A 60,948-nucleotide genomic window follows, 5' to 3' on the forward strand; every position below is an offset into this window, starting at 1 on the left:
AGAGAGAGATAGATAGATAGATAGATAGATAGATAGATAGATAGATAGATAGATAGATAGATAGATAGATAGATAGATAGATAGATAGATAGATAGATAGATAGATAGAGAGATAGATAGATAGAGAGAGAGAGAGAGAGAGAGAGAGAGAGAGAGAGAGAGAGAGAGAGAGAGAGAGAGAGAGATAGATAGATAGATAGATAGATAGATAGATAGATAGATAGATAGATAGATAGATAGATAGATAGATAGATAGATAGATAGATAGATAGATAGATAGATAGATAGATAGATAGATAGATAGATAGATAGATAGATAGATAGATAGATAGATAGATTAAATTAAATTGTGGGGATTCATAAAAAGAAAAAATAAAAGAAGTGGTTCTCGCATTTTTCTAAAAACCCCGCCAATAACATGTTTTAGACTGAAAGCAACCCTTGGACCATCCAGTTGTTGGTCTCGCCGAACCGCTGCACTTCCCTGGGTCCTCCACTCATCACACACTCAAGTATAACAGATCTCCACTGGTGTGAGGTTCTCCACTCAACAACATCAAAGAAGGAGAAACAGTCGGCTGCTACCACTTCAACTTTAGGACAAACTACAGTGTCCCACAAAGAAAATCACCATTTAAAGTCACGAAGAGCAAAAGACGTTTAAACCTAGAAAACAGCAACTGGTGTTTAGCTCTATCTCGTTTCCTCTTGAAATGCGGGTTTGCGTTTCTGGCAGAAGCCTCTCAGGGAAGATACCCGATGGGAGGCGTGAGTGTTCTGTGGCCGTGTTTGAGTTTAAAAACCTAGCTTGTTCTGTAGATATGCGAAAGCACCTTTAAACCACAGCACAATGTTTTTTGTAAGAATATAAAATAATTTCTAAACCTTTGCTTTTCATTAGCTCTTCAGCTTTTTGTTAATGCAGTACCGGATTGCCTTAAGAATCTGTCCTGGAGACAAGATGGCCCCTTGCTCATGCAGCTTCAGCTGCTGTAAAACACTCCTGTGGTTCAGCAAGTCAATAAAAAGGAAATGTTTGTCTGTACTCCCGGAGCTTTAATGGACCTGAAGTGGAACTTCAAATGACTCAAAAAGGTGAATTATAGTAAAATCAATGCTTTTTACATACGTCATCTCCTTTCTTGTGACCTTCACACTCACTAAATATTTGGACTTGGTCAGCTCATCTTTCTATAAAGTCATTTTTGTCTTTCTCCTCATACAAGGGGCCACTTTCTGTGAGGCGTCTCAAGTTTATAACCGGCTCATGTTTCTGTTGCCATGTCTCCATGTTGAGATGTGTGTTGTGCATGCTGAGAAAAATTGGAAAGCAGCTCGAGGTTGAGCGGCAGTGGGTTTTCTGACATGAGTTCTGGCGTTTGGTTACACGTAAACCCAAGGGTATTACTCCAGCAGAGAACCTCAACCTTCGTAGCGGCTTGCTTCAGATATTTTAGCCTCACATGCATTTCTCATGTGAATGTGTGAATATATGCGTGAACAGAGACGAGAAAAAACATCTCAACATTCAAATTGGATGAAATTAATTTAAGGCCATTGATCTTTAAAAACAACAGCAAAACAACAGGCTTTTAGCTGCAGAATGTAAAACAGAGAGTTTTGACGACAGCAGAGGAGAAAATATTATGAGCAGCCTTCTTCCCTTCCCTGGGAGAGTTTGGTGGAGTGCTTTCTCACTGTGATAATGAAATGACCTGGCCTGCACTGCTCCGCTCTTTCTCAAAAACACATCTGCGAGACGAGGGTGAAAATGAGAAAATCCTACCTCCTCTCCTGAGTTTCGTAAAGCATACTTTCAATATTCTTTCTCTCTGAGAACGATGGGAGTCGGAGTGAGTGTGGAGTTTGGTGTCCTTGTGAGTGTTGTGTGTTGCTCTTGCACTGTGTGAGTGCATTGTTTCATGTGTGTGTGTGTGTGTGTGTGTGTGTGTGTGTGTGTGTGTGTGTGTGTGTGTGTGTGTGTGTGTGTGTGTGTGTGTGTGTGTGTGTGTGTGTGTGTGTGTGTGTGTGTGTGTGTGTGTGTGTGTGTGTGAGGCTTGAGTCTCGGACTACCTTGAACAACGTGCAATAAACCCTTTTTAAGCATAACAAGGCAGTGTAGAAAGATTCCGTGTGTTGAAATCTCACAGAACTGTCATCGTAACGATGCTGCCGTAACCGAAGTTTGCCGGCTTCCTCGCAGCTAAATCAATGGAATAAGCTGCCAAACTGAGATCAAAGACTGCAGCTTTGTCCTGTGTCAAGGTTAAATCCAATAACGCTAAAGCGTAGACTCGTGGGCCTCGCAAGACTCTCGGGCTGAGCCAGACTGGATCAGAAGAATGACTCACCAGTTTGGTACAGAACAAACTGCATGCCAACCATGTAATCCCTCAGCCTCTAGTTAACAGGGAGTCTATGGCAGCACTGAGGCAGAGCACTGAGTTACATAATCAACAGAAGAGTTTGTGCGCCCCCGTGTCTTTGCGTAGCAGCAGTTTTTCTCACTTTGATGGTGAGCCACACCGAAGACATGTGGAGCTGCAGGTCCACGTTTCAACTCGCTTGTGTTGTTTGAGTGTGTGACAGACGAGATGGTTATGTTTACAAGGTAAAAAAAATGGATCTATGTTCAACTGAAGCAGTGCATGTGAGTCTATGGGTGTTGTTGTGCTTCTTGTATTCTGTTGTTGGCTTCCATGCTCGCAATTCTGCAGCCTCCTTTGCGTTTGAGCCATGCTTATGCAATAAAGCTCCCCTAGTGGTGCTTATTTGCATGTGCATTGCTTTGCATTTGTATTTATGTATGTATAAATACATATCCATGCTTTTGTGTGTGTGCGTGCATGCGTGCGTGTGTGTGTGTGTGTGTGTGTGTGTGTGTGTGTGTGTGTGTGTGTGTGTGTGTGCGTGCGTGCGTGCGTGCGTGCGTGTGTGCGTGCGTGCGTGCGTGCGTGTGTGCGTGTGTGTGTGTGTGTGTGTGTGTGTGTGTGTGTGTGTGTGTGTGTGTGTGTGTGTGTGTGTGTGTGTGGTGATTTCTTCTCACCGGCATTAGAGAACCTCTCCAGCTCAACGCTGCCATCTGGCTTTGGCTCGCACCACCACAGACATCCTGTGGGAGCTATCCGAGCGAGTCAGCGTCTGCTTTTAACAACTGTTCTGGGATCGGCCGTCCACTGGACTGGTGCTAACTCACCCCCATTATGAGCAGGATGATAAAACTGACCTTGAAGCAGTTATGGGCCCAAGATAATGGAACGCACTGATAGAGAGCCCATGAAACAGCACTCAGTTTTCTGTGACAAAAGAAAATAATGGTTTAACCGCATCACATCATTCTGAGCAGCATTTAAAAATTCATAAGCAAGACGGTTTTTGTGTGTGTGTGTGTGTTGTTTGGCGTGCTGGTGCTCAACTAGTGGAGAAATTACAGGATTCACTCATTCTACTTACTTGAAGAAAATGAACCCATAGTCTGTTTCTGCTCGTCACATCTTCAAATAACCTGAAGGAGCAGAAGTGTAGGCTTCAGGACTCTGGTCCATGAAAAACTCCAGGTTCAGATCTGCAGTTGCAAATAAAACCAACAGCAGAGGAACACAATTAGGTCAGACTGAGGCCATACCATTTGTATGGGTCATGGTAAAAGTGCTCATATGTATGCAGGTTTATGGGCCCCCTGAGAGCACTGAGCTGACCTTGTACCACGCTGATCTATGTCTCCGTCTCCCCCTGTGCCCTCTTCTCCTCATTCCTCCTTCTCCTGTCGCTCCTCCCCTTCTCCACCACATTTCTCTCTTCTCGATCACCCGCCTCACACACTTCACCCTCTTTTCATCTGTTCTTCTCTGGCTTCCCGTAATCGACTCTTTTCCTCCAACTTTTCCTCATTCTTAACTCCCTTTCTTTCCACCGCTCATTCCCCGTTTTCTTTATCCCCCATTCGCCCGTTTTCTATATCAACAGTCAGTCTGATAAATAATGCATCACAGCACATTAAAAACATTAGTAGGGTTCTCGTGGCTGTCAAAAAGAGAAGGAGGAGATGAGGGAGAGGAGGGAAGGCGTAACTCCATTTTAAATAAGTGTTGTGCTGAATGATGGGATTTAATATCAGCAGCTGGAGGGAAAGGGGTGAAGGTCTGAGCTTTAACTGTCAAATGCTTTAATTTATTTATTTATTTGGGGCAATCGCCCAAAAGCCTTTATGCAGATGCACAAAGAATATGGCTTTGTCAGCAAACTCAAAAGGGAAAATATTTAACAACATTTGGCTAAATGCTATCTTTGCGTCACACAGAACCTTGACCTTTTCTCTTTTTTTAATCCTTCACGTTCCCCATCCTCCCCTCTTCTCTCATTCCATCCCTCCTGGCAGCGTGGCGATTGGCATTATTAAAAATTGATTGGCGGAGAGCGTTTAGCAGGGCGGCGGGGCGGAGAGGAGAAATTTGACAGGCAGGAGTGAAATGAAAGGAGAGCCTCAGTGGACACAGTGTGGAAAGGTCTCTTGTGTTTGTGTGTGTGTGTGTGTGTGTGTGTGTGTGTGTGTGTGTGTGTGTGTGTGTGTGTGTGTGTGTGTGTGTGTGTGTGTGTGTGTGTGTGTGCGCGCGCGCACAAATGCTCAGATGTATATTTGCTACAAGTAGATGACTCTAAACAGAAAGCATGTGATTGGTTTGTGTGTGTGTGAGTGTGTGCGTGCGTGCGCACATTTGTGCATGTGCGCATACATGTGTGCATGCATGCGTGTGCGCACATACATGCATGCATGAGTGTGTGTATGTGTGTGTGTGTGCGTGCGTGGGTGCGTGCGTGCACACACACACGTGTGTTTGCACATGTGCGTGCGTGCATGTATTTGTGTGTGTGTACGCGGCGTGTACATGTGTGTGTTCAAACCCACACATTCAGACACACAAAGGTTCCTCATCTACAGAATTCTGATGGTGCACAATGTTGACCCACAGTTTTATCCTCCCCATTCTCCCTCTATCATTATTTTTCTTCTTCTTTCATCCCCCTCTCCAACCTTCTCTCTCCCTTCATCTCAGATCAAATAATATTTCCAAACCAGCTATTCCCCCATTGGCTATAAGTGCTGCAGCTTTGGAGATTTTCAATACACTTTAACTGTAATTTGTCTGAGTGATTCTAAAAAAAGTTTTTTTTCCCGAGCAGCGTAAAAAGCGTGTGCCATTACACAATGCTAACCACTCTCTTTGTCTCTTCTTTGATTCCCTCTCTTTTCTCCCAGATGAACAGACCAATCCAGGTGAAGCCTGCAGACAGCGAGAGTCGAGGAGGTACTGTATGACCCGTCTTTACTTCTTCATCACCCTCACCTCTGCTGCCTCTCTTTGTCCCAGCCCTACAACCCCACTGCCTGTCTACATCAGCCTCACCATTATCTGTCCCACTGCACGGTGCCCCGCACCTCGACGTAGGCTGACAGCCCAGCCTGGCTGGACCCTGCAGTATTCAGAACACATTATGTAAACAGAACTCTTCCTAGCTGGCTCAGCCTTTTGCGCTCCTGTTTCGTCATATGCAATGATGCATGTATGTGTACAGAAATGTGCACGCCCGTGTCATGCTTAAAGAGAAAACAAGTGTTGGGTTTTTTAGGAGAGGGTTTGTGTCAAACACACGTTTTGTCTCAAGCAAACAAAACGAGCTGCAGTTAAAATCACAGCTTAGTGTGAGTGAAAGTGGACGTCTAGTCCGGTAATTTTGGGGCGCACTTTGCTTTATTGACAGCTGAGATTGCTTGAAGGAAATGTTCAGTGTCTAGACATACAGTGACCCGCTCCTGACATCAATCAACGGGCTACACAAGATAAAGCAGTTTGACCATTTTTGAGCACTTCAGACTCTCTGGTTGTTAATATAATTGGAATCTATTCTATCTTCTAGAAAAAGATGTGGGGGAAAATGTAGGAAGAGAGCATACAAGTAGCAAAAGGTTGATGAGCAGTAGACATGTAGAGAGAGAGAGGTGTTACCTTGTAAAAAAAAAACTTTGAAGGAAAGGAGAAAAAAGGGTGTGCGGCATGCTCCTCTTTTTAGATTTTAAGAGTGTGATTGATGGGGCAGAAGAAAACCAGAGCGTGCACTGACTGTGAGGAGGCAAGGTGCAAGACATGCATATGCATCTTTGTTGGAGGTCTTTTTTCTTCTGTATGAATATCCTCACTTCTCACCTGTCTGTACAGTTAATGTGAAACACAGGTGAAATGAACTACGTGATTGAAGGAAAAATTTCCAGATGCAAGGCAATTCCTTGGAATAATTCTCTCTCACTTAAAGCTGGAGCTGTTTTGGTCAGATCTGGTAGATAACCACCATCTAGCATGCTAGCTAGCTATTTCCTGTAGCACGGGAGCTATCGGCCAGTGCCCCAGAGACAGTGAATTTAGTGATGATTGGTCAAAAAATAATTCAGTTCTCCTTAGCAACCAAATGTGCTTTATCCAGCTCCCCAGGGGCCTCATTTATCAATTGTGCTTACGAACAGATCTGTGCGTAGGAACTTGTATACATATTGCGTGGTGGGTTTTCTGTACTTGTGCGTGGAAATGTTCCTAAATGTAAAAAAAACCTCGGACCACACGTACTAACAGCCTCTAGTGGTAGAAGGGAGCAACCGCAAGGTCTCTGTCATCCACACGTTTCCCATTGAAATGTAATACCAATGCCCTATACACTGGCACAACTGGTTGCTGTTGCGGGTGGTGGTCTTTACGTGTGTTTAAAAGAATTGCAGCTTGTGTTTATTTCCGATGATGTTTATTATTTCGTCTTGTTCCAAAATGTCCATGATCCATTTACAGCAGTTAAAGTGGTTTTCAGTGAATGCGTTACTTGCCCCAATGACAGTCCGCAGAGTCCGCTACACACAGCCACAGTCCTCGCCACACAGTAAAAAACTGTTTGTCCCATCCAGCAACACCTGAGTCCAATCTGTGTTGGCTTAAGTAGGCTGGTGCTTCCACAAGCAATTAACCAATAACATGAGGCAAAGCCTCCTCTCAAGTGCGCAAAAAGAAATGACACATATTTCGGTGGAAAAACAGTTGTGTCACATAATTGGTGCTAAAACCTATAAAAGACACTTGTGACTGATATTGTAACATGACTGATCTTGTGTTATTGGGAGGATTTGGCAGAGTCCGGAGGGACCGCGTCCTCCATGAGCGCACTGATCTGATTCCTGAAAGACATCCTTCTGGAGCTATGCTGTGATTTGATTGCATTCCATATTCTATTTGACAACTAGGAGAACCCTCCAGAACTTTCTCTGCTCCTCGATCATACACGCTGTGTTGTCAAGGTAACCAGACTGAATAACAGCTCAGAAGAGGCTGCACCCTCAGACAACATTGCCAAATAAAACTAACTCCAAACAGCATGACTCCAAATGTAAAATGTAAATGACAACCCGTTAATCAACAATTTAGCGAGGGCCTCGATCTTGCTGTCAATAGTATTTTTTGGGGGGGGGACCAAAGAAATCTGAGGATGAAGGATGACCAAACTTGGTTAGTTGAGAGTGTTTCTGTTTGTAAATCACTGTGAATGGATACAAGCACCTGAGTATGCCCAAAGGTAGGATTTATCATCAGACGATTGCAGAGGATCATGCATTTGAGAGGTCACCGCATATTTCATAAATCAGGATTTTGAATTTTTGTATGAACTTTCTAAATGTCCTTCATAGAAAGGAGTAAAGGAATAGTTCTATCAATGTTGATAAAGGAGGCCCCAGTCAAAAATATTACCGGCAGGCAATTATTATTAGTATTATTATTATTATTATTATTATAAGAGCATATGTGGCATTTATCTGTTGCAGCTGGTCAAACAAGAGGAATGTTTTAATATTTCATACACTGTCACATATTTCATCCAGGGGCGTCTATTTAGCAGAAAGAATGGGCCGTAAAACACATTTGAGCAGGGAGACTGTAATTAAATGCAGTGTGGGGAACATTTTTTGTGAAACAGTAAGTGATTTTTCCTTCTTTGAGATTCCTTATTTAGAACAAAAAAAGTCCTAAATCATTAAAATCTGTCCAAATATGCTCAGTTGATATATGTTCTAATTACAATAAATGCTTGCAAAACTGTTGACGCATAAAGATTAGTTGCAGCGTGGAACCTGATGAAGGGTATAATTTAAGAAAGCCGTGTGTGTGTTTGTGTGTGTGCGTGCGTGCGTGCGTGTGTGCGTGCGTGCGTGCGTGCGTGTGTGTGTGTGTGTGTGTGTGTGTGTGTGTGTGTGTGTGTGTGTGTGTGTGTGTGTGTGTGTGTGTGTGTCGGTATGGGTGAGAACACTAAGATGAGCCTTCAGAGACTGACATATTAATAGTTACATCAGAGGATAAGAGGGTTTGTTTGCTAAAACTCAGGTGATACAGACAAAAGGAAAGGATGTGGAGGAGTACTATTTGGTAAAATAAAAAGAATGTGTTTTACCTTCCAGATTGCTTTGAAAAAACAAACAAATGGGTTTTAAAACAAACAAATGGGTTTTTTTCAGCAGAATATTTAAAAGCTTTAAAAAGATGACAGAATACTATTATAATGCATAAAACGTATTTTAAAGGGGCAAAAAGGTACATTTTGTATGGGTTCCATTGAGAAGCATTGTTCAGAGGATTAAAGAAGACATGCAAAACTCCCCTTTTTTCATATTTAATGCTGCCATGTAGGCCTCTCCTGCCTCTATAAAACACTCCAAAAGCAAAAAAAAATGTCCATCAATTTTCTGTCAGTCTTTGGTTTTATGAATTATATGCTTAAAACAAGCTCCCCATTTGTGATGTCACAAATGGGAAAATTAGAATAGAACCACCACTCACATGAGATCTGCTGCAGGAGGAGCAGAGGAACTTACTCCAAGCCCCTTCCAGATCTCAGAGCTTCTCAGCTTATAGCAGCATGCACGAGGGATGGGTGGCGTGGTCAGCTTTAGCTTGTTTTCTTAAATTGACACATTCTGGAAGGAACTGAAAATGTCAATAATGAAACTGCTGAAATGGCTTTTTGTGAGAGTGCAAAGAAAATGTTTTTATAGACTATTAAGCTATTATAGCTTCACTCATTCGCTGCCAGCCATTTCCTGATCACCAAAGCCCTTCGCTGCCAGCATTTCCCACCGTTTTTACTGTTTTTAAGAGTCACAGAACATTGCGCGCTAGGATGATGTCGACGCCAAAACAACCAAAACAAAGGGGAGACTCGCCTCTTACATCAGGAAGAATCCGCGTGTTTCGAGCTTTATCCATTCCTTCGTAATCCGTTGTTGAATTGTGATCGGCAGACGCTTTTCCGGTTCGCTCCTCACTTTTTTTTTACAGCAGCAGCCCAAAGCGATCTCCTAACACATGGATTTTCTGCATCCTGATCATGTGATCTGTGACGTATGCGGATGAAGATCGGCTTCAGAGCTGAGATGTTTGTTCTCTCAGCGCGGGGGCTCGTTCTGATGCCCAAACAGTAAAAAAAAATGCAAATGACGATGGCAGTGAATGGTTGGATCTAAAATGACGACTTTAGTTGTCAATGGCAGTAAATGAGTTAAGAAAATATGCCCCCTTTAAACATTATTATAACTAATTCATGAAACCAAAATCAAATGTTGGCACATGAGTAGAAATGATTTTTCCTTCTCTTTAACATCGTTCAATAGATCAGTGAAGATAAAATCTCATTCTGTGATGAAAAGGAGCAAAGTCCTACCTGAAACACTTCTGAGGTATTTCAGAGGACCTCTAGTCCACCACCGGGTTTGGCAGCTGCGGGAGATCAGGATGATGTTGAGATGGGTCGAACATTTTAAGATTTGTGTGCACGCATGTGTCCTCCAACACCGATGCATGCTACACTCTTGTAAACACCCGTCATACCAACCCACCCCCATCTCGGTGCAAGGCCGGAGCGCAGATTAGTCTTGTTGACTCGGCAAGGACACCCTGTAAAGCACAAGCGGTTCGGAACAGACCCTCAGCCCCTACACACACACTCATACACACTCACGCAAACCCGCATCTGCTCTCACACATTAATTTGCAGAGAGCACATTTACAGGCAATTGCTCTGAGGCTCATTAATTTCCAAACATATACATCCATTTCCACAAATATTAGACTTTATGTAACGGGAGAAAAGAAAGCAGCTGTGGTTTTCGGCACATGTTCCTTGTGCGCCTCACGGTTCCTCTCTAGCTCTGATTCAGTGAAGCAGCGACTCTGAGGTGGCCGTCACTGACCTGATGCTGAACTTCAGTCCTCCTGTATTTGATTTTCATTAAATTTTAGCCACTAATATTTTGTATAGGATGTAATTTTGCTGAATAATTTAGAGAAATTCTCTTTTTTTTTCTTTCTTGCTTGACATGAGGTCAAAGGTTTTATTTATCTAAATTGGACTAAATGTCCTTCTAAAACTGCATCCTGCTGCATCTGCAGTTTATATCCTCATCTTTGCACATTTTCAAAGTAGCTGAATGTTATTTCAACAACTGCAAAAATATAATATTGAAGAGAAAAAAATTGAGGAATAAACTTTGCCTAGATTCTGATGACTATGGCCTGAGGACACACACACACACACCGATACATCTGTCTTGTCTCCTGTCTGACACCTTTCAAGAGGCACAATTTCTCATCTACAGGAAGTGGATTCCTCTGATTCCAAGAAAAAAATGTCAGATTGGTGTGACAAGTTAGACACATGAATTGTGAGAGATACCATTTTCAGTTTCTATCACATCAGGGTTCTTTATCTCGGTCTTGGATGTTATATTCAAGAAAGGAAACCTCCAACCTAAAGTATTCTCCCATAAAAACTAGATCGCTTATACTCACTGGCCTAAAAGATTTACTCATTCAAAAAACTCACAATCAATAAGAAAAAGTTTTGTTTGAAAGGATGTTTGTTTTAGATCTTTTTGAAAAGTGATTCTGGGTAAAAGTAATAAATGATTGCCGTCTGATCCTGTATCTGAACAGCCCCAGTTCTTAGAAGTAGAGTTTGTATCGTTGGGCCAAGTTTCCTGTTTATTCCCCAAAGTTCTGCATCATCATCATCATCATCATCATCATCACAGAGGCCTCATAATTTTAATTTTTCTCGTTCTGAATGTATAAGCAGCAGTAATGACGAACTTTAAGTTCATCAAAAATCATCGTGGACAGAACATCTAGTAAACAAATTAAAGGTACGATAATATTTGTAAAGTGAAATAATCACAAAACAAATATCTCAATCGTGTTGGAAAGAAGGTTACATTGAAACAGATTTCTTTTTCAGCCAGGTGGGGGGGGGGTCAGTTTTTCTCCTTTTAAAAAGGCCAAAGAAGGAACGTAATCTTTGTTTACGATCTTTCCCACCTCAATACTTATTGGTTCCATAGCCAATCATATCTGAGCTTGAGGAGTTGCTGAGTCACCACGTTTTGGAAAGAATGTTAGTCAGTAACAGCAGTGACCCAGAAGTTATGTCTTGTAACCCTCAGAAGCCACGGCATCCTTCTAGTTTTACTCTAAAATCGGGTAAAGATGGCTAGAGGCTAACAATGAGCTAACAATTCTTAACGATGAAGTAGCAACTAATAGTTTGTCACGTTTTGAGGATGTTAGGACCCAAATATGCAGCAACCCAGGATGACACGTGGCAGGAGATGATGTAAGGTAAAGTCCTTTACTTGTGAAGGATGAACAAAAATAAATCCAGGCAGCGAGCCTAAAGTCCAAAAACTCCAAGGTTGGAGAAACAAAGCTCACCAAGAGAACGAACAAACGCTGACAGAATACAAACACAATGGACCGACACAAGACAAAGACAAGACAGGGCTTAAATAAACTGGGAGGAACAATTAGGGAAACAGGAAGCAGGTGTGTGGAGTGAGGGCTGGAGGGAAGACAGGTGACAACAATTTATCTAAATGGGGAAGCAGAACCAAAGGAGGGCAGATAAACACAACACTGACTAAAAGACTGAGGAAAGGACTCACACACACACACACCCAAATACACTCACACACACTGAATTGGGGAATGGACACGCACACACACACACACACACACACAAACACACACATACACTCACACACGCACACTGAGTTGGGGAATGGACACGCACACACCCACAACAGACACAGAGCTGGGGACAAAGAGGCTGGAGCTACAACTGGAGGGGATGGGGATGATCGAATGCCTACAAACAGAAAATACATAAATGAGACGCAGACAAAGGACACATGAGGGCGCTATGAGACACAAAAGGGAATCTAGCAAGGGATGGAGGACACCAGGATACACATAAAGGAGGGGGCAGACGCAGACCATGACATAGTTGTCTAAACATATCCCAAGCTTCTTTTTTGTGTTTCTGTGTATGACTCATCTTTTTCCGTTATCTAGAATCTTCAGGCGCTGATCGCTAACTAGCAACAGTTGCTCAGAGCGGATGTTTGTTTTGACACATGCACTGCAGTACCCGCATTTGACCACAAGATGTCATTCTTACTTCATGCACTTTTAACATAACATCATTTATAAACTTTTGTTGTTAGAGGCAGAGCTGAGAATCAATGGAATATCCAACAGGATTAAGACTTTTTAAAACATAAATAGAGCAAAGATAACAAATATTTTTTGCATCACATCCTGTATGAAATCCTGGGCTGTAGCTACAGCTCTGATTGTTTTTTTCATGTGTTCCAGTGTCAGAACAAATATGCATCCATCTGAAGTGTCTCTGAGCCTCTCATGATGTCCTCCTTTTCCTTTCAGAAGACAGAAAGCTCTTTGTGGGCATGCTCAACAAGCAGCAGTCAGAAGACGACGTGCGGCGCCTATTTGAGTCCTTTGGCAGCATCGAGGAATGCACCATCCTCAGAGGTCCCGATGGAAACAGTAAAGGTAAGTTTACAGCTGCCTGTGACTTTTTCAGCTTGAAAAGTGTCATAGTAAGCTCTTTTTCACCCATCAGAGAAATTAATACTAAAACGCTGTTGCTTCTGTGATTTTTTTTTTAGAAAATATTTCGTAAAAGCTATGTTCAGAAGCAAAAGATCTAAAGTGCCAACGTTCTGCTAAAGAACCCCATTAACCTCATGAGTCAACTTCTAATTTCTGATTTAAAAAAAGAAAAACTAAATCTCCTTATTAACCGCAGGGCTTCATGTCACAGCTGAAAAAAAAATCCCTTCAAACTGTTGTCAGGGTGCTGCACAAGTTCACAGCCTGAAGTTCATCAGAGGGCTTAACAGCCAATCAATGAGGCCCGATGATAACTAAGCCTGATGATTACAGTGTGCTTGATCATTCTGATTCCTTGGTAAAGCTCCATTAACAAAGCTTCATCATCCAGCTTACTCAGCTAAGTGGGCTCAATAATTACTGGGAACTTGATCATTCAAATCTATCAATGACACTTGTCAATAGGAAGTGACACCAGACGGCTTTGGCATTTTCAGCCCCATCCGAAGATGTCCAGGTTGTTAATGGGGCCAGAGTAGCTTTTTTAGCCCCTTTATTGACATCCGATACAAGCACCCAGAGCCGAGACGGCTGTCTTTACTGAGCTTGAGTAGCTACTTTAAATCTGACAGAAACTTTCTTCTTCTATTTGGTGTTAGAACTTTTTGCCTTGTGTTCTCTCTTCCCCTGTTGTCTCCCAGACTCATTTCTTCTTCTGTTGTTTTTTTTTTTCCTTTAGGCTGTGCGTTTGTAAAATACTCCTCTCACGCTGAAGCTCAGGCAGCCATCAGTGCACTACACGGCAGCCAGACAATGCCTGTGAGTATGTCATAACTGTGAAAGAGAAAGTAGGTGTAAAAAGGAGGTGAGTCACATGGAGAAATTAGTCAAATAGCATTTAATTGCTTCCTTAAAGTTAACTTAGAATTTATTATTCAAATGTATCCTTTAGACATGACCCATACTGTTGGTTTTTGTTTTGTTTTTATGGAATGAGCACAAGCTGTGGTTCTGAGGCAGGAAGTATAAAAGTTAACGTGTGTACAGCATGAGTGCAAGGATAGATAAAAGCTTGTGTCCCTCGTCTATCGGACCACGCTGACATGTAATACTGGGCGTGTGTGTGTGTGGGCGAGCAGGGTGCCTCGTCCAGTCTGGTGGTGAAGTTCGCTGACACGGATAAGGAGCGCACCATCCGCCGCATGCAGCAGATGGCCGGTCAGATGGGCATCTTCAACCCCATGGCCCTGCAGTTTGGAGCCTACGGAGCCTACGCTCAGGCAAGTGCCACAGAGCCTTTTTTTCTTTTTTTCATCCACAGTTATTTTTCACAATGAGATTAAACGGTACGCTAAAGCCTAGCTGGGATATAAAAGTACTAACAAAAGAGGAGAAAGAGGTCATGTCAAATTTTCAAGTTAATCTGAAATATAAAAATAATATGAGGAGCACACATATTCTGTTAGAGTCAATACCTGGTTTCTATCTAATAGCCTCTATTTCTTGTCTCTGTGCTGTACCTCATTTCACTTTATAGCCCTACTTCTTCCTTTTATCTGTCTTTCTCATCTCAGTGACCTCACGGACGACGGCTTTCCTTTTATTACTTTCTGCTCACCGTCTAATCCCCCCCTTTCGCTCCATCTGCAGGTGCAGCAGCAGGCAGCGCTGATGGCATCTGTGGGTCAGGGCGGTTACCTCAGTCCCATGGCAGCCTTTGCTGCAGCCCAGATGCAGCACATGGCCACCATCAATGGCCTCCCAGGAGCACCGTTGACCCCCACGTCAGGTAATGGCAGTCAAAGGTCAAAGGTCTGAGGACTATGGGGAGTACTTCCATCTACCATGTAGGTGCCACATAAAGCAATGCTTGGGCTAGCAGGGCTTAGGTTTTTATTATTTATACAGAATGTGTGTTATTAACTTGGCTGAAACTGAAAACACGGCAACTTTAAAGGGATTTTTAGACCATTTTAAAGTGTGTGGATGTGGGTTCATTGAGAAAAGCTATGATGTAGCAACAAAACTGCTCTAAATCGGATTGCTGCAGTCTTGAAACAACCACAGTCCATAAAATTCACAGAGGTTCAAGCAAATGTTTTTATTAACTTTTGCACTGCTGTTAATTTCACTTAGCAGTTATTTTTGACTGAAATCTTCCTATGTGAATGCACAAGAGGTGCTACATTTAGCTGCTGCTGGTGATGTTTTCACTCGTGATGAGGTGCAAAACTGGTGTGTAAAGGTTTATAAAACAATGCTGATGCTGTAAAACTAGAAGATTTGAGCTGTGTTAAAAACACACTTTGGTTTTGGCTCCTTTACCAAAAACATGTATGTGGAAATCAAACGTGGCATTCTTGACTTTGTGAAATTTGTCCAACATATTATTTTATGATCCCCTATGGTCACACACTTTTCTACATGACATCATGTTTTATTCATGTGTTTTCCACAAGGATAGTCCTGATCTCCAGTTCTCTAAACAGAGGCTGTCCAGCAAGTTTCCTGCAAATTTTCAATTTTAAGCTCAAAGAAGTATAACTTTATATGCCATAAATTATATTCAATTAAATTCAAGTTTATTTATATAGCGCCAAATCACGACAAGAGTTGTCTCAAGGCACACAGTAAACATTCCAATCCAGGTCAGTTCATTAAGCCAATCAGTAAAAAGTTTCCTATATAAGGAACCCAGCAAATTGCATCAAGTCACTGACTAGTGTCAGAGTCTTTACAGCAATCCTCAGCATGTAGCGACAGTGGAGAGGAAAACTCTCTTTAAACAGGAAGAAACCTCCAGAGGATCCTGGTTCAGTATAAGCAGCCATCCGCCACAACTCACTGGGGATCGAGAAGATAGAGCAGACTCACACACATTGTATTTAGAAGTGAATCTATAATTAATTCAACAGGTAAACTAGTAGTAGCACATTCAATGTCAAAGAAAGTAAAATGTTATTATCAGGAGAGGGAGAATGTTTAAGTGGTTAGCAACAGTGTTCAAGCCGATGGCCTCCATCATGAGGCTACCACAGCTCAGCAGAACTTAGGGCTCGGCAATAAATCGAAAATGTATCGTTATCGAAATTTCTGACTCTTATTGTGATAATTTTTCCCATGTCAATAAATGTGATAGTAAAAAAATGAAAATGAATAAGGACACCTTGCACCCCTTATTGGAATCATGTGATTGAAGTGTGGAAGTGTGGAAGTGTGAGAATGGGGATTGAGTCTTAGACCTGCTCCCATGTATTTTAGACCTGATTTTTATGGTTATATATTACGAAGCTGCCAGAATTTTTCAACAACTGGGCATCATTTCATTAATTTTCAACAATGTTTTGATTCCAAAGATTAATGGTAAAACCTATGCGTTGTCTTTTTATTAAAGGAATTTGTAAATATTTTTGTTGGAACGTTGCCCCTCCAGCTGTTTATCAACAATGTCAAAAGGTAATAGCAGTCAGGAGCAGCTGTGTTTATGCTCTGGTCATTATCGTTCATAGAAAATCTGAATTAGTTTAACCTTTTGCATAAAGTATAATGAATTATGAACGCTTGAACATATCGCACCAACTATAATGTGTCTTTCACTAGAAACGTTTCCTCATAATATGATTTACTCCTGCATGGATCCGTAATCCCTTGTGTTCTCTAAATTTAAGCAGTAAATAATTAATGTTGGAAAAATGTGATTAAATAGGATGAAATGCTTTTTCTACTAGCATCATCAAGGTCATTTTAAAATAAAAGTAATAAAAGTTACAATAATGAATGAATGTGGAACAAGAGGAGGAACTAAGTAAAGTGGATTACTTTAACCACCAATAATCTGTCCTGTAATTATCATGCAAAGGAGTGCAAATGAAAAATGAAGCTGTGAGTATTTCGGGGAATTTTTCGTGCCGACAGTTTTTACTGTTATACAGTACAGCGAATGAGATTCAGAGCTATGGGCCGTGGTGTTGCCCCCTCATTCCTCCCCCGGATGCTTTAGTGGGACGAGAAATCAGCCCTGACATTTAGTGTCTCCACCGGCCCACTGGACCAGCCCCTCTGACATTTGCCAGAGTGGCTATAGGTGGCCGGTTGAAGTAAAACTTTTCCATAATGTCTTGTAGAAAGAAAAATCCATCAGGGTGGTGCTCACTGTTACTGTCTGTCTCCATGTCCGCAGGAGGCAGCACGCCCCCGGGCATCAGCGCCCCCACAGTGACCAGCATCCCTTCTCCCATCAGTGTAAATGGTTTTACTGGCATACCGCCACCCCAGGCAAACGGGCAGCCACCTGCAGAAGCTGTGTTCACCAACGGGATACATCATTACCCCGGTAGGTTTGATAAATTCAGGAGCATGTGTGCACAGGAGAAATGAGCCTTTGGAGATAAAAAAAAAAATACGAATGCAACTTTGTGAGAGTGTAGCGCTATGGCAACACATTTACTGGAAAAGGAAAATCGTGCATGCTGCTGGTTTACTGATCTGATTGAAGCATGCTCAGGGTCCGAGGATAAAATACTGCCTCACTTAGAGAGCGAGCATGTCGGAGAGATGAGCGTCTCATGCAGGTTCTCACCGTGCTTCTGAAGCTTGGATATGTGCTTGTGACATGAGCCGTAGCCAGTGCTTCATTGGTTCTGCTCCTGAAGAGGTGGAAGAAAGAAAAGAAGAAAACACAAATCTGTACTGTTTTTTTTTTTTTTTACATTCTTGTCTCCCCAGTGTTGCAGGAGGTGGTTTTTAGGGAGGACTCAGAGAAAAACGGCTTGGGCGTGGCTCCTCGGAGTTGTTTTGGGGTTCAGGGTGGCTGCTTCCTCTCCTCTCTCTCTGAAGGTAGCGCTCTTCCCCCCACCCCACCCCACCCCTTTCCCAACACCCTCATCCTATTTCTCTTTGGGCTCAGGAAGGTTTCTAGACCTGTGAGATAATATTAAATTAACACATCAAAGCCATTTTTAAATGTGTGGAGGAAACTAAAGGAGAAAATGAGTCAAATCTGAAAGAAAATTTGACTGATCTTAGAAGATATTATTATTTGAAGATATTATTTTCTGTTTTGCATTTTCTTGGTCAAAAGTGCTTAAAAATTTTTGAAAAACAAAGCAAAAAACTGAGTTTAGACTCATTTTAATACAGCCACTTAAAAGGTAGTTACGTGAAAATGAAAAAGCAACATTCAGGCCTTTCAGAAGAGGTTAGACTCAAAATTCCAAAGTCTGATCCATCCATCATGAGCACCGACCTGGGAGTAACCTCAGCTCATGCTTCGGGCAGGAATGTATCACGGGTTGGAAAAAACAACCACTAAAATAAGATTTCTGACTCTGTAACTTTTCCAGAGGTCTATTTTAGTCCTCCTTCCTTCTGGCCATCTGTGACTGTGTGTCTGCTCGACAGTGTGTTCAGTATCTCTCAGTTCTTTCAGTCGCATTGGGGTTGTCGATGTGTACGTGGTCACTGGTGTGTTTTCTCAGTGGTGTACTTTCTGTGCATGTTTATGTGGAGCCAGTGTGGAGAAGCTTCCATCCCAACGTGCAGATGCAGGACTTGTCTGTGGAGTAACGAGTGTTGTGCTGTGTGAAGAATTATTCATGGTCTTGTCTAATGGTTTACAGCAGTTTTATTTCTGTTGGTTTTCTGTGAAAGTGGAGCCGTGGGGTGTTGTTTTTCCTGTTTTGACCTTGGTCTTCTTTAAAGTTGTAGTTTTTTAACTTTTGTGGATTTTTTTTAAAACAGCTCCTTTTGAAATGTTTTGGAAGGAGTTAAAAAGTTCTGCACACGGCCCTCTAACCTTTCTGTTCTTTCTTCTCTCCATTGCTCTCCTCCCGTTCACCCATCATGCCTGTCTTCCATCTACAATCTCCAACATGCACCTTCATCCATTTGTTCTCCTGTCCACCTCCTCCTCTTCCTCATGTTTCTCTGCTGAAGCAGCTCAAAGTCCCACTGCAGCCGATCCTCTCCAGCAGGCTTACACAGGAGTCCAGCAGTATGCAGGTCTGTCTGTCACTCACCTCTCAGATGATTTGTGTGTCTGCTTATATGCGCAGATGCACGTCTGCATCCCCGAGAAATGAGGATAAAGATAAGCAATCTCTTGTTCAAATTGGAATTTCGATCATGTAAGATTCAGCCCTTTCTGTGGAGCGGCGTCGGTTTATTCTCTCCGCTGCATCGGCCGTGTGTTTGTGCAACACGTCAACTCCATTGTCTGTTATCTGATCGATCAGTGGCCGTGCTCCTGCATATATCACATTGTTTGTATGTATCCAAGTGTGTGCTGTAGTCATGACTGTTATCTGATACGAGGTGTGTGTGTGTGTGTGTGTGTGTGTGTGTGTGTGTGTGTGTGTGTGTGTGTGTGTGTGTGTGTGTGTGTGTGTGTGTGTGTGTGTGTGTGTGTGTGTGTGTGTGTGTGTGTGTGTGTGTGCGTGCGTGTGTGTGTGTGTGCGTGTGTGTCTCAGCAGCCTATCCAGCTGCATACGGTCAGATCAGCCAAGCCTTCCCCCACCCTCCACCCATTATTCCACAGCAGCAGCGAGAAGGTAACACACACACACACACACACACACACATACACACACACACACACACACACACACACTGCAAAAATATATATTTATTTATGCTTTGTTCGTATTTCTGGCTACCAGGGCTGTTTCAAAATAAACAACTGCCTTAAAATGACTTAAAACTTAAATACACACACACACACATATGTCTATCTATCTATCTATATATATATATATATATATATATATATATATATATATATATATATATGTGTGTGTGTGTGTGTGTGTGTGTATACACACACACACACACACAAGAGAAGTTGTCACAGCTGATTTCTGGACCAAAGACAGTAGAAAAGCATGGTGATCAGATGTAGCTGTAAACTTGTTTGTGAACTCGATGACCCCCCACTGAGTCAGGGCCACTCATGTTTAGGACCTTACTGCCCTCTTGTGGCCAAAAACTCTGCCCGCTTCTTAGCAGGCTTTAGAAACAAAGAAACTTTTTCATGCTTTTGGTCGTTTGAGGACAAAGGAATACTATAAATGTCACTACAGGGCTGTTTTATTTTAAATTCAAACATTGCTCATAACAGGGCTCTGCTACAATGGCTCTGGAGCCACTTTTGGGTCCCCTGCAGAGGCTCTTCAAAGGTTTAACTACAGCATTTATGGAGATGAATCAAAGACACAGTGTAGTTTGAGCTGTTTTTCTGTTTGATTTTATACAGATGTATGGTTGAAATATCTGTGATAGGATGAAAATACTACAAAAGAAACACAGATTTGATTTTAGTCTTTCCCTTTGTCCCAACATTAAAATGCCAATGAAATTCAACTCATAAAAACAGGTTATATTTAGCAATATATACATAATATCTCATAAAATTCTTATGTCACTTATAAGAAGCCAACAACATGCTCTTCTGCTCTCCGTCGTGTTTCATGGAATATTTTATTCTGTCTTGCTTTGCTGAATCTGTCTTGTTGGCCATCACACCTGTCTGTCTCTCTCTAACCTTTTCCCTCCACCGTCTCCCTTCTTTTCCGTCTGTCTCTCTGTCTCCATGCAGGACCAGAGGGTTGCAACCTGTTCATCTACCACCTCCCTCAGGAGTTTGGGGATGGAGAGCTGATGCAGATGTTCCTGCCTTTCGGTAATGTCATCTCCTCCAAAGTGTTTGTGGATCGGGCGACAAACCAAAGTAAATGCTTTGGTGGGTAAAAATGAACAAAACCAAAAGATTATTGGTTATTTATTTTATGATTATTCTTCCTTTTGACTGATCACCTTTGTTGTACCACAGTCAACCTACCCCCACCCCTTCCTCCCCCACTGCTCAGCACCTTTCTTTTTTTTGGACGAAACAAAAACAAGAGACATTTCTGTACAGTTTTCACACAAATGTTAGATACATAACAGCTGCTTTGATGTCTTGCTCTGTTCCCACTGACAGTGCCGTCGTTCTTGTAATTAAGAAGCAAATCTTAAATGGATGGTTGGGAATGTTTAACGGCGAGTCCATCACCAGCAACCCCATTTGCAAATTAGTTTTGACTCATTAATACGACACAACATGAATGTGTTGAGTTGCAGGATTTCGTTTTTGATTCGATGCCTACATAATCAAGTTAAAAAAGAAAACCCGAAAACGGCACGGCCATAATTATGTTTTGTTTCCAATTAAATCCTGAGCTCTCACTGTCGTGTCCGCATGTGATCTCATTGTTGGTGTTTTGGGTGTTCTGTCATTTTTATTACTGTGAACTGTTGCGTTATTTTAAACGTCATCCGTTGTTTTGTTGTAGATGTCTGTCGTTTTAAGTTCTATGTGCAAACTGGAAATTTGATTTAATGCCATTCCTACGTAGAGTAAGTGAAAATAAACTCCACCCCCTTTCAGCTGTTGAGCTTTTCTTACCAGGAAATAAAAAAATAATCACCCAACCTCCTGGTATTAAACTAGTTCAAATTTAACCTCAAGTGTAAAAAAACATTTAACAAATTCCACCATGTGATAATTAAATCAACAAAAACGAAATGATGATGCCGTGTGGAGAAACTCCACCTGTAGAACCACTCTCATCCGTAATAAGTTGAGGTGGTCTTTTTTTTTTTTTAATTTAATGTCACGTTTGACGCTAGAATACTTTGGCCTGCTGAAGACTTTATGGTGGACTCAATGGCTGCAAGAAGCCCAAATCATCAGCCCTCCACCGCTGTGCCGACAGCTGCTACGAGACGTTTCTGCTGGCATGCTGAGTGTAGTCGTTGCCAAACATGGTGCTGTGTATTGTGGCTGGCAGGGGCCTGTGGCGTCTGATGTGGAGCTCTTGGGTTATTACGGTTGTGCATGGTTCTCGAGGGCTGGTTTCCAGCATGTTTTAGTTGTTTTCATGCTCCAACACTCCTGATTCAGTGGTTGAATCACCCGTGCTGCAGCTCACCATGCTCTGCAGAAGCTTGCTTGTCACCTGCTGATGAAAATCAGGGGTGTTAAAGCAGGGAAGCAAATAAAATTTGCAGGATAGTGGCCCTGGGAGACCAGGGCTCCCCACGTCAGTCTTAGCAGTACACACAAAGGGCGTCTACGTGTGAATAATCCTTCTAGTTTAAAATATTATCTTATACAAAGACAAAGACCCAGGTTAGAAATCTTGGTGTCATAGTTGATTCAGACCTGAGCTTCACTGGTCACATTAAGGTTATAACTAGATCAGCGTTTTACCATCTTCATCAAATAGCAAGACTCAGACATCTCATGTCCAGACAAGACCTGGAGAAACTCACTCATGTGTTCATCTCCAGCAGGATGGACTATTCACTGATGGCTTTTGACTAGTCTTCCCAAAAGAGCTGTGAAACAACTGCAGCTCAATCAGAATGCTGCTGCTAGAGTCTTAACAAGAACCAAGAGAAGCAAGCACATCACTCCTGTTCTTAAATCTCTACACTGGTTACCAGTAAACTACATAACTGGGTTCAAAGTGCTTCTAGTTTATAAATAACTCAATGGCATGGGGCCAGAATGCATGTCAGATCTCCTTACAGTATTTATGCCCAGCAGGGCTCTGAGATCCTTAGAAAACAGTCAGCTGGTAGAACCTCGGGTCAGAACCACACAGGGTGAAGCTGCTTTTAGCTGCTGTGCTGGAACCCGCTGGAACCCGCTTCCTCATGACCTCAAATGTGACCCAACTCTAGTAAAGTAACTTTTAAATCAAAATTGAAAACTTTGATGTGCTCATCAGCCTTTGAATAAATGTTTTTTTATGCTGCACCTTCTGCACTGTAACTGCTCAGTCTTTAACTTTACCTTTGTGTTTTATTGCTTACATCTAATTTTATTTGTGTATTTTTAACTTTGATTTTATAATCTGCTGTTTTACGTTGTCGCATTGATTTTAATGTTTTTGCTGTTCTTGCTCCTGGACAACCCATTTAATTGCTTCTGTGTATGAAATGTGCTTTACAATAAAGCTGCCTTGCCTTGTTGTAGAATAACGGGCACCAAATAATGACCTTTCATCTTTCTGAAAATGATGTAACAGTTGCTTCTCTAAGTTCAATTTAAGGTTATTTCTCCTTTGTGTGAACACACACCTGTATGCTCCAGACAAGTAAACTAATCAAACTCCTGATTCGGTGGAGGTGGTCACACTAATCATCATCAGTTAATCTGTCATTTTGGTTTTTGTATAGGATAAAAAGTCATGGTAGAATGTGTTTACTTTTTGTCCACTCGTGACTAGATTTGAATCACTTTAGAGCCTCACCAAGACCAGGTCATGTTTATCATGTCCTGACACGTAAAACTCAAAAGCTGAAAGAGGGCGGCTTTTCTTTTACTTTAAATCAAACTGTCCTTGACTCTTCATCTAACAGTCTTTTCCCCTGTCTCTCTGTTTTTTTGGCTTTCCCCTCAGGGTTTGTGAGCTTTGACAACCCAGGTAGCGCCCAAGCTGCCATCCAATCCATGAACGGCTTTCAGATCGGCATGAAAAGACTGAAGGTTCAGCTCAAGAGGCCTAAGGACGCCAACCGCCCCTACTAGCCACTGCCCCAGCCGGCCGCTGCCATCGTGGCGGGCGGGGCAGCCATCCTGCACAGGAATACAGGTCCGGTCATGAGCTCGGCGCTTTCATAAAGAGTTGTTTCAGTCTGAATTCTGATTAACTGATCGAAAGCATGGATGATCACAGTGATGTCACATATCATGTGAAACGCTCCTTCCAGCAGCTCGTTTACGGCAGGGCTTGATGTGTTTTCCATAACCTTTTATTTGTGTCGTAAAACACTCTCAGATGCCTAGTAATAACTTGATCATCTGTAAAATGCTTGTAAAGATTAGCGAAGTCTCACGCCTGTGACGACAGCTCAGGAATATATTTACAAGAGTGTGGCTCATTATAGTCAAAACTCATATCACGCTAATTCACTCATGTGTTAAGAGGAGGAACACAAGAGAGTAGAAAAGGATTGTTAACGTAGAAACATGAAAAAAAATTACCATTTGCTATTTTTTAAATCAGCTTTGCAAATCAGTCTACCTACAATGTTTTAGCTGAACAGATGAGTGTGTTTTAATGGCAAAAGCACTGTTTGTTTCCTGTTTGCAGAACATCTTTAGAGTCTGACCCTGCATGTTACCCTGTAGGTAAAAGATAATTGGTAAATGGTTCCGTGTGTTGCACATCTTCCAAGGGGGGAGGCATTTATTACCCCTCAGGCGGGTAATTGTGCCGTTCCTCTTTGTCTCCTCCCTTCATCTGTGTGATGGAGGGTTTGGGCCGTGTCGTTCATTCACTGCTGATGACTTCATTCAAGGGCAACTTATCACCCAATCATAAGCCAGCCGAACCGTACCAGTGTCCCGAAGCAAATCACTGCAGGCAAAAGATTGCATCCTCATAGTTTACCAAGGAAAGGTCTTTCTTCAGCAAGAAAACACTGTAACCTCCTTTCAACTTCATTTTCTTTCTTTTTCAGTGCATTGTTTTAAAACTAGATTTTGCTTTTTACCTGCAAAGAAAACAGACAGCTGGAAAACAAAGAAGGGTTTGGGTTTTGGGTGTGTCTTGATGATTATCCCCTCAAAAAAAAAAACAGGAATAAACATTTTTGATTTGAACAGAAAACAAAACATAATTGTTTTTTTCTCCCACTGAAGATTACAATTGTCTCTGTGCCAGGCAGCCAGATTAATTCAGTGCAGAATGAGCGCCGATTTGTTTAGTTTTTCTAAATTGTCTCAGCAAATTGATATTCGTTTACCCACCTTCAAAGCCTTAGCGCTGGCTAAGAAGCTTTAAAGAGCCAGGTGGACTTTACGTCTTTTGCCATCAAACATTAGCAAATTCCGATCTTGATTCAGAACATAACACATCCTCATTTTGAGCAGCAAAATATATTCTCGTGTTTACTTATTTAACTTACACATATTTGTTTCATGTCATTTGTTCTAATTGTAATGTTTTTACTTTTAAAGGCTTATTTGAAACATTTTCTTTTTTTCTTTATTTGATCGGCCACTCTGGGTGGCACGTGCATGCTGAACGTGAACATCCTCTTCAACCCCTATCACCTGCATTTGCCACAGAAATGAAATCAGAATCAGAAAGGTTTTACACATGCTGCAGCTTCTTGTTGTCCCTGGTGGTAGCTCCAGCGTAACACATGGTGATTGAAGAGGTGAGGATGGACTCGATGGCTGCGGTGTGGAACCGCATCATCGACTGTGCTGGCAGGTTGAATTTCTTCAGCTGCCTCAGGAAGTACATCCTCTGCTGGGCCCTTTTTATGACGGAGGTGATGGTAGGCTCCCACTTGAGGTCGTGGGTGATGGTGGTACCCAGGAAGCGACATGCGTTCTCCGTTACTGACAGGAAATGATTCTGGTCAGATAAAGCCAGTCTCTTCTAAAATGTTGTGACGTACTAAGATCATGTTGGCTCCTGGGTATTGGTTTTGAGCCCAGGAGACAGCAGAGCACATCAGCGTTAGCAATTCCACAATATGGTGGAAACGTTCAGGCTTGTGTTATTTGTGAAACATCAATGTTGCGTTTTTTTACCCAAGAAAAAAAGAGCGAACAAAGGCAGCGGAAGAGTTGTTACCATTAGCCAATCAGAGGCGAAATGTTTGCATGTCATGAAAGGGGTCATGAACCCATTTTAATCCAGCTGATTCTACCCCCACACCTCCGACAACCTTCTACCCCCGAAACAGGAGCGCAAGAGCTTTGTTTTTACGCATCAAACAGCTAACTTCTGTAGATTACTTCATCTTTCCTCTGAACTTCTAATGTCCACTAGCCTGCAGCCAAAGGCTAGGAGGGAAGGGGATATTGTTTTTGCAATCAGTCAATCAAACTTTATTTATAAAGCACTTTTTCTACAAAGAATCAGCCATCAGTAAGAGCCTTGCAGATTAAAATGACCCTACATAACCCTCATTCCCATCCCTCCCACACCAATTTTAAAGCATTTGCACAGTAATACATTTAGGCGATAATAATTATGAATTTAATAATAAAACTGCTAAATAGTTTCCAAAACCGATGTGAAAGAACAGAAAAGATGCAATATATTTTGGCCGAGTGGTGTTATCATAGTGTAACGTCATCAGCAGGCGCGGGACCCCGGGCAGATCCAAAAACTACAATTCCAGAAAACAAGCACCAGCATTCTCTCCACCTTCAAAGTCTGAGGAGTCACACTGAGTTTAAATGCTTTCTGCTCCACATTTACCGTAATGTTTTTTTTTAAACTAGCAGCAGTCACGGTGATATGGTGTAAAAATATCCTGAAATGTATGCGCTGCCCCCTAGTGCCAGGAAACCACACTGCAACTTTAATGTGTATGCCACACAATACAGGTCCCAAAAGATGTTGCAGCATTGCTTGAGATGTAGTATGTTGTTGTTTGAAAATGACAACAGCTCTTTAATTTTTCAACACAAGGTGCTTTTTGTTTAAACTGTGACGGGTGACATGAATTATTTCATGGGATGCTGGGCTTTCCATTCAGTGTGAATTTCAGCAGAATTAAGGTGCAGCCTCATCTTACATTCTGATGACTAAACAATCTCCATGTCTTTTCTGTGCTTTCCAGGATTTGTTGAGCTGAATAATGTGTTGACCACATGCTACCCACCACTGAGTGCAAACTAAACATCTGGACTGCTGCTTGGGAATGAACCAGGAGTGAGAAGAGCCCAGAGCGAATCAAGGACATCTCCTTTTTGGATGTACTAACTAACACTTTGGAACTCAGCGAGCATTTGAAACCAGTCTGGTTAGCACCAGGACTTCTTCTCTCCTGCACACATGTACACACTTCTTCCACCACAAAACCTTGCTTGAATGACAGCTACCTTGTCTGGACCACAAACACTTCTACTTGAAAAGTGAGGGGGGACTGGGAAAAAAAGAGAAAAAGTAAAAGTCAACGATACTATCTATCGAGCCTACTTACAACGACCGACCCCACTGGAATCGTGGATGTCAAAAGTCCAACAAGAAAAAAAAAAGAACAGCTTTTTTAAAAACTGGATAGTGGATTGCCGTAGGAGATCTTTCTGTGAGACGGTTTGAGTTTTTTGGGACAGCTGACTTTTGAAGACCAATTTCTAAGACTTGAAACAAGGAGGTACAATTTCTCAGAGAAAGAACCTAAGTAGGGAATGTGACATTTTCAGGACACAAACTGGCTTAGACTTGGGATGGCCATCTTCAGCTCGGAGTGCCTGTTCGTTTCCAGGGGATACTGTTGCTGGGGAGAGCCCTAGCAACGGTTTCCAGGGAGTCTTATCTGTCATTCCTTAGTTGTTTTAGGGACCAAAAGACCAAACATTTTTACTGCTGAGGACTTGTAGCTCTAATATACTCGGACCACTGCGGCTCTTACAGTCAGCGTTAACTGCTTGGAGGGTTGCACCTAAAACAAAATGTACATTTCGAATATATACAAAACATGTATATATACATATATATTGCTGATATGCTTTTTGAATATGAGCAAAACTATTTCAGATGACCAAAAAGGGTCGCTCACTTCGCTAGTTTACAATTACTCCAAATGTTTATTTATCTTATTTGACTTTTCTCTTTGTTTTTATTTTGAGTCGGGAGGGAGGGCGAGTGCATGGGAGGGGCTGCTCCGTATCACAGCCTTATCTTTTTTAAATTGACATCTTAACCTCATAGATAGAACAACATCAGAAACATTTGAAATATATGAACTTGTTTATATTTGCAGTACATATATGTGTATAACAAGCATTCAAGCAAATGTATTCATATATACAGTATATATGGATAATAGGTATTAATCACAAATATATGTATTTATATGCACATATTTTACGCGTGTGTGTGTGTGTGCGTGCGTGCGTGCGTGCGTGCGTGTGTGTGTGTGTGTGGAAAGGATACTGACTACGATGAGATTTGGGTTTTTTAATTTATTTATTTTTTTAGATTTTAACCGAAGTTTGAAGCAACGCTCTGCTTGGGAAGAATTGCAAATCTGGCAGCTCCCAAAACTGCAGGCATTCCTATCTCTGATAACCTATATGCTGACACAAAATAATATGTCACTGAGGGATACGTGTGCGTGTGTGTGTGTGTGTGTGTGCATGTGTGAGGAACAGTAGTTTTTGTAAATATTATTTTAAAATGCAAAGTCACATCTCAGTAGCAGGCTTAAAAAATCAGGCTAAATGATTTTAGAGGAAAAGGAAAATTATCTTTAACTCTATTCCGAACACATATCATGTAAGCTCTCTCTCTCACACACACACACACACACACACACGCACATAAACTTCTCTTTGAAACTTGAACCAAAATGAATACATCTCACAAACCCTTTCTCTCTTTTGCATTCAGTAAAGTGCATGTAGCGTATGGGCTGTCACCATGTCAAGGTGTGCCTTGTCACCTGCAGAATCTGCCATCCAGCACTGTGCTTCTAGAAAACAGAGAACGAAACAAAGAAAAAAAGGACAACATGCAGCCAATGCACTATTATGATGTCAAAACCACAGCCAAGACCCGTATCATCTCTCTATATGGTTTCAGTGCATGTCGCGTGTAACAATTGCGCAATCACTGTCGCTCCATCGACGTCTTTCCAAGAAAAGAAAAAAATCAAAAAGATGCATCTTGAACTAAAGTTGACACATGCGATCATCAAAAGTGGGCATTAGGGAACCTGTTAGCATAGGTTATAACCTTCAAAGCTGTGTGCAGGGCACCCGTGACTCATGAGTGTTTGGATCAGGCACGGCGTGGCAGGATAAGAGAGGAGACTGAACTTACAGCATTATAATTTGACTGGCCATGATGACGGTGGACATGTTGGAAAGATAGCTTCCCACTGGAAAGCAGAAAAGGTTTTATGCACCATCTAGCAGTTTGAAATGTGAATCTCTGCTTGTGATGCTTGACATGAAGCATACACTTTAAAAGATGTTATATGGCCTTATCATATGTCCTCATGCAGTTAAATATAAACACTTCAATGAAACTGTTAAATGAAGCAATAATTGTTAAATGCCATGTATGAGATCCAGCTGCTGCATCATCGAGGCTGGCTCCATGTTGCTTTTGGCGTGCAGTTTCTCAGAGCGGTCTAGGAAAACGGCATGGACACCTACTATGCACCTGCTAAAGGTCAGCAGGCTCAGATTTATTGGACTCTGTGCTCAACACATATTGAGCTGGTGGGGAATTCTTAATGAATATTTATATCTATGAATATTTATAAGGCTATATGACACCTTTGGAGACGATGCTTCCTGTTAGGTGCTGTTCTAAGTTTCCCTATAAACTGCTCTTTACGCCGGTTCCCCCAGCGTCGATGTCTAACCTTTTTTAGCAGTTTGAATAATTTAACATTTGCCTTCCAAATCCAGCTAGACTTAAACACACACACACACACCAAACATCCCAAGACGCCTCTCTCCAAATCCTAAGCAGGGCTTTCAGTGCTAGCCAGTTGACAAACATGATCACTCCGGCTTTGACTTGAGTTTTATGAACTGGAACACAAAACCTCTAATGATCCAGCTGAACCAGCTCTGCTATCAATAACTTTGTTTTTACTGCCCCCTGCTGTTTTGAGGCCATTTTGGTTGTTTGTTGGTATTTGGGGAGGGGGGGGGGGGGGGGGGGGGGTAGACACAGCTTGTACTCTCCTCACGTCTGTTCTAGCAGTTATTCATATCTTCACGTCGAGGGAAATAAGGGAAGGCGAAACGACCCATGGGAACAAATGAGCCAGGCATCATAGCTTCATCTGCTCCGACTTAAAGCTGCAAGTTTACAAGGGAGAAGTCAAGCAAAGTGGTTCAGAAATGACACTAAGCAGAGCAGAAGTTTGAATATAAATATCTCTATAAATATATATATATATATATACATAAACCAATGAATATATTGTAAATTTTCTTTTTTTGCTCCGTTTTTTCTGTACATAGGTTTGCATATTTTATAGGACTTTTACTTCTGTACAAGAACTGGGTAAATAGTTTAAAAAAATTATATATATAATATATATATATGAATGAAAACATGATAATGCTCAGTAAAACCAGGTACAAAAAACAGTCACTAGGATACGGTACAAACTGTAGGACTTGACCAAGGCATTTATCCAGAACAGTCAGGGAGAGCATTGACCTCAGATGGAGCGTAGACACACATTTACCAATTTTATAAAAAACAAATGTACAAAAAACACTGAATTTTAAACCTAAAGTTGGTTCTATTCTTTGCTTTGTTTAGATATTTGTTTAGGAGTCATGTTTGAGATTATGTGCATGCTTTCACAGCATTATTTTTCTATGAGTTGGTACGTGACCAAATGGTTTTTTATAATGACATGCACAGGCTACCGCTGTGGTCCCCCCGATGATCATAGTTCCTGTCTGAGGGACCATACTGCCTTCAGCACTTCATTGGTGATGGAGGGAAAAGAAGAAAAAAAAAAGAAAGAGAAAAGCTCCTAATGACCAAGTGATGTCAAAGACAGATTTGAATCATTTATTTATTGAATTATTTATTTATTTATTGTTTTTCTGTGCTGTTTGAGTCCAGATCCAAGCTCTATTGTCGTCACCGCTCCGTATTCTGACCGCTACTTTGACGTGGTAGCTGGTTTGAGTTGAAAAAGAAAAAAAATAACTTGGATAAACATTGACTTTATGATTTCCTTTCACTGGTAAAGTATTCACAACAATGCAGTACAACACTAAAGCCTTATGCATACTGTAATTATACATTCATACTGTTCTTTTTTTAAAAATGGAGGTGTTCGTTTTGTTCTTTTTAAAAAATGCCAAAATGGCTGGCTTCTGTTTTATTTTTTACCATTTGCTTCATTTCTGAAACCTTTAAAAACAACATGGTGGAGCAAAAGGAAATCCTGGTTAACCTGTACATCTTAGATCAGAGGAACACACACCTGCTGTCAATACTGTATGTAATCCAATATAGACTGGACTCTTATTAATCCTTGGTAGCATATAAAAGAATTTTAGCTTTTAAAGCCATTTTTTTTTCATGCTGATTTTTAAATGTTTGACAGAGCTCTGATCTTGTTCAACTGTGTTCTGTCAAGAAGAAAATTCAATGAAGACTGCACTATTTCATCAGAAGAAGAAAAAAAGAAAAAGAGAGCGAGAAATCTGAGTTCCTGTTCTGTGCTGTTTTCAGTGTTTTATTTCTAATGCTCAGTAATGTTGCTAGAATCACATTTTACATCATGTGGTTTTATTCAAAATGTTCTGGAAATCGACTGCATTTCCCATTTTCAGCACAGATGGGGGAGTGGGGGTAATGAATGTTGCATATTAAGCTTTTTTGCCAGGTTCCTAATGAGCTGAGCTTGTGATTGGGCAGTACGCTTTAGGCTCCCGCCCCCCGTCTCTCCAGACAGCACCATTCTCTGGTCCGCTGGACTCCTCTTTTGTAATTTTAAATGAATGATGCGTCTCAGCTTAGCCCAATAATAAAGCACAGTCTAGAAAAAAGCATGCTGTGTGGTGTCCAATTGCTGATTCCTCATCAGCACGTTACTTGTGTTCTACTTTAATGCAAACTCTTAGATACGAATACGATACGTCTGTCGAAAAAACAGTACAACGGAAGAGCTTGCTGGAACGACGGAGTTTATACTTCCAGGATTTATTGAGGTAGCAGGATTTATGCATAATGCATTTGAGCTCAACTCCGAATGGACGATTGTGAGTCATGAGATTCAGTTTGCATTCACATCGCCAAGGTCTTCAGAGACGATGAACACAGCTCTGAGTTCAAAAGTTTTCCTGGGGCGAAGCATGATTTCATTTGCAAAAGTGGCCAGTTCTGAATAAATAAACATTTATTTGTGTTTTAAAAAGCATCACAGTAGCACATAACAGCAAGTCAATCTACAAAATTACATTTATTCTCATTTTAGATTAAGAAAAAAATTATAAAGATTTTGAAAAAAAAATGAATACAAAAGGTAAAATCCTGTTTTAGCAAATGAAAAATATATCTTCCAGTATTTGGCTTTCTTCCAGGTCCTGTTGAAAGCTTTGAGGATAATTCCCACCGGGAGGAAGCAGGGCTCCACCGACTGGTCTGGGAGCTGCAAAAGTTGATGAATTGTGTCGTGACGTTTTGGGTCTTCGAGCACCTGGTCTGCGCTGCTCAGAGGCCGAGACGGGACTAAAAATATCCAACAACTCAACCACAGAAAAGTCCAGTCTGAGAAAAATGGAAAGAAAAGAAACAACAATTTTTGTTTTGATTGTGGTTTTCCCCACATACCTTGTGTTTTACCACACAACCCATTGGAGCCTTGCAAAGAGGTAGTTCCGTAAATGTGTGGTTGAGAAACAAACACAAATGCTGCCAGTTACATCCCAGACCCTTACATTTACACAAGTCCGTTTGAAGCTTTGTGTGTGTTTCGATAACTGTCATACACCTTTCACTTGTTAACTCAGACAGTACAAAAAGCAAAACTCTTTTCCCCCAAATGCTAACAAATTCTTTCCTGAGGAAGTGCCAGAAGAACTCTAACAAGCAGCAGCGCTAACAAGTCAGAACCACTGGGGCGTCCCCGCTGAAAAGCAACCTTTCTTGCAGGTGTGTGAGAATGAGGAGGAGAGGGGCCTGGTGCTGCTTTCTCCTCCGGAATAGAAATGAGGGAGTGTGTGCAGTGAAATAAATAAACCAAAACGGGGGAGATTAAGCTAATAGAGATTCAATCCCTCAGTCTGGCTGGCTTGATAAATTATTCAGTGTATACACAGTCGAACGGCGGCCATTCCAGATACAAAACATGAATTCTTTAAAGCATGCCCGACGGATCTTGCCAACATAATTCTCTGCTCATTTAAAGCTGCATCGATTTGCATCGCGCCGCTCTGCACACAGCTCTCCCAGGTAGGGGTGATCTTTGGGATGCACTTGTTGATATGCGTGTGGGTGGTCACCAGACGAGACACGCCAGCGAAACTCCTAATCAGGGCGCATTTGTGTTCCTGCACACGTAACTACAGACCTTGATATGTGGCGTTCTCAGACTAATTCCAGGCAGCACACATCAGTCGCTGAAAAGCTTTAAAAGGCTATATTTTGTTTTGGCAGCACGAACAAATGTATGCACGTGTTTAAGCATGAGGGAGAGAGTGAATGAGGGTTAAGTCAACGGAGGTGTGATGGCTGATGGCGGGGAGGGGAAAGAAACAGCCTGAAGCATGAAAAAGTAAATTTATCCTCCTCATTTGGCCTGCTTTGTGTCAACCAGGAGACAAAAAAGAAAGGGTAAGAATAGCTGGTGTGTGCGTGTGTGTGTGTGTGTGTGTGTGTGTGTGTGTGTGTGTGTGTGTGTGTGTGTGTGTGTGTGTGTGTGTGTGTGTGTGTGTGTGTGTGTGTGTGTGTGTAAAAGAGGCTGGAAATGAGTTCTGCTTTTTGGATGGAAAGGCGGGCGGCGAGGGAGCGTGGGGAAGGAACTTTGGACGGGATGCTTCACTCGAAATGTGAGAATTTGCATTTTTATTTGTTGATTTATTTAATGGACAGGGCTCTCAAACAGCCATCCATCAACAAGCGACATGGCTGTAATGAATAATGCATCACTTAAGGGCGGTCACAATCCATAACGAGGGTGGGGGTGGGATGGAGGGTACAGTTTGGGCAGGAGTTGGGGAACAATGGTGGGTGGGGAGATAAGAGGAGCGGCAACGCTGAGACTGAACAAGAGAAGTAAAACAAGAACAAACTGATTTCTAAGAAAAACTAAAAATAAAAGTTACTTTTTCCTACATACGTATTATCCCCCCCCCCCCCCCCCCACCCACCCACCCACCCACCCCCACCCAAACACATGGCAGATCGGAAGTCTTTAGACTGAATCCATGCCTTCCCGGTGACTATGAACCTTTATTTTCTCACTCATAACTCTGGCTGCTTATTCGGCTCCTCTCTTTCATTAAAGATAGCCGTCTCGCCCCGATGCCCCTTTTCATTTGCAGTCCAAACAGTAAAATAAAAAACCTATAATGGCCGCTGCATATATCCGGCATGACAATTTCCAAACCAATCAATAGCAGGCGGGCAATGGCAGAATAAATGGAGATGAGATGAGCAGGGTGTGCTGGAACTGTCTCATTACTAACTAGCGCAGGATTCATGAAAGGATTAGGAAGGTCACTTAAAGTTAACACCCATTCTGGGTTCGCAATTTGTGCATCGCGATTGTGATGGTTGAGATTAGATAGCCATGGAGGGGGGTAAAAAAACATTTTCCAAGGGGATTACAGAACAAATGGTCCTCAACTGACTTTGCTTAAACATCTCATATAGAAGCATTTTTGAATCTTTGTTGCATTGTAACAGTAATTTTGTTGCTTTGTTTAGTTTTCATGGTTATTCCAGCAGAAATATTCTGAAATTGCTGATAGAAAGAAACGGGCCCGTCACCCATAGCAACCAAAAATAAACAAATTGTTCGATGCGAAACATATGGTGGCGTAAAATGTTTGACTTTTTGGAGACTGCCTTGCTTCAACACTTGTACCTGGATCAACCTGCTCAGACTAGCTGTTAGCTTATCTGTCAAGTGAGAATGAATCTCTGTTTCTCCAAACAGAGGTTGTTCAAAGAGTCATCAAGTAAAAACTTTGTTTCTATAATAAAAATGAAATTAAGAATAAACTTAAAATGATCTGTACTATTCCTCTACGGCAAAGATGATGATGCAGGGCATACACTGTGGTGTAGCAATGATTTATATTTTAATTTCCAGAAAAGAAAACAGAAAAACCTCGCTGTTTCCTAATGATGATCGTTTTCTTAGAAAAGATAACTATGGTTCTAATGACTTTGGTGGATTACAAGATGATTGAAACTTACAAAAGCCATCAGAGAGGCAGGTTTCCTCGTTACATTTAGCAACAAACATTTAATTTTATCATCTCTTTTCTTTTTTTTTTTTTTTAACTAAAAGTCCAGTTACTTTAATAGACTTTGGGGGAGAAAATGGATGGTAATAAGAGTTGATGGCTTAGGTCCCCTGATGGAGCTAATGGGCATCTGCCAGAGCTTGCAGCCTAAACTTGGACCATGTGCTGCTTTGATTAAGAGTTGCTAGATGTAATGTAGTAAACTTTAAACTGCTTTGAGGGTTTCTTGTTTGGAAAGTGGTCATTTTAACATCCTGTCTCACTAATAAACTGGATTTTATAAAAGGTGGCAGAAAAATGCCTGTAAAGCATCACATCTAAAAAGACATACTTTGCTATTTTTTTCATATTTTTGAATCATTTTCTTGAGCGAGTGTGTGCTAAAATGACCCTTTACAGAGTTAATGAAATGTCACTCAGACCCCAACTGCCGTCTGTTGCCCGAAAACCGCATTTGAAACTTCAGAGTGCCGGTCCTTTCTGTTGGAGCTGACATACATGGTGCTGAAGATGAATCAGTCCTGTAGACACTAGGGAAGACTGGGCAGACGTTTCAGCTGTTGGATGTTAAAAAGAGGAACGCATAGCGAGGAGACGGGTTTTGCTAGGGGGTGCTAAAAGCAAGCAAAACTGACAAGTGTGCCTTTAACAGAGATGGTGTTTTTCTTTGATGCACGTGTACACTAACTAATATTTTACATTTATGACTCCACAGCAGCTCCACGTGTGCAGCAGCACACACTGGGGTTAATTACCGTTTAGTGACTCAGGCTAATGCCCGATGCTTTTGTGTCTTTCTCATCGTTTCCATTCTTCTCCATCTGGACCTAATCTGTCTTTCCCTGCTTCCCATTTTTCATGTTTTCCAATGCTCTCATCCTCAAATGCACTTTTAACATCTCTCCCTCGCTCCAGCCTTCTCTGTCTCATTACTGTAGCAGAGCAAAGAGGGAGGGCGGCGTGTGCATCCAAGTCTGTTCAATTACACCTGCTGCAGGATCCCTGCTAGGCCGACTAATGGAACGCAGCGTGTCTCCTGACAGGCTGGCCACAGCCTAGCTAGCCCTGTAAAAAGCTTCATTTAGCTTCTCGCAGCTCGAAAAGTTAGCCAGATGAAGAGAAGTTATCAGTTAGCCGCAAACTCTCCCAACAAACTCTAGGACTAAAGAAAAGCTGCAAAATCCCAATAATTCCTGTTTCTTTAAAGCTCAACAGTTGATAATTTTTGAGAACCAAAGGAAAAACATGATCCGCCTTCAGGAGACACAAGCAACTCATGAAATATTGGTAATTATGTCTTTGCTCTTTAAGCTCTTTCTCTTTCAGCACCTTCTTCTGAATCTGAAGCTACATGTTTCTGCCCAACAAGCTACCCACAGCTGCCTCTTTTGTTTGTTTTATTTTATTGCGCCTCTCACCTTTCTTATTTCTGCTTCTGCTAGTTGCTGCCAATAAAAAAAAACTGACACTTTAATATTACTTGATGCTCCTTTCCTTCGTCTGATGTGACGGCTGCCTTTGACGCGTACAGGATCTGCTCTAAAGTCTCCAGTCTGCTTCGTAAACTGCCTCCTGGTGACTAATGTTAGGACCTGACAGCACTTTAATAAAACCGAGCCGAATAGAAACAGTTTTTTTTAACTACTATTACTGCACTTCCCTTTTTGAATTTATATTACTAATTTTGATTCAACTTTAATCCTGCTTAAAGAAACACAATTAGCGTCATCACAATAAATGTGAAGTATTTATGGTGAACGTTTGCTTACTTCCCAGGAGTCTTTTGGGTTGTAGACTCTGATGCGGAACGCTTCACCTCTGAAGGAGGCCGTGCTTGAGATGTGGTCACGTCCCTTCTGGATGGTTCTGACAGACCAGCTGCTGAAAAAATAAAAGCAGAGTTTTGCTGCCAGAATCCAGGACAACATTTTATGTGGAAATGAAAATGCAAAAAAAAAAAAAAATTAAAAAGCTCTAGTGGGGCAGTATTGTCATTTGCTCTGACCTGAAAGCATCCCTTTGCACACGAATAAGAAAATAACCAATTAACCAAACATAACACTAGCGTACCGTTTCCACTGACTGAAGGAGCAGGAAGACTCTGAGAGTTTGTGTCATCTACGTTTTGTCCTGCTGAATGTGCCTCAGCATCTCCCGATATCCTGAAAACCACAGACAATGAAACAAAGCGGTTTTTCATCCTGGATGACCGCTGTTCTCCGGGAGTGTGTGTGAGTCTTTGATGTGGGAGGTGTGTGTCTGATTAAAGTCGTTACTTGGTTTACCTGGAGGGCAAATCTTGGTGGGAGGGACCCTCCGCCCCTGGTGCTGCATCAATAGTATTTGAACTGCTGGGCTGAGCTTGAGTGGGCTGTTGAATCCTAAAAAACATGAAAAGAACAAAATATTAAATAAAAGAACAGCGATGACAAATTATTCAGACACACACAGAAGAAATACCGCTTGTTAATTAGGTTGAAAACAGCTCTTTGAGAAGTCACCATGCCTGTGATTTTTCTCTGGCCTGTGTGTTATACCTCCTGTAATCAAGTCGTGACTGTCGTAGCTGCTCAGCCTGTCTGCTGAGCTTCTCCTCCTGCTCCTCCAGCCGTGCCTGCAGACGCTCCCTTTCCGTCTCCAGCTGCATCTTTTGAAGCAACAGCTGGTGCCTCTTCTCCTCCCAGTCCTTGTGACCCAGCAAAGGCCTGGTCAGAGCTTCTTTATCCTCTGAACTCCTGAGTTTCCCATTGGGACTTCTGTACATAAATAAAATACCCATATTTAATATCCTTACAAGGTCTCTTCATAGAAAATAAGTCTGACAAACTGTACCTTGCACCATCCTTCTCAATAAAGGTGTCATGATGGCAATTCACTGGACAGGAGCTGCTGTCACTTCTCCACTGCTGTGTTCTGCAGCCAGAGTCATGACAGCTGCCCTGGCAGCGTTCACATGTGCAGCATGCCCGTGGCTGCCTGCTCTCCCTCTGTGTGACTGGCCCCTGTTTGGAGATGAACTCACCATCGGGGGAGATGGAGGCAGTGTGTAGAGGCATTTCTGCTGCTCCTCTTCTTGCATTAGCACTCCTGTACAACGGAGCTTGTTGCGCTCTAGCAGCAGCGAGGCTGAGGTACGAGCCGTCAAAGAGTGAGCCATCAGCTCTGCTTGCAGATGCCCTGCTGGGGGCTTCCTCGCTGTCGAGCACCTGTACAGAAAACCACGAGCCCTATGAGTTCTATTTGGCAGATTTAGAAAGCCTCTGAAGGCCTAATGGAGCTTTTTTGTCCAGACAAAACAGACTGCTTCATAAAAGTTTAATTTACAGCCAGGACAAAAACCTGAAATTTACCAATGCATTAGGACTAAGCTAATTTGCTAATGCTGTAATGTGCTGTAAAAGCTCCTTGTTTGTTTGCAAGACCCATTGAGTTTCCGAGTGCTGCCAAGGTACAGATTATGTAAACAGCTGAGCCCGGACACACCGTGTGTGGACACGGGAAACGAGCCGCTGCCAGATATGAGCAGTCTGGCTACGTCTGGGCTTTATGGCAACACACAACTTTCAAAACTGCAAACCTAACAGATGCCAGGGTACCAAGAGGACCATTTTTACTTGGGCATAAACGGCAGGTGTGTGAAGACCAGAAACATAATAAAATAAACAGGGAGAAGCCAACTTTATATTTTACAGATAAAAAAAAAGTTTAAATCAATTTGTCAAGGGTACGAGTGCAGGCAAACACGCGCAGCTCAGAACCACAGAGGGGCAATGAAGTCATCTATACTCAGACAAGCTAAAGTGTCACCTTGGGAACGCTTTTGTCATGTTCTTGTCATAAGAAACTTAGGATGAAATGGACTTTAGTGATTTGCTCTGATTTATTGTGACATGGGGCAATGTGCTGCAGTGCAGGTTTCCACATACCGTTTTTGTGCCGAAGATGGTGATAAATGTCAAACAGGGCTGCTCTCTAAATGCGCGCCAACCTTCAGTTTTATTTTACAGTTTCCACTGCATGTGCTCTAGTTTCAACGACAGTAAAACAAGAAAAGCGCGCACACACACGCGCACACACACACACACACACACACACACACAACTATTCCACCTTTCGCCCTACCTTACTAGCAGTTGGTGGCTGAGTGAGCGAAGCAATGGACTGGTTGAGCTTCGTCTGTTGCTGAGAAAGATATTGTTGGTAAAGACCGAGCAGCTCCTGGCATTCTTTGTACTGTTGCTGCAGGCCTGGAGCACCAAAGGTTAAGTAAAACTGCTGAAATCCCAAAAGATAAAAATATAACACATTCCCTTACCCAAACTAGCAAGCACTACACTGTTGGTAGAATTGTGTGGCTGAAGCACAGTTTTTACTTTGCAATATGTAATGCCTAAAGTACTGTGAAAAATATTTGCCTCTTTACCATTTTTCTCTCTTTTTTTGTCTTTAATGTTTCAGATCCAGTTTAGAAAATACAACAAAATTCAATTTCAGGCAATAATAAGCGGGCTAAATACAAATATAAAATTCTGTTCAAAATCACTTAAATATAAATAAAAATACATTTTATTTGTAATATGCTGTCTGACAACATGAAGTGGGCTAAACGATCTCAAAAGAAATATGACCTATTCTAAAGAAAATCAAGAACAAAAGAACCCAGAAGATCTGAAGTACTGCAGGACTCATTTGGTTTGAGAAAAGCTGTCAGAGTTCATGATTCGACAGTAAAAGAGGAATGTGTGTGTCAAATTTTTTCCTTTAATAAAAAAGTTTTAAAAATACTTTTTGAATTGACTGTTCTCCTTGCTATGCAATATGTTTGCTGACTTATAGATTCAAAGATTTTTTTATGCATACTTTAATACACTTGCAGTGGTCTCTAGTAGGAATGAATGCCCTCTGTAATGCTAACGGTTAGCTTCTACTAGCCGAGATGTTCTCTGCCGTTTCCTGAACGCTAAACCAACAATAGCCTTCGTCGTCATGAGTCAAGATGGGTGAGCCCATGAATGTTAAGTGACAGTGTGATGTAGATCTGTCAGGGTTTTCTGAACCATGCATCTTTCTATCAGAAGCTAGACCAACAATCAGAATTTAAGACTTCTTTCTCCAATGACACACTAGGCCAGAAAGGCAGAGGCAGAAAATTTGAAGTAAAAAGAGAGAAAGCGAGGAGCCCAGCAAAATCTAAGTTGTTATTGTGGAATGTAGCTTTCACCATCTGGGTTGAGCCAAGCTGTGCTGAGTTGAGCTGGGCTGTGCCATGCCAGGCTTTCTGCCAGTCAGAGAGCTGGCAGCCACAGGAAAACTAATCTGGAATGAGACTACTGCTGCGCCTCAGGAGCCCACTAATGACAGTGGCAGCACCACAGCACACCACACCACACAGACACATACAAAGATAATGAGCATGAGAATGGCTAGGCTGTACATAGACACACACACAACTATCAAGTCTGACACACACACAGACACAACAAGATACAACACTGCAAATTCCCCTCATGCACTGTAAACTGCCCACACACAAACACAACAATAAAGCTAGTAGTGTACAAAGCAAGTTGTACACACTCTCCCTCCCCCAAGCTGACCATAAAGTGTATTCCTCCAGGCCATATCTTTTATGACAGTGGCCATGCTCCCCCATCTGATGAGTTTCTCAGCATCCATTCCATTCCATTTCCATCCACTTATCCAGAGTCGGGTCACGGGGGCAGTTGCCTAAGGCGAGAGGCCCAGACTTCCCTCTCCCCAGCCACTTGGGCCAGCTCCTCCGGGGGATTCCCAAGGCGTTCCCTGACCAGGTGAGAGACATAGTCCCTCCAACGTGTCCTGGGTCTACCTTTAGGTCTCCTCCCGGTTGGACGTGCCCAGAAAACCTCACCAGGGAGGCGTCCAGCAGGCATCCTGACCAGATGCCCGAGCCAACTTCAACTGACTCCTCTCGATGTGGAGGAGCAGCGGGTCTACTCCGAGCCCCTCCCGGATGACCGAGCTTCTCACCCATTCTCTAAGGGAGAGCCCAGCCGCTCTTCGGAGAAAACTCATTCCGGTCGCTTGCATCCGCGATCTCGTTCTTTCGGTCACTACCCAAAGCTCATGACCATAGGTGAGGGTAGGAACGTAGATCGACCGGTAAATCGAGAGCTTCGCCTTCTGACTCGGCTCTCTCTTCACCACAACAGACTGGTACAATGCCCGCATCACTGCAGATGCAGCACCAATCCGCCTATATCGATCTCACGCTCCAGCTTTCCCTCACTCGTGAACAAGACCAAGATACTTAAACTCCTCAACTTGGGTCAGGCCCTCATCCCTGACCCGGAGAAGGCATTCTATGCTTTTCCGAATCAAGACCATGGTCTCAGATTTAGAGGAGCTGATTCTCATCCCAGCTGCTTCACACTCAGCTGTGAACCGCTCCAGCAAAAGCTGAAGATCACATTCTGATGAAGCCAACGGGACCACATCATCTGCAAAAAGCAGAGACCTGATCCCCAGGCCACCAAAACGGATGCCCTCCACACCTTGGCTGCGACTAGAAATCCTGTCTATAAAGGTTATGAACAGAATCGGTGACAAAGGGCAGCCTTGGCGGAGTCCAACTCTCACTGGAAAAGAGTCCGACTTACTGCCGGCAATGCGGACCAAGCTCTGACACCTGTCATAAAGGGACCTAACAGCCCGTATCAGAGGGCCTGGTACCCCATACTCCCGGAGTACCCCCCACAGGGCACCCAGAGGAACGCGCTCAAACACCTTCTCCAAATCCACAAAACACATAAAGACTGGTTGGGTAAACTCCCACGCACCCTCCAGGATCTCCCTAAGGGTATAGAGCTGGTCCAGTGTTCCACGGCCAGGACGAAAACCACATTGCTCCTCCTGAATCTGAAGTTCAACAATCCGATGGACCCTCCTCTCCAGAACCCCTGAATAGACCTTACCAGGAAGGCTCAGGAGTGTGATCCCCCTGTAGTTGGAACACACCCTGCGGTCCCCCTTTATAACTAAGGGGACCACCACCCCGGTCTGCCAGTCCAGTGAGACTGCCCCCGATGCCCACCCGATATCGCAGAGCCGCGTCAGCCAACACAGCCACACAACATCCAGAGCCTTAAGGAACTGCGGGCGGATCTCATCCATCCCTGGAGTCTTGCCACAGAGGAGCTTTTTAACCACCTCAGCGACCTCAGCACCAGAGATTTGAGAGGCCAACCCAAAGTCCCCAGACTCTGCTTCCTCATTGGAAGACATGTTGGTGGGATTGAGGAGGTCTTCGAAGTATTCTCCCCACCGATCCACCATGTCCTGAGTAGAGGTCAGCAGCACACGGTCCCCACTATAGATAGTGTTGGTAGCGCACTGCTTTCCCCCCCTGAGGCGCCGGATGGTGGACAAGAATCTCCTCGAAGCCGTACGGAAGTCTTGCTCCATGGTCTCACCAAACTCCTCTCATGCCCGGGTTTTTGCCTTGGCGACCACCCGAGCCGCGTTCCGCTTGGACTGCCGGTCAGCATCTATTTGTGAAAAGCCCCCATTTAAAGAGAAAATCAAAGTTCAAAGTAGAGTCTTATTGGAGAAATTGTTGGCGGAACACCGAATAAGAAAACACTTTGCTTGTAGGAAGACTTCAATCAGGCTGTGGAAATGAAACGGGGGGGGGCTTTGAATTGAGGACCTGACACCAGACAAATGCAATGCAGCAGCTTCCACAAACACTGGGGAAATGTGAAGGAACACTTTGATTAAACCCTCTGTCTAACTCTGGCTCCTCTAGGCCTGCGCTGATCTCCATGAAAGCAGCGCTATATGGAAAACTTAAGGACACCACATCACGTAAACCAGCACTGGGAGGTCTGTTTATGCAGCATGAAGGATCTTAAACGGGTGAAGCTGAATATGCCTCTGAGGTCAGGCCTCACCTAGATCAAAGACAGAATTGAGTTTAAAAAAAAAAGTGAAATAAAAAAAGGTTTCATTTGCCTGAGTAAAGAAAAACAATTGGGGATCAAATTATTTCTGTACAATTAAAACTTCAAACATGAGGCATGTTAATGCTGTCCCAGGCTAATCTCAGATATGTTACAGGTAAGAAGGTAAACCTTCTCTCAGAATGTCATCACTAAACACACCTGCTCTACAGCCTTGGACACCATCCAGTGGGAGCGCTGGCAAACCTAGTTTACATCTGAGCCACAAAGTGCAGACAATAACTTACTCCTTCCCTCCTGCACCAAAAATACTCCAAATCAAGGGCTTGCAGAGAAGAGGCTTCAGACGGGGGCTGTCAGAATGATTCACTTCCCTGTCAGGCCCAGGCGCAAATGAAATAATGAAATCCATTTCAAGGTGGAACAAATTTGCACAGGAGGGGGGGGGGGGTGTTAAGGTCCACTTTAGCGCTCTGTACCAAACAGATTGAGTCCAAGCCGGAGTGCATAGACAATTGGAGAAAAGGACTGGTGCATGATGGGTGTTGGAGTACATGAATGTGTTTTAAAAAGAATGACAGAACTGGAGGACTTAAACCAAGAAAGATGGTATGAATGCAACACAGAAAAGGAGTTAGGAAACACTCAGAAATCAGAAATGCATCCTAAGACAGCTATTGTCCACCATTTTTAGGAATCATTATTCACAACCCAAACCTAACAGTTTGGAAGCACTGACCAAGTTGTGTCTTACTGAGTCATTAAGCAAGCCATCTGTCTATGAAGTAGGTTTATTACACACCTACCAAACCAAGATTCAACATGAATTATCAATGATCTACCAAACTAATGATCTATAGCCTTCATTACTTTAGTGCATTTCAGGTTATCGTGTATTAGACACAGAAAAAGGTTGTTTCAGTTCGGCTGTTCACTTAAACTATAAACAAACTTATGTTTACTTCAAATAACAAGAGTTCAGGGTGCTTATATTACATACAGTGTGGTCCACAATCTATCAGATTCCAATTCTCCATGGATTTAGAGCAAACATATTTGTAGCACAGCTGATTACTCATTACCGATCAGTGTGGATCACTATTTAGTTCTTTGAAAGGCGTTCTAGAAAGATTTGTTGGGGCTCACAATGGCCAAGTACAACTCCATAATGAAGCCCTATAATGGAAAGGGGGACTGATGAGGAACAAAGTCTGCCTATATTCAACTACAACAAAGAAATTTTAACTTAATTTAACTTAAAGAGATACTTTTCAACTTTTTCATTTTTTAAAACTATTTTCTTGAGCCAGTATGTGCTAAAATGACCCTTTACATGGTTAATGAAATCTCACTCTGCCCCCCACAGCCCTCTGTGGCCAGAATCTGGCATTTGCAACTTCAGAGTGCCACTCCAGTCTGATGGACTTAGAAAACAACTTGAGCTGACATACCTGGCGCTGTAGTCTGGTCCCATTACATTTCCTGCATGTTTTAGATCATAAACACAGCTGTTTTGTTCAGTTTGGTGATGAATCACTCCTGTAGACACTAATAAAGGCTGAGGAGACATTTGAGCTTTCAGATTAAGGTATTAAAAATGCACAGCACTTAACGGACACTAGAGAGTGCTAAAAGCAAGTTAAAACAAATGGAAAAAAATTGCATACCAGACAAGAAACAGATAAACTATAATTGTTAGGCTGCCCTAATCTTTAAACATCAGCATCGGCCATTGAAAACCCATATCAGTTGTTCTAAATTAGACTATTTTTAATTAAAACTAAATAATTCTCTTTAAACTAGCTTTGTAATCCTAAATGCCTCTCACCTTTGACAATGTTACAGAAAACGTTAAATTTATTTAGTCCCATAATCCCTTGCATTGATGAGTGTGGCCTTATTGTTATAAGCTTTCTTGAACGATTCATAATTTGTAGGACCATCCAGAGAAACACATAAAATCTATAGCATGCAGTTATTTGTTATAACAATGAATGTACAACATAACAAATCATTTTTTATTCCCTCTGATTACAAATCACATCACAGCTTCAATAAGCAATGCCAAGAATCAATACTGACTACAGGAGTTTAACTTTTGATCCAAAATGGAATGCCCGGAGCTAATTATGGCAACGCTGGCAATGTTTTTGCAAAGTCTAAGAAAAAATATTCCTTATAATTATCCAAGTTTCCGACAGTTATCATTTTACTAAAAAAGCACGCTAATAAACCAGATCCGTATAATTACATGTAATCATGTTGTTTCTATTTACTTGGTGGTATTGTTTCGCTTAGCGACTCATGCTCTCTGTTTTAAACCTGAACTACAGAACGGTTTAAGTATTGCCAAACTGGCTTCTGCCCAGGCCAGCATCTTCTTTTTTATTAACCTCCAAAATGCATTACTTCCTATCTCAAACACAAACTCGGCTCTATGTGCCACTCAGTTGCAAATGTCAGCAGAATCTCCCAAATATCAAAGAAAGTTTTCTGTCTCATCCTGGGTGGCTAGGGGGCTAAAGTATAGGCCCACACGTTTTAAACCTCAGACAACCCTGAGCCTTGGTTAGATAAGATAAGCTGAGGCGTAATGGAATTAGACTTGACAAGACTCTCACTCAGTGTGTTTGCCTTTGGTGTCTCCTTAACCTTTAGAAGAAGTGCTGAAACCCTCTGCCTGAGAAGAGCCTTCACGACTCGCGCATGCACTTTAAAAGACTGTTACCCCCTAAAGATGCTAGGTCTTAAATACGTATTCCCCCTAAAATACCTTTAATGAAGTTTAGAAGTTCAGTGTAAATGCCAAGTCTCCAAGCCAAAGGGCCTTTAATAGAGTTGTGCTTTTCTAATTTTACATGCTGCTTTTGCCAATCAGGCAAATTTGCAGCTGGATCAATTACTCTTTTTGCTGCAGTTAATTACACTGTGGATTGAATTATGAATGCATAGTGTGACGTGTTTTGGGTATTGGGTTTATTTTTCTGTCGTTTGGATTGTCTAAAGACTTTGTGAGTTTGTTGTGGGGTGACGTGACTGACAAACGGCTTTAGCTCATTTATTTTATTTATTAGCTGTTGTGTTGTAAATGCTGTAGGGCTGGGCAATGTGGCCTCAAATCAGTATCACGGAGTACTGAGCAGTTCACCTTGGGCCAAGTACACAGGTGGCAGGAATGGCCAATCACATGGTAGCAAGTATCAGCAGGGCCAGTAGATGAGCTTATGGACGGTTCTAATGGGAAAAAGGCTTTAACACATGTGGTTGTTTTCCACTCGGTCCTAGTGCTCCACCATTGCCTATTTAATATAGCGTAATATTGCTTTTGGATGGTAAAATGTGCAGAGGACAAAAATTTACTTTGGGAAAAGTGTGTGTGTGTGTGTGTGTGTGTGTGTGTGTGTGTGTGTGTGTGTGTGTGTGTGTGTGTGTGTGTGTGTGTGTGTGTGTGTGTGTGTGTGTGTGTGTGTGTGTGTGTGTGTGTGTGTGTGTGTGTGTGTGTGTGTGTGTGTGTGTGTGTGTGTGTAAGGGGGTCATGTCCCCACCACCACCCCCACCCCACCGCCAAAACTATGTCCACGTGTATGCCTGTGGATGTGTCCAGAAATAACGGCACAGACAGGTGACAGGATGCAAATAGATGGTCCTACAATCTCAGAGTTTTGGTAGATCGTCGTCACATTATAATCCTTAATGATCTTATATCGTCAGATTGCATGGCCCTAGGCAGAGTCACTCAAATACACGTGACTCCACCCCATCCAGTTTGTATCACAGCATCATAAAGAAATACGAACATAGGCAACCAACATACATCTATTGACATGGGCAAAATGAAGTTGGTAATAAATGTCTGTTTCGGTAAGTTTTCTGTATGCCGCCCACCCCTAAAATACAGTCACTTTTATTTGAATGTGTACTTTACTATTTAAAATCAAAGAACATCACTTACTATTTTACCTGAAATTAACCGAAGGTTACATTTTGGCACAATACAGCAACAGACTGATCGTCGAATTCATCTGATCTCACATTTCTGACTCAATAATATTCAATAGTTAGGGACACTTAAAAAAACATGGTGTGAAAGCCAACACCATGATCCTCTAAGTAAATATCAAAATTCATGTTTATATTGTAGGATGATTCGGGCAGTCCAGACCACGACCATGAAATTGATTCTGTGCACAACAGTGGATAAGCTAGAAGCAATTGCAAAGGACAACTGCAGCAAGCATCAAATCATCTAAACGCATCTATTTCTGTGCCTTTTTGTCAGACTGACAAGTCCTGCCCAAAGGTTTAGTCTTTCAGTGGGACAACACTGCCCCCTGCTGACTGTTTTGAGAAAATGATAAACTACAGTGTTATAGTAACTTTGTTGTTTAACCACATCAAACAGCTACAGCGTGAGCCCTACGAAATCTCCTGTTATTGCTTTTTAAGTATTTTTACCCTCAAATTCAGTTTTTTCTGTTTTTCTTTCCCAGTTTAAGGATTTTAAGATCATTAAATATGGAAATCTGAAAAATGGATTTTGAGGTTCAAAAGAAAATTAAATCAAGCCTGGAAAAAATGTAGGTGGATTTCATAGGTCTCTAGAAGTGCAGACACGATGATTATCCAATCAAAAGCACCAACCAAAAGAAACTGATAGCCTTAGCTCCACAGCATAACGCCAAATTTTGTGAAGAAAATCCATATTAAGTATATCTGCAGCATTCCTATAGTGTTTTGAATTATTATATCTTGGAGTTATGCAGAGAGCCTTAGTTTAATCACAGTTAATCTTTTTGCAACATATCTAGAGCATCCTGAGACTACAGGACTTAAAAAACAAAGGGCACACCCATTATTACATCTACTCATCTATTATCTATCACCGCTTATCCTTGCAGGGTAGCGGGGGACTGGTGCCCATCACCGGCAGTCTCTGGGTAAACAGCCGGGGTACACCCTGGACAGGCTGCCGGTCCATCGCAGGCCCATTAGTACATTACATCTCATTTAAAAAAGCAAAGTTCACTAACAATTACTAAAAAATGATTAGAAAAACTCATTTCTCATTAACTTTCACCTGCAATTTCCACTTGAATTTAACACAATCAAGACTTACTTAATTAAAACACACATTGCACAAATCCTAATATATACTTCCTGTCTGTTATTTTTGAAAGGATACTCTCTCTCTCTTGTGCTATCATCAGGTTCTGTTGCTCCAGCTGCTGGATCTTACGTTCAAAATTCCCCTGCTCATCTTTCAGACGTTGAACTGAAACATCCTTCTCCTCGCTTACTCTGCCAAGCAAGAAAAACAAACGGTTAACAATACATTTTCAACAATACGTAAAAAAAAATAAAATAAAGGAACAACATCATAAAATACTACTAAATTATTCAGAAATGAAACTGAGTGTAGTTTTAAGTTCCTGGGTTTATAGAAATGTGTTTTCAGTAACACCAGAGATTATGGTTATATGTGTTTGTTACCTTGCTAGTTCTTCAATGAGGGTTGCAATTCGCTTTTTGTCTTCAAGACAGAGGTCCTTCAAAGAGACTTCGCCCTTCTGTCTGCTAGTTTCAGAGACCGTCTAAGTGAAAAATGATTAACAAGCTAAATCATAAAAAGATAATTTATAAGAATATTGTAAGTTTTTCCCCATACTATATAAAACAGTTTCTACTTAACACTGACTCACCTGTGGAAAAGAGTGAAAAACATTCTGAGGCTGAGCAAGTGTGTGGATAGTAGGCACAGCAACATGTTGTTGAAATGAGATTTTTTTCTTGGTGTGAGGTCCAGAGTAATCGCTTTGTAAGTGTCCCTGTTTTGTGCCTTTTGTCTTTTGTTTGTCTTGATGTCTGCTGTCAGAGCCTGGCCTCACTTGGAGCTTGGTCCCCCTTTGGCTGGATGCACCAGTGCCGCCTGGTCTGAGACTGAAAGGTACCTGAGGCTTCGTTCCTCCATCAACTCCTGAGCCAGTTAGTAGAAGAGTACAAAAGAAAACCAGTAGGTATGAGGCAAAAATAATTTACCCACACTCATTTAGAACTCACTTCATTTTACATTTCTTAAAATTACAAGACTTACCAGGGACAAACACCAAAGGCTGTTCCTCATCAGACACTTGGAAAAAGCAAAGAAAACACAGTCACTTAATACTAAAACCACAAAAAAAGGGAAATTGGGCCAACATGTGCATACCATTTAACAAAACACATTTCTTTCACAAGTTGTGTGAAGATTTAAAACAAAAATAACACTTTCATTGAATAACATTCATTAGCCTGTGGTGTGATACAACTGTATATTAGAACAGGGATGACACTTTAATGATTATACCTGTTTGTACAGTTAAAATCAAGAATGAGCTAGAAGACCATGTGCTGAAGACCCAGAAAACTCTCAAAAGCTTCTACCTGTTACTGGAATGAAGGAAGTTGTGCTTTGCTGGTTAAAAAAAACGTTCAAATAGTTTGAAGGTGATGAAAAATTTATATCTTACTTGTAAATAGCTCTGTGAATATTCTCAGTTTAGAGAGATGGAGATTAATCCTGATCAGATAAACAGCTAGACACGTTTAATTCACGTTTCTTGGTTATTCTGGCAGAAATATTCAGAAGCCAGGAGGACTACAGTAGCTAGCGCAGCAGCGAGATCGGCAGTGCCACTGCAGCAATGTAAATAGCTAAAGTGAAATGCACAGTGGTGTTAACATGTTATTGGATTTCTTTTAACACAACAATGGCAATTTGTAACTAGCTTACTCAGACTAGCTAGCTGCTCATTTTCTACACAGGGAAAAATATTAGTTTGTCAAATTCTTTTCACAGAAACCCATTTCAAAAGATCTGAACCATCCCTTTAAGCTATAATTGTTTGTCATGAAACGTACAGGGATAAGTTTTAAAGTTATTGTTTCTTATCGCAGATATAGTATTCTAAATGCAACAGCATTGCTGATATTGTTGATGGCAACTTGATACCGCTAAACACAAAACACTACATCAACAGAAAGGACTAACATTTAACCTAAAAACTTGGCCAGCTAAAGATTCTTCGCCTCTTCCCAATATTAAAAACTCAACTCTTACCACAAGCAAAACATAAGTTAAAACCGTAGAAACGTTAGTCTGTATGTGAGGTTCGCAGTGGCATGAACCACTTAGAGAAGCTTATAAAGTTTATTAAAAGTAAATTACCGCTATTCATCCAAAATATCTCCGACTTTTCAACCGAGTTTGCCGCTGCCGCCATGTCGAAACAACCGCCACTCCCTGTGATCCACGCGTTGCTAGGGAATTGTAGTTCCGCCTTTATTCAGCAAGCGATCATCTGATAGGTAATGCACAAGCCCGCCTTTCTATTGGCTGAAATGCGTGTATCTGGGCTCCCGAGCTGCTCTCGTTTCGTCACTTCCTGTGAAGCAGACAGTAGAGCTATCTGCGACATTGCAGGGATGCTGTGCAGGTTATAGTAGATGTTTACAAAGTTTTATTTAAGTTTCTGTCCTCGGCCTTTCTAATGGAAGAGACAAAAGAAAAGTTAGTGTTCAAATGTGTTGCTGAGAGGCTGACACTCGCCATTACGCGAATACTCGGTTGGTATTAGCTGTTTCTGTCTGGGTTAGCTTACAAGAAGTGGTGTTGTCATGTTAAGAAATTGAACTAAAATAATTTTAACCAAATCTTGTTCGTCCAGAGAACATGCCAGGAGTGGTGGATGTTCGTTTTGCAGAGAGGGAGCCAGCGGAGAAAAGGAGCCTGTTGTCATGGGAACAGGTAAAGGGAAAATAGATGCTTGACCTTTTAATTGTTTTGTTTTTTACTTTTCATATTTCTAATTGATTCCTCTCCTCAGAAAAACTCTTGTATTTTACCGGAGGATCTGCGAGACTTTTATCTGACAACTGATGGATTCACGTTAACTTGGAGTGTTAAATTAGACGGTAGGTGTGAGTGCTGTAGGTTTGTATATAAGTTTCACAACAATGTAGATTTATTCAGCTCAACTTCAGCCATGGTCTTTACGGGGCTGTGTGCTTCTTTTTCAGACGAGTGTGTTCCTTTAGGTTGCATGACAATCAACAGTGTGGGCAGGCTGTGCCCTCTTCTGCAACCGGTATTGCTTTTCTCCCTTCCTAATGCACCCTCACTGGCTGATCTGGACTGGGAGGAGAGCAGCACACAAAGTGGTAAAAGTCATCTATCAAACCTGGATGCAGGCAGGGTGTCACATTCAATCAGGCTAATGAAAGAGCAGTTGGGTGGATAGTAAATATTTGTTTATGAATGCTTTTTTATTTTTCCCAGGATTGCCGCATGTCCCCGTTGCACCTCATTTTGACGCTCGGAGTCGAATCTTTGAACTGGATTCCTGTGGTGGGAATGGAAAAGTGTGTCTTGTTTACAAAAACTGCACACCAGGTGTTTTGTTCATTGTGTCTTTATAATAAAACCAAACCTAAACCTACAAATATTCATGGTTTATAGATACTGTATATGTTTTTTGCGGTTGTTAAATGAAATGTTTTATCAATTACCTCGTGATCTGTGTGTTTTTCAGGCGTGGTTGTTCAGCAAAGTGAAATCTGGTTTCTGGACCGATCGCTGTGCTGGCATTTTTTGACAGCAACCTTTACCGCCTACTACAGGTTGATGATAACGCACCTAGGCCTACCTGAGTGGCAATATGCCTACACGCCATATGGTCCGAGCCCCCAGGCTAAGGTATATATTACTCTCTCATCAGACCTTTAGCCCATGTGTGGATTAACAGTATTAGAATAGAATGGACTATTGATCCCACAGTGGGGAAATTCACTTGTTACAGCAGCACCAACACTTAAGAGAATAATTTGAAGAAAAAAATAACAAAAGTACATGTATACACACATAGGCAGTAATCTAGTATTGTAACCTTTGACCACTAAAAACCAAAAAAAAAAGGAAAAAACTTGTGTTCCAACACTATGCAGCATACTGCAAGAGGTATGGACATACTATGTGAATTCAGTATTAAACGAGTATTGAACACATACTGAATATTGTGTTGGTGTTATTGTGTAACAGGATAATGCCAGTACAGCTTAAACTGAGGAGTTAGACACTCTTACTGCAGAGGGGATGAATGACCTACGGCAGCGTTCTGTTTTACATCTGGGATGTCTCAGTCTGCCTCTGAAGGAGCTGTCCATGGTCTCCACAGTGGGTGGGAGGGGTTTTTTAATATGGTGGTGATCTCCCCCAGCATTCTCCTTTTACACATCTCCTCAACTGTATTATTAAAACATTTAAAGTGACAATCTGTAGTTTTTACCTTTAATCTCTGGAAATATCCATCAAAATGTTGTCGAAAATGAGTAAAATAATGTCCAGTCATTGAAAAATAATGGTGGCTTCGTAAACACGTAACCATAATAATTAGGTCAAAAATAGATAGGGCGTGGGTCTACGCCGTATTAGACGCCATGTTTTGTGAGAGCCGGCTCAGTGTCCTGCGCCTTCCGATGACGTCACAGCATGTTCACTAAAGTTAAATAAGCACGTATGATATGTATGAATGTACTGCCCCCTAGCGTCAGGAAACTACGCACTAACAGACATCCTCCCCACCATTGAAGCCAACTCACCACCAGGTAGTGGTCAGTTAACAGCTCCGCCTTCGGCTACCACCCATCACACATCTCACCCGACCCATGTTTCCTCTTCAGGCTGTGCCCAGCATAGGTGAAAGCCCGGCCACCAGGGGCTCACTGTTGTGCCCCACCTCCAGGCCTGGCCCCAGACAGGGCACCGATGATCCGCATCCGGGCCAAGGAACACTGTTTTCTTTTGTATTATTCATCATAAGGGGTCATTGGGCTGTACTTTGTCTAATCCCTCACCTGTCATTGTATCAGATTATGACAGCATACACTGAAATATGAGGAAAATCACAAATATTGTGTCAGACCTAAAAAAGAAAAAAACTCAGCAGCAGATTAACAATTTCTGAAAGTCGCATCTTTAGAAAACTTAAAAAAGCTCATCATCTAATTTTTGTCAAGTGTTCAGCTATTTGAAGAAAAATCACATTCTCTGTGCTAAAATAGTAATTTATCTCTCAGACTGAGCCATTTATTTTAAATAAATCTGACAGGCTACAGGTAACAAAAAAATATAATTTAAAACGGGTTCTATTTTGTGTCGACAACACTTACATATTACTCAAGTTTAGGAGCTCTTTTAGAACATTAGAGCAACGGTTTTCTCTTAAACTTGTTCGACACTAATGAGAACAAAAAGCACCTTTCAGAGTCTGATAAACTATTGCTGAAGACCTACTTAAGTGATAACAACAAACTACCTCATTAGAAGCAAGATACAAAACATGGTGGACCGCTCATGACTTGCACAATATTATTTTAATTACTTTTTTCGTTGCTATCTTTCCAGCAGTGGGCATCTCTGTACCAGCCTCTGACTTTCAGCTATGAGCTCAGCCAAGTGGATTCTGCTGGAGATTTCTTTGTAAACAAACTGGACCCTGCCACGGCATTTAAAGGAAAAACCAAGGCACTGCCGCTACCAAAGAAGCAGCCAACCCAGTGCAGCTCAGGAGGTGCTTCCAAGGGCCAAGGCAACACTGGAAGACTGAGTGGAGTAAAGCGTTGAAAGACCTCCCACCCAGTGAGAACGGGATCTTTTTATCCTACAATGCACGGCTTTAACAACTAATCTGTCTGCTGGCTCTGTAATTGTAGAGCATGTTGCTGGAATTTAGTATCATATACACACGAAGTTATCCACAAAAATGCTTATTACAATAATTTAGCCACAATATGCTCTCATTTTGTTTTGCCTATAATGAAACACACTTCTGCCCCTTGTCAAGGCTAAACTCACAGGGTACTTGTGGTGTTTTTATAAGTCAGCTCTGATGAAGATGGCAGAAGGAGGGCAAAATACACTGGTAGTGAATAACATGATCCTGTGTTTTTGACTCTCAGGAATTCAGCAATATTTTCCCATATAGTTCTTTTTCCAAACATTGACTTCCGTCAGTGCTCCCCAGGGCAGCAATGTAGCTCACTATCACCAGTGTGTGAATGTGTGCGTGCATGAGTGAATGACTGATTGTGTTGTGAAGCGCCTTTGGGGGTTGTAAGACCCAGGGGGTGTGTGATTTTTACTCGTGATCAGTAAACAGTGTAAGGTAACCTCCTTGCTCCACAGGAACACAACTCAGCTGAAAAATGTTGGTGTTGCTGGACATTTTGTTCAGTTTTATGGCTTCTTTTCAGTCTCTGAACCAGTAAATGGCTGCAGGTAGTGAAACAGAAGGCAAGAAAACTCCGGAGCAACCAGTGACTCAGCCCCCTAGCCAATCAGCGGCCAGAATCACGTTGCCAGCTCGACTTAGCCTTGCCAGGTACCTCAACAAAGCAGGGGCTAGAAATAGGGGAGAAAGTAGAGGGAAAATACGAACCGTGCCCTTGGGAACAGTGGTCGGGCCGAGCTGCATCGCTCCGAGTTGCTCTGAGTGTTCCTAGAAAACCATTCTGGTAATTTAATCGTGATTTTAATATTGACTAAAACGCCGACTATGGGTTGTTAATATGGTTATCTTTACTCTAAAATGAAAACTGTCATTTCAGTATTAGGGCTGCATAGTGGTGCTGCGGTTAGTGCTGTTGCTTTGCAGCAAGAAGGTCCAGGGTTCAAATCCCAACTTGGGGTCTTTCTGCATGGAATTTGCAGGTTCTCCTTGTGTATGTGTGAGTTCTCTCCAGGTTCTCTAGCTTCCTTACACAGTCCAAAAACATGACTGTCAGGTGTATTGGTTTCTTTAAAATTGTCCTTAGGTGTGAGCGTGTGTGTGTTTGGTTGTTTGTCCTGTGTGTCTCTGTGTTGCAACCTGTCCAGGGTGTACCCCGCCTGCAGAGAACCCTGAAGATCGGCACCAGCCCCCGCGATCCTGCGTGGACAAGCGGGTTTAGACAATGGATGGATGGGTTTCAGTATTAATCAGCCGAGTTGTTGCCGTGCTCTTCCATTAATTCCTGATCGACCATCTGGCAGCTGGATCTTGTCCAGAGATAAATTTCTAAAATTTTTGTTCACATGATAATATTGACTTGTTTTTTTTTTTTGTTGTTTTTTTTTTAAATGTGTATAATTGAATGTACAGATGATCTGTGGTTGTGCTGCAGCTCCTTCACACTGAGGAGCCAGCGCTTGTAACATCCTCGATCCTACTGACATCTGTATGAAATGTGAATATCATTTATTATTTATTGTGAATTCCTTTACATGTTCTCCATAATTATATAAACAAAATGAGACAAGGCTTGTTTTTCCTCATTGTCTTTTTTGAAGTATTGAATTTTTTTTCTGTACAACATTTTTTTATAACCTAATATGAAAATACAAAGAATCCTTGAACCATCTGTAGCACAATTAAACTTTTCTCAGAGAATCCTTTGTGTGTCTCAGGGTCTCTGTCCCGGTTGTTCAGCTGGTTTTGGTCCTTTAACCCTTCCTCAAACAGATGTAGACGCAGCTTGTCCAAGCGCTTATATGTTTGCCTTTGTTTCAGGTTTCACTCATACATTAGTGCAGATGTTTTCTCCTTTCTTCAAAGGGATAGAGTTCTCCTGCTGTCCGGAGATGGGTGGGTGGTGTAGTTCTACAAACGCCTTGTATAGCCCAGCTCCCAGCACGCCTCCAATGGGGGGAGCCACTAAAGGTACCCACCACCAACCATTTCCAGACCTACGGAGCAAAAACAGAGCTGTTGTGCAGTGGCAGCTGGGGGGTTTAACTCTGCAATCATAATTTCTGATTTTGGCTGATAATCTGAATCTCATCGTGCAAGTCGCAAAGTCATCCTTATTTTTTTTTATCTCTATGGCAGCAAATAAATAACACTGTCATCACAAGCAAGCATGTTTTTATCTATTCTGTCAGTGTGACATTGACTAATAAGAACATTGGTGACTTAACACTTGGCCCCCGTGGCCCCTTTCATTCTCATCTAATGTCTCTCATCTCCAAGTGAGCGCCCTAACAAAAACTTTGGCACAAAGTAACACATAAAACTATATTTCTAATAGAACTTTTCATGCAAAAGTAAAGCACTTTAAACGCAATTCATGGTAACGCCAAATAAAACTTCTGTCTGACCGTAAAAAAAAAACTTAATTCAAAAGAAAACATCTCCTTTTTACCTGAACACATCAAGTCCCCAGCCTGCTATGGCTGTGAAGACCCTGGGTGCGATGTCCCTGGTGGGATTGATGGCGTAGCCACTGTTGCTGCCCAGCGACATGCCGATGAGTACCACCACAAGACCCACTGTCAGAGGTTCGCTGCTCCCAACAGCTGGTTTGTTCTTCTGGTCGGACAGCGCCATCAGGCAGAGAAGCAGCATTGCCGTTCCAATCACCTGATACAAACAATAATTCTACTGAACACCATGAAATGTAAATAAATCATTTAATAGATTCTATTTTAATAGCACAAGGTGTCAAATGTTGATTCTCAGAAATTTTTCTTTACATTTCTTTAGCATCAATGCTAGGTCTTTAATCATTAGTGAAAGACTCAGACTCCCAGATGTGCTTTTTTTATGAAGTAGTCTGTGTTCAGATACTCAGATGTGCCAAATGCATAATAATATTGATTGTAGACATAATCCCATTTTGATCTTTACCTGGTCAACAAATCCACCCATCAGAGATAAGTATGGTGCAGGATATGTGGCAAAGATCCCAGCTGTGGCCTTCGCACCAGTTACAGTCAGGTTTCCTCCACAATAATCATTAACGGCCTCTGCAAATAAAACATTTTTCGTTTGACATGTAAATTCATTAATAGAATGAAGTGCCTTGTATATTTTTTTACATGTAAAGTTATGTAATCTTACCATAGTAAACTGCATATACTGTTACTGCACCTAGAAATGACCCAAATAGCTGTGCAAATATATACAGGGGTAGCCTCTTCCACGCGAGGCGGCCAAAAACACACATTGTGAAAGACACCGCTCCGTTCATGTGAGCCCCTGAAGCAAATTAAGAAAATACTAGAGGATGATGTTTGCTTTACAGAAGCTCCCTCAATGATCTGAAAGGGTCAGATCTCATACCTGAGACATTTCCTCCAATATGAACCCCCATAGCAACAGCCAGCCCAAAACCAATGTTGATGCTGATGTAGTGTCCAAAAGCTCCCTGTCCGGTCACGACCTGGGCCACACAACCCAGACCCAGAACCTGCAGAGAAAGCCGACTGACTAAGTAAATCTAGTTATAATCATTAAAAGAGTTTCAAGATCATCTATTTCTTGATTTACATCAACAAAATACAATACATTCATAAACTGCACTATTATATTTGCCACACATTTACTCTTTTAAAAGTTGTGCCTCTTCAAAGTTAAAGTCCCATTAATCATCACCCACTGGTGAAATAATTTCTGCATTTGGCCCATCCCCGTGGGGAGCGGTGAGCTGCAGCAGCGGCTGCGCTCGGGAACTATTTGGTGGATTAACCCCTTAAAGCTGAGTGTCAAGCAGGGAGGCATTGGGTCCCATTTTTTAAGTCTTTGGAATGACCCGACCTGGATTTGAACCCCGAGCTCCCAGTCCAGGGCGGAGGTCACTGAGGTGGTTGATATGATTGGTACATTCCTCACAGAGCTGATATATTAAAGATGTTCAACACTCATGTAAACAATACATTTGCATTGGTCTCTAGGATGAATGCCTTGTTAGTCGTTGTCGGGGGGTAAAAAACACTGTTGCACCAAGAACTAGAAGCGAGCCACATCATAGCTGAGCTTCAAACGGCAGGTTTTGGACTTTTATTTCCTTATTTAGACATGTCAACTCTGATTGGATAACAGCAATGTGACTACCACTGACTTGCAATATGGATATTTTATTTCCACGAATAACATTTTGCTAACAGTTAGCTTCTGCTAGTTACGATGTTCTCTGCTGTTTCCTGGACGCTAAACCAACAACAGCCTTCCCTGTCGTGAGCCCATGTGACCGCAAGGTGTAGATCTGTGAGGATTTTCAAATTCTAGATTTTTACCATCCTCTTTACTACCAGAAGCTAATGCATGAGATACTTGTAGGAGACTAGTTTCATGTTCAGCCTGCATGAAAAACATTGCTTAAATTGGAATTCAACTTGATCAATGGTTCAGCCTTAAGTGCTTTTCCTGAAGATCAATAAAATTTTCAAGGCATCATAGAAAAGCCAACACCGTACACACACTTACTGGTAATTAAAATAAAATTCTTCTTTCAGAAAGTTTTTCATAAAGGCTCCTGGCCAAAGAAACAAATCATTCCAATGCAGTTATCTAAACAAAGTAATCCATGATCAATGAGCTGCTAGTACTATGAAATACATACTATTCAATTGTTTCTCAAATGCAGTGGAATCCCTTTTAGAATCAAATATTGTAGGATTTAAAGACATGAAAATCTGAAAAATAATGTTTTTAAACAATTATTTCTGATTATAACTGGAGGTAAAGTTTGCTACACTTTCTAAAAACAACTGTTATCACTTTTAACTCAGTGAAAAATCACTGGGGAGGAAGGGAAACAGCTGACAGTGGGGAAAACACTGCAGTCATTCATTCAGGAAACAGGAAAAGAAATCCATGCACCAAAGTATTTAGGTTAAGTGTCAGCTGTTAAATTATTTAGATGACAAAAACACGTGTCATTTTTAACTTAGTCCCCATTTCTTCCAGGCTGCTAAATGCTAAGTCACAACAGCTGATCAAGATCACGTGACCTTTAAACCCCTTCTGACTGTTGCCCTTGTAACATTAGATTTCCCACTTCACCCACCAATCAGCTTGCACACACCCATCATAACTGTTACAGCTGTGCGTTTGTGAGAGCGAGGTCAGGTTATCAGCATCAAGAGCATGCTGTTTATAGTTCATGACCCACAATTCTCATAAATGCCTACGCAAACCTTCTGTAACAGAGTTCCAAAATAAGTTTTTATTTTTAGTCCTCCTGTCATCTGAAATGACAGTTTACCACCAGTACAATGTAAGCATATTGCATATCTGTAACAAGGCATAAACTCTTACCATCATCACATATGTGCAGAGGAATTCAGCCAGTCCCACGCGTGAAAGCTCATTCTTCAGCCAAACTTTGGGTCGGGTTATATCCACTCTTCTCCGATGAGACACCCCCTGCTCTACTGATCGCACCAAGTCCTTCATTTTTCCTTCTCCTCCTCTTTGCTTTTACCAAAAAGATATACTTTAATTCAGCAAAAACTGTAAAAAAAACTGAATAATCTTAAGTTCAGGGTTGCTTGAAGTATTTATGAAGTGTCTCCCATGTCAGACAGTAGGCTTCTCCAGAAGCTGTACCGTTACTTCTCCTTTCCTCTGAGTTTCTCTTGTGTGTGTGTGTGTGTGTGTGTGTGTGTGTGTGTGTGTGTGTGTGTGTGTGTGTGTGTGTGTGTGTGTGTGTGTGTGTGTGTGTGTGTGTGTGTGTGTGTGTGTGTGTGTGTGTGTGTGTGTGTGTGTGTGTGTGTGTGTGTGCATGTGTGTGTTCAGCCTCCTGTGTTTGTCCTTCCTATGGAAATGACCCTTTTAAATACAAACTCTACTTCATGATTGGATAGGATCATCATGGGCTGTCCTAATGAGAAATGCATTGCTCTGCTGTAAAAGCCAAGCTCATGAAGAGTTGTGGAAGAATCCAAAACCACATAGATTCAAAGATAGTCACTCATTTTCAGGGGGGTTTTCACAGTTCATCTTATTTAAACATGCTCAAGAGATTAAAACAAAAAGGAAAGGCATTTAGCTGAGCTGTTTTTAGAGGCAACAGCAGATGAATCCAGTCCTAACATTCTGATTGCTCAATTCTCTGTGTTTATATGAATTGCACAATTATGACAAAAGACAGTTTCTGTTTACCAGTTTTATAACTAGATAAATAGCATTTCTTGCAGAAATGCTGGATAGCTTAAACTGTTACCTGAATCAGCTTAATAGCTGAACTGAAGCTGAAAGTAAGCAAAACTGTTAAAATGAGCTGAACGTTTTGAAAGATTAAGAAACAAAAAACACCAAAAAGTGAATAAAGCACAAAAAGTGAAGAACGGAGAAAAATATCCTAAACAGCAGAAAACTGAAATCTGAACATCATTTAAAAATCTGGACAGCAAAAATGTCTAAACACTTGTTATTTGAGTAGGACTAGTTTAACAGATTAATTTTTACACTTAGCTGAATTGAGAAATGAGTAGCATAAGCCAAATTCAGAAACTGATTGCTGAAGCTGCTGAATAGCTGAAATGAAGCTGACACTAAGCTAAACTGTCAAAATGAGCTGAATGCATTTAAAAATTTAGAAGCAAAAATCACCAAAAAGTGCAATAAAGCTCAAAATGTAGGTGAAGAATGGAGAAAAAAATGCTAAACAACAAAAAACAACTGAAATCTTTGAACACTGTTTAAAAACTAGACAGTTGGAATGTTTACACACCTGGCATTTGAGTAAGAATAGTTTAATAGTTAAATTTTCATAATTAGCTGAACTGTGAATTTAGAAACATTTGCTGATATCTGAAACTGATAGATTAACATATGTTAAGATTGTGTAATGGATGGATGAATGGTTGGGTGGATAAAATGATGGATGGATGGATGGATGGATGGATGGATGGATGGATTCATTAGACCAAGCCGATCAATTTGATGTATTATATGTGTGGATGTGTACTTCCATTTAGCCAGCAGATGATTGAACTCTCTCCGCCAGTCAGAGAGCTGGGATGGGGTTGGGCGGTTTCCTGCCTTCTGACGGTTAATAAAATGTAAGTTGCATTTCTAGTTTTACGTACAGAGAGGTCAGAAAGATCAGATACAGCAGTTTGTTATTGGCTGAGTATTAGGCTTTTTACATTCCTTTCGATGAGACTTGTTTGGGGTAATCCTTATGCACCTGTGTTGCCATGGTAACAGATGACAGGAATCTGCCTCAATATGGTGATGTCCAA

At 41.7% G+C, this 60,948-nt stretch overlaps 4 protein-coding genes and 1 long non-coding RNA gene across 22 annotated transcripts in view; 2 read left to right on the forward strand and 3 right to left on the reverse strand.

Moving 5' to 3' along the window:
• LOC107385487 (uncharacterized) overlaps positions 1–10,021 on the reverse strand; it is a 23,447-nt gene extending 13,426 nt beyond the window's left edge. For 2 of the 5 annotated variants that reach the window (XR_011520118.1, XR_008565941.2), the window contains exons 1-3: positions 9,745–10,021; positions 3,454–3,565; positions 3,047–3,296 (exon numbers count right to left, since the gene is read on the reverse strand). This is a non-coding gene — a long non-coding RNA (uncharacterized lncRNA). Of the gene's footprint in view, positions 1–3,046; positions 3,297–3,453; positions 3,566–8,864 lie in introns of all 5 variants that reach the window. The other 3 variants (XR_001572984.3, XR_008565942.2, XR_001572982.3) reach the window with 3 other exon arrangements.
• Positions 1–29,423, forward strand: part of celf4 (CUGBP, Elav-like family member 4) — a 130,894-nt gene extending 101,471 nt beyond the window's left edge. Inside the window, exons 3-14 of one of the 11 annotated variants that reach the window (XM_015959390.3) lie at positions 5,258–5,306; positions 12,801–12,929; positions 13,729–13,808; positions 14,129–14,269; positions 14,640–14,778; positions 17,170–17,322; positions 17,715–17,825; positions 18,924–18,989; positions 19,457–19,537; positions 20,581–20,724; positions 23,435–23,626; positions 26,622–29,423. In XM_015959390.3, coding sequence (XP_015814876.1) covers positions 5,258–5,306; positions 12,801–12,929; positions 13,729–13,808; positions 14,129–14,269; positions 14,640–14,778; positions 17,170–17,322; positions 17,715–17,825; positions 18,924–18,989; positions 19,457–19,537; positions 20,581–20,724; positions 23,435–23,562 — 1,221 coding nt within the window. In that variant the 3' untranslated portion in view covers positions 23,563–23,626; positions 26,622–29,423. The remainder of the gene's footprint in view (positions 1–5,257; positions 5,307–12,800; positions 12,930–13,728; positions 13,809–14,128; positions 14,270–14,639; positions 14,779–17,169; positions 17,323–17,714; positions 17,826–18,923; positions 18,990–19,456; positions 19,538–20,580; positions 20,725–23,434; positions 23,627–26,621) is intronic. The other 10 variants (XM_015959396.3, XM_015959392.3, XM_015959393.3 and 7 more) reach the window with 10 other exon arrangements.
• A 2,451-nt stretch (positions 29,424–31,874) lies between these two features.
• Positions 31,875–50,223, reverse strand: kiaa1328 (KIAA1328 ortholog). 2 transcript variants are annotated; one of them, XM_015959389.3, is made up of 12 exons: positions 50,113–50,223; positions 49,000–49,035; positions 48,608–48,882; positions 48,399–48,499; positions 48,091–48,206; positions 39,091–39,215; positions 37,801–38,174; positions 37,506–37,724; positions 37,254–37,349; positions 37,039–37,130; positions 36,738–36,846; positions 31,875–32,263 (listed from the first exon to the last, which is right to left on the reverse strand). In XM_015959389.3, exons 1-12 carry the CDS (start codon positions 50,165–50,167, stop codon positions 32,032–32,034), a joined length of 1,830 nt encoding a protein of 609 aa, XP_015814875.1. In that variant the 5' UTR covers positions 50,168–50,223; the 3' UTR covers positions 31,875–32,031. The 2 variants fall into 2 exon arrangements, with proteins under 2 accessions (XP_015814875.1, XP_015814874.1); XM_015959388.3 differs by having other exon boundaries at positions 36,738–36,849.
• Positions 50,224–50,298: 75 nt separating this feature from the next.
• Positions 50,299–55,369, forward strand: tpgs2 (tubulin polyglutamylase complex subunit 2). 2 transcript variants are annotated; one of them, XM_015959402.3, is made up of 7 exons: positions 50,299–50,510; positions 50,612–50,691; positions 50,771–50,858; positions 50,964–51,104; positions 51,223–51,336; positions 51,476–51,639; positions 53,350–55,369. In XM_015959402.3, exons 1-7 carry the CDS (start codon positions 50,435–50,437, stop codon positions 53,563–53,565), a joined length of 879 nt encoding a protein of 292 aa, XP_015814888.1. In that variant the 5' UTR covers positions 50,299–50,434; the 3' UTR covers positions 53,566–55,369. The 2 variants fall into 2 exon arrangements, with proteins under 2 accessions (XP_015814888.1, XP_015814887.1); XM_015959401.3 differs by having other exon boundaries at positions 50,300–50,510; positions 53,347–55,369.
• aqp7 (aquaporin 7) lies at positions 55,161–59,507 on the reverse strand. Of its 2 annotated transcripts, XM_015959399.3 has the most exons (6): positions 59,018–59,504; positions 57,041–57,167; positions 56,819–56,956; positions 56,606–56,724; positions 56,121–56,338; positions 55,161–55,665 (listed from the first exon to the last, which is right to left on the reverse strand). In XM_015959399.3, the coding sequence occupies exons 1-6, from the start codon at positions 59,153–59,155 to the stop codon at positions 55,497–55,499; spliced, it is 909 nt and encodes a 302-aa protein (XP_015814885.1). In that variant the 5' UTR covers positions 59,156–59,504; the 3' UTR covers positions 55,161–55,496. The 2 variants fall into 2 exon arrangements, with proteins under 2 accessions (XP_015814885.1, XP_015814886.1); XM_015959400.3 differs by lacking the exon at positions 56,819–56,956 and having other exon boundaries at positions 59,018–59,507.
• Between the last annotated feature and the right edge of the window lie 1,441 nt (positions 59,508–60,948).

Source organism: Nothobranchius furzeri, chromosome 3, assembly GCF_043380555.1.
Source record: "Nothobranchius furzeri strain GRZ-AD chromosome 3, NfurGRZ-RIMD1, whole genome shotgun sequence".
Classification (NCBI taxonomy): Eukaryota; Metazoa; Chordata; class Actinopteri; order Cyprinodontiformes; family Nothobranchiidae; genus Nothobranchius; species Nothobranchius furzeri.

Excerpts from the sequence above, each read along its gene's own strand:
- kiaa1328 (XM_015959388.3), bottom strand. The coding sequence starts at position 50,167 with ATGGCGGCAGCGGCAAACTCGGTTGAAAAGTCGGAGATATTTTGGATG. Across the intron at positions 48,500-48,607 it reads TTTTTCACTCTTTTCCACAG|ACGGTCTCTGAAACTAGCAG; the intron begins GTGAGTCAGTGT and ends TTTTTCACTTAG. Across the intron at positions 37,131-37,253 it reads CACCAAGATTTGCCCTCCAG|GATATCGGGAGATGCTGAGG; the intron begins GTAAACCAAGTA and ends TGTGGTTTTCAG.
- tpgs2 (XM_015959401.3), top strand. The coding sequence starts at position 50,435 with ATGGAAGAGACAAAAGAAAAGTTAGTGTTCAAATGTGTTGCTGAGAGG. Across the intron at positions 50,692-50,770 it reads GCCTGTTGTCATGGGAACAG|AAAAACTCTTGTATTTTACC; the intron begins GTAAAGGGAAAA and ends TCCTCTCCTCAG. Across the intron at positions 51,640-53,346 it reads GTCCGAGCCCCCAGGCTAAG|CAGTGGGCATCTCTGTACCA; the intron begins GTATATATTACT and ends CTATCTTTCCAG.
- aqp7 (XM_015959399.3), bottom strand. The coding sequence starts at position 59,155 with ATGAAGGACTTGGTGCGATCAGTAGAGCAGGGGGTGTCTCATCGGAGA. Across the intron at positions 56,957-57,040 it reads TATTGGAGGAAATGTCTCAG|GGGCTCACATGAACGGAGCG; the intron begins GTATGAGATCTG and ends AATTTGCTTCAG. Across the intron at positions 56,725-56,818 it reads AGTATATGCAGTTTACTATG|AGGCCGTTAATGATTATTGT; the intron begins GTAAGATTACAT and ends TTTTATTTGCAG.